This window comes from Oryctolagus cuniculus, chromosome 9 (assembly GCF_051225735.1).
Source record: "Oryctolagus cuniculus isolate XC-2025 breed Fujian yellow rabbit chromosome 9, ASM5122573v1, whole genome shotgun sequence".
Taxonomy (NCBI): Eukaryota; Metazoa; Chordata; class Mammalia; order Lagomorpha; family Leporidae; genus Oryctolagus; species Oryctolagus cuniculus.
The window spans coordinates 15,506,061-15,578,149 of NC_142875.1; positions in this window are offsets into that span (position 1 = coordinate 15,506,061).

Genomic DNA, 72,089 nt, shown 5'->3' on the forward strand with positions numbered 1-72,089 from the left:
AACACTGCAATGTGAGAGCTTGGATTCGGTCTGCCTAATCAAGTGAGGCGATGAGCACCTGCGGGCAGCTAGCAGCTTATGCGCCGCAGGTCACCGAAGACAGGCACGAATTAACATCAGTAAGGCTTCCCCACAATACAACAATATTAAGCTTGGATTCGGTCTGCCTGATTTAAGGCGGTAAGCGCCAGCAAGCAGCTTGACCAGAGTATGAGCTGCAGGTCACCGAAGATAGGCACAAACCAACACTAATAAGTCTCCCCCACAATACGGCAATGAGAAGGCTTGGATTCGGTTTGCCTGATAGGTTTTGTAAGCACCTGCAGGCAGTTCTAGCAGAGTAGAGCATGCGCTGCAGGGCACCGAACACAGGCACGCATCAGCGCCTAAAAACCTCCTCACAATGGCGAAGAGGACCCGGATTCGGTTTGCCTGATGGATAGGACTTGTAAGAGCCTGTGGCAACTCTAGCAAGTAGAGCAGAGTGTGTGCCGCGGGACACCGAAGACAGGCGCGTATCAACGCCAAAAATAAAAAGAAAGGGGGATCTGTGGGGAGCAATCCGGACTAGACTGAGTTACTGGAATTAAGACTTATTCTATGCATCTGCTCTCCCACAATATGGCGCTGGGAGAGAAGTAAACAGCTTCCGCACAGCTGCCTCCGTTTGAACCAATTAACTGTAGGACTTGCTCCTGATTGGAGAGCAGCGTACTCGGCGTGTGGGCAGCCGAGTTGGGATTGGCGGAGGAGGACTATAAAGGAGGAGAGAGACGGCATTCACCAGGAACATCTATGGGGAACATCTAAGGGAACCCGTGCAGCCCCCAGAGAGCCGGCCGGCGGTGTGCCGCTCCCCTGCGGAAGTGGGGAATGCGGCCAGGGGGAACTGCCCTTCCACGGAGGTGGAAGGGATAGTAGCCAACCCGGGAAGAACCAGCAGCAAACCCGGGGAGGGCCGAGCAGACGAAAGAACAGCGCAGGGTCCTGTGTCGCTCCTCCACGAAGAGGGGGAGCGACATAATGGTGCCGTGACTCGGATAGGAAACTTAGGAGGGAAGAAACGGGAAGAAGCAGGAAAATACCGGAGAGAGAGACTAGCGAAGAGCCTAGGGGAAAGCCGGACGAGAAAGGTGCCGGAAGAAGCTATTGAAAGCCTAGGCATAGACTTGGATACGGACTGTGGGAAAGAAGTTAGGATTGAAAGCGAAAGTGAAAGCTTTCATAGACTCGGATGCGGACTATGGCGGGGAAGCTAGGAGATTGAAAGCGAAAGTGAAACCTGGAGGAGGCTTGGACTCGGATACGGACTGTGGGGAGTAGCCAGGAGAAATGAGAGGAATATTGTTGGAAGAAAACTTAAGGAAACATACCGGGTAGAGAAAAACGTTAGGGAGGATGAAGCCGCGAGTGCAGGCCGAGGCGGAGATATAAGCCACCTTGGAATTCTTCAAGTCACCCCGGGGAGCAAGAGGCGAAGATCTGGAACCAGAGGCAGAGACGTGGGCCGCCAGGTTGAAATTCGCCAGGTTAGTCCGGGGAACTTGGACTGAATGCCGGTGGTGGCGGAAACATTCGCGGAAGCCGCCGCGTGCAGAGAGAGCACGGGGCGTGAATAGATGGGGAACGCAGGGGCTGGCGCGAGGCCGTGGTGCGGGCGCGAAGTGCGTGGAGACTGCGGAGCGTGCGCGCAGAGCCGGGAACCCGCCGGCGGGGCGAGGCGCCGGGAAGCCGCGCAGAGCCGTGAAGCCGCCGCGGGGCGGGCGCCGGCGGGGCGAGGCGCCGGGAAGCCGCGCAGAGCCGTGAAGCCGCCGCGGGGCGGGCGCCGGCGGGGCGAGGCGCCGGGAAGCCGCGCAGAGCCATGAAGCTGCCGCGGGGCGAGGTGCCGAGAAGCAGCCTCGGGGCGAGCGCCGCCGGAAAGCCGCAGGGATAAGAGAAACAGAAGTTTTAGAAGTAAAGTGAGAGAAATAGGAATGCTGGAAGATAGAAGTAAAATGGGAGAAATAGGAATGCCCGGAGATAGAGAAATAGAGAAATAGAAAGGCCTCCCTACAACACTGCAATGTGAGAGCTTGGATTCGGTCTGCCTGATTAAGTGAGGCGATGAGCACCTGGGCGGCTAGCAGCTTATGCGCCGCAGGTCACCGAAGACAGGCACGAATTAACATCAGTAAGGCTTCCCCACAATACAACAATGAGAAAGCTTGGATTCGGTCTGCCTAATTAAGGCGGTAAGCGCCAGCAAGCAGCTCGACCAGAGTATGAGCTGCAGGTCACCGAAGATAGGCACGAACCAACACTAATAAGTCTCCCCCACAATATGGCAATGAGAAGGCTTGGATTTGGTTTGCCTGATAGGGCTTGTAAGCCCCTGCAGGCAGAGCAGAGCATGCGCTGCAGGGCACCGAACACAGGCACGCATCAGCGCCTAAAAACCTCCTCACAACATGGCGAAGAGAGGACCCGGATTCGGTTTGCCTGATTGATAGGACTTGTAAGAACCTGTGGCAACTCTAGCAAGCAGAGCAGAGTGTGTGCCGCGGGACACCGAAGACAGGCGCGTATCAACGCCAAAAAATAAAAAGAAAGGGGGATCTGTGGGGAGCAACTCGGACTATACTGTTACTGGAATTAAGACTTATTCTATGCATCTGCTCTCCCTCTGTGGGGAGCAATCCTGACTAGACTAAGTTACTCGAATTAGGACTTATTCTATGCATCTGCTCTCCCACAATATGGCGCTGGGAGAGAAGTAAACAGCTTCCGCACAGCTGCCTCCAGTTCAACCAATTAACTGTAGGACTTGCTCCTGATTGGAGAGCAGCGTACTCAGCCGAGTTGGGATTGGCGGAGGAGGACTATAAAGGAGGGGAGAGACGACATGCACCAGGAACATCTATGGGGAACATCTAAGGGAACCCGTGCAGCCCCCGAGAGAGCCGGCCGGCGGTGTGCCGCTCCCCTGCGGAAGTGGGGAATGCGGCCAGGGGGAACTGCCCTTCCACGGAGGTGGAAGGGATAGTAGCCAACCCGGGAAGAACCAGCAGCAAACCCGGGGAGGGCCGAGCAGACGAAAGAACAGCGCAGGGTCCTGTGTCGTTCCTCCACGAAGAGGGGGAGCGACACCCTTGTTAACTATCTTTCTCTTTTTTTATTTTTATATATTTACTTATTTATTTGAAAGTCAGAGTTACAGAGAGGCAGAAACAGAGGCAGAGAGACACACAGAGAGAGGGCTTTCATCCACTGGTTCACTCTCCAGATGGTTGCAATGGCCAGAGCTGCGCCAATCCGAAGCCAGGAGCCAGGAGCTTCTCCCGGGTCTCCCATATGGGTACAGGGGCCCAAGGACTTGGGCCATCTTCTACTACATCCCCAGGCCATAACAGGGAGCTGGATCGCAAGCGGAGCAGCCAGGACTCGAACCAGCACCCATATGGGATGCCAGCACTGCAGATGGCAGCTGTACCAGCTGTGCCACAGCACCGGCCCCACCATCTTTCTCTTATTCGATTGGCAATCCCTGGTCACAGTTCTCTCCATTAGATCTGGTAGTAGATACTCATCTGTTACAAGTTGTCTAGCTACTGTCCCCAACTCCAATACATAAAGGCAGAGCAGATCAAATATGACTACAATACAAAATCTTCAGAAAGAAAGGGAAGCACAGGGACAAGAGTCATAGGAATTCCTAAACTCTGCCCCTAGACAGTTGAAGACAGCTCCTTGGTAACGCAGGAAGTTCCAGACCAGACTCAGTTCTGTTCTCGAAGAGAAACTTTCCACTGTCAGGAGGCTGTCTCATTCTTACTCCCCTATGGTGGTGGTCTCCAGCTTTATCAAGACCCTGGCATCACGTGGAGGGCAGCATAGACTTCTGGGTTCTGCCCCTAGAGTTTCTGCCTCCCTGAGTCTAGGTTTCCTGGTTTCCTGGTGGTTTTGGGAGCTGCATGCTTGTGGTGCATGGTTTGAGAGAAGCACTGAGTGAGAAGGGCTTTGAGGGGAGAGCTCTCCACAAGGGGGCTCAGTTTTTAGCACCAGCATTTTCCAGGGTCAAGTTTGGAGGCATGACAGCTATTTTATATCATCAGGTTTTTAAAAATCATCTTTATTTATTTGAAAGGCAGAGAGAGAGAGAGAGAGCACTTTTCCCTCCTCTGATTCACTCCCCAAATGCTTTCAATAGTTAAGATTGGATCAGACCCACACCAGGAGCCCAGGACTCAGTCCAGGACAGACACTTGGGTGGCAGGAACCCAAGTACTTGAGCCATTGTCGCTCCCCCTCTTCGTGGAGGAACGACACAGGACCCTGCGCTGTTCTTTTGTCTGCTTGGCCCTCCCCGGGTTTGCTGCTGGTTCTTCCCGGGTTGGCTACCGTCCCTTCCACCTCCGTGGAAGGGCGGTTCCCCCTGGCCACTTTCCTCACTTCCGCGGGGGAGCGGCACACCACCGGCCGGCTCTCTCGGGGGCTGCACAGGTGTTCCTTCAGATAGATGTTCCCCTTAGATGTTCCCGGTGCATGTTGTCTCTCTCCTCCTTTATAGTCCTCTTCCGCCAATCCCAACTCTGCTACCCACACGCCGAGTATGCTGCTCTCCTCCAATCAGGAGCAGGTCCTACAGTTTATTGGTTGAACTGGAGGCAGCTGTGTAGAAGCTGTTTCCCTTCTCAGCGCCATATTGTGGGAGAGCAGATGCATAGAATAAGTCTTAATTCCAGTAACTTAGTCTAGTCCGAGTTGCTCCCCACAAGCCATCACTTCTGCCTCCCAGAGTGTGCACTGGCAGAAAGCTGGAATCAGGAGCCGAACTGGCACTTGAATGCAGGTACTCCAAAGTGCGATGTAGGCCGTCCCAGCTGGTGTCTTCATGTTACACCCAATGCCTTCCCTGTAGTTTTTTTTTTTTTTAAGCCATATTGCAGTTTATTTAACAACAAAACTGCACCAGAAACTTAATGGACTTCTCATCGGTTTGCCTCCAGTAAATGCCATGTTTGAATAACCGTGTTACTTCTTACATAGACAAAATTCTCAATCTAATTCATATGTTTTCTTTCCATTCCCCAAGCTCTACTGTAGCCGCAATCATTGTGATGGCAGGTACCGGGAGGTCAGCTCATAAAATAACCTTGAGTTGGAAAGAAATAACCTCAATTTGAGCTTGGCCACAGGGCCTAAGCCTTCTGTGCAGTGAATAATTCCTAATGGGCCTTTGTTGCCATAACTACTTTTTCATTCTAACTTTTTAATCCTGGCTCAGGGTGTAGCAACAGTCGGCTTTGCCAATCTTTCGACCCCTAGACTTCTGGACTCTGTCCATTTCTCTCCATCTCTGCTCTCCAATCATTTCTTGCTTGAGCACATGTCTTTTTTTTATACTTTGATGTAATCAGGGACTAGAAACCAACCTACACTAACATTTCTGGCTTTTATCAACTACTTCCTGCAGAACTGCATTTATACCAGGCATTTGGTCTGCTTTCAAAATTACAACAGGCAACATTTTATGCTTCTACATTACACAGCTCTCCATATTTCTGTCTTGCTTTATCTTTCTCCTTGCTGCCTGTCACCCATCCACTATGTCAGTGCCATGTAGTTTAGAGTTTTTAAAGGCGGCTTCACATTTCAAGATATCAATTTCCATATTGCATAGCTGACAAAACAAAGTACCCAAAAATTTAGCGACTAACATGATAGACGTTTTTTCTTGCTTAAGTGACTGCACCAGTGCAGGTGTTTCTGATTAACAAACATCTCGTCAGCTCTGGATGCTATAACAAATATCATAGACTGGGTGGCTTATAAACAGCACAGATATATTCCTGGAGGCTGGCAGTCTGAGATCAGGTTGCCAGTACAGTTAAATTCATAGAAGGGCATTTTCTCACTGTGCTTCTCTGGGATCTTTCTTATAAGGGCATTAATCTCATTCATGCGGGCACTTCCCTCACAACCTAATTGCCTATCATTGATCTCTTTGTTTTGTTTTGTTTTATTTTTACAGGCATAGTGGACAGTGAAAGAGAGAGAGACAGAGAGAAAGGTCTTCCTTTGCCATTGGTTCACCCTCCAATGATTGCCGCGACCGGTGCGCTGCGGCTGGCACACCATGCCGATCCGATGGCAGGAGCCAGGTGCTTCTCCTGGTCTCCCATGGGGTGCAGGGCCCAAGGACTTGGGCCATCCTCCACTGCACTCCTGGCCACAGCAGAGAGCTGGCCTGGAAGAGGGGCAACCGGGACAGAATCCGGCGCCCCGACCGGGACTAGAACCTGGTGTGCCGGCGCCGCAAGGCGGAGGATTAGCCTAGTGAGCCGCGCGCCGGCCCCTATCATTGATCTTAACCGCTAGTATCATTGAACTGGAAGGTAGAATTTAACATGAAGGTGTGGAGAACTTAAATTTTTCACTGTAGCAGCAGGCTATTTATCTGAATGTAGTGATTCAAGTATTTGTGTTCCTTCCACCTGTGGCTCCAGTCATCCTAAGATCTCAGAGGCCTTGCAGCATTGTGGGTGGGGAAACAGAGAAGGAGGCACACACAGCTCCCATAAGTGCCCTTATGTCTACTCCTAGTCCATTGGCAAGGATTAGCCACATGGCTGCATTACATGCGAAGAAGTATTATCTCATTAACTGTGCACCTGCTTCCCAACAACAACTCAGGATCCTTGGCAGAGAGTCATCCTCCTTGCCACAAACACGGAACATCATTCAGTAGCACTTTAGGAGACACCAAAAAATACTCTTAAGGAGTGTGTAAAGGAAACAAATTTTAAGTAAGCAACATAAAACATAAGCCATAAATAAATTAACGATAAGTCCAATGATGTTAAAAGCATTAAGAATTTCTATTCATCAACGTATACCATGAAGAGCACAAAAGAGGCAAGCCTCAAGCAGGGAGAAGATGTTTGCAATAGAAACAACTGACCTTACATTCACAGAATATATAAAGTACACAAATGAGTGAATAAAACAGACAACTCAGTAGAAGCTAAGAAAACACATTCAGATTGGGAGATACTCCACAAAGCTCATAGAAAAATAAGATTAAAAGTAAGCTTATTTTGAGGTAAAAACTTTGAAGGCCATTCACACCAGGGCTTTTACAAAGTTCGTGAAAAACATGTATTATGAAAAAAAATGCATGCATTTTGACATTTTTGTATTGAAATAAACAGCTTTTAATTCCATTTTTCCATGAACTGTTTTATGTGAAAAATCTGCTTGAATGCATTAAAATTCAGGGAAATACAAAGCTATACTACAGCAAGCTGCCATTTCACATCCATCAGACTGGTTAATGCCTCAAAGTTGTGTAATACGAAGTTTGGGTAAGGAGGTTTGCCATAGCACACTCATTACAGAGCTGTTGGCAAAGGGAATTTACATGCCAGTTTAGAAAGGTAGTGAGTCCCAGGGTTCCCAGGGTTTTGTTTTCTCATATCCTTTAAAACACACACACACACATACACACACACACACAGTTGTCCCTCAGTATCCACAGGGGATTGGTTCCAAAACCCCATGCAAATACCAAAATCTGTACATGCTCAAGTTCTTTATACAGAACGGTACAGAGTTTTTCATATAATCTAAGGACGTCATCCTGCTGACTATAGATCATGTTTATACTACTTACAACATATGTGCTGTCTGAGGAGTTGTTACTCTATATGGTTTAGGGTATAATAGCAAGAAAAAAAGATGTGAATGTTTAGGACTGATACAAAAATTTTTCCAGATATTTTCAATCCATGGATGGTTGCCTCCATGATAGATGATACATAGACACAGATATAGAAACATAGACGTAGATAGAGATACATAGACATAGCTATAGATATCTATGTATGCACATATACATACACATAATTGATTTCACAATATATTTATGTAAACCATCTTTTGAGACTATGACATGAGAGTTATGGAGAAGCTGGCCCAAGGATCACTTGTACCTCCACTGGATACATTTTATAGTGTACGATAGCTTCTTTGTCCTATTGACCTATTGTGGAGCTGCCCCTGTATTCCATCACCATATAAGCAATGGATAGCACAAATACTGATTCTGAACAAACCCTCATCATTTCAGTCTTTCACAGGTTGCTGAATAAGGGGGTGAGAGTGCAGAGCAGTGAAATCTTTTCTATGCCACCGCCCAGGCCTCTGGAGGAAACACACCTTCTGTTTGTGTCAGGGGGTTAATTAACAAGAGTTGGTGTCACTTTCAATAATTACTAGGAATCAAAATTTACAGAAGGCATAGGGAGGACCTGGCAGCTGTACCACAATAAATCTGCCTCTGACCACGCAACTGCAGCTGTTACGGCTCAGAATGTATTTTTCAAATCACCTTGGCTTTTTGGAAGCCTGACCATGGGTATCACCTGATTTCTGCAGAGTTCCTAGGATTTGAAAACAGCGAGAAGGGCCCCACAAATGCCATATGGATCTACCCTGTGGCTTTAATCACTGGCATGCCTCATTTTTCATTTCTCGGAGGAATGAATTTTCAAGGCTCTTATCCAGGAACCAAAATTGAAGGCAAGAAGTGCTCTCTTCTTTGTTAACTTTCAAGTGGAAGTAACCAGTTCTTAGAATAAACTATAAGATGTAATAACATGCATTTAGATTAGCTATTAAGATACCTACATGCCACATCAGAGTACCTGGGTTTGATACTCAGCTGGGGCTTCTGACTCCAGCTTCTTGCTAATGCAGACTCCGGGAGGCAGCCGGGAAGGCTCAAGTAATCTAGTCCCTGCTACCCTGCCACCCACAGGGGAGAACTGCATTGAGTTAGCTTTCCCTGGCTAGGCTGTAGCTGCTGGAGGCATTTGAGAAGTGAATCGGAGGACTGAAGCTCTCTGTCTGTCTGTCTGCTTGCCTTTCAAATAATTTCTTTTTTGACACAGCCTAGAGGAGGTGGAATCTGTGGTGGGGAACACAAAGAAAGAGGCAGAAAAATGCGGTTGAAGTTTGAACGTGCATTTGGGGAGCGTGAGATGAAATCTTCTAGAATCCCGCTCAAATGTGAACAGCACTCCAGATACCCTTTCGAATGCTACACTAAGAACCCAGCCACCACTCCTTTTTCTCCCTCTGGCAAAATTTTGCTGCCCAACTTGACTCAAATGCCAGAAACAAAATAACCACTAGAGGGCATAGAAAACCTTACTAGAAATGGAAGTGCCGCAGAGAAAATCAGCAGTGGCTGAAAGAAGTTGGATTAGGGAAAACATATGATATTTGTCTTTTGGGGACTGGCTTATTTCGCTAAGTATAATGGTTTCCAGTTGTGACCATCTTGCAATAAAATAAAAATTAAAAAAAAAAGAACGAGAAGTTGGAAATGCTGGCTTAGCCCGGTACAGCTAGAAAAGGCAACGTGAGGATGCATGGCTATCCAATCTCTCTCTTTAAAATGTGATTCTCCTGTTGGAATGTTAATTAAATTGGTAAAATTATCTGAACTCCTATTTTCATTGCAGCACAATTCACAATTGCTAAGATATGGAATCAACCCAGATGTCCATCAACTGTTGACTGGATAAAGAAATTGTGGTTATATATACATTATGGAGCACTATTTAGCTGTCAAAAAAAAAAGAATCCTGTCTTTCAATACAATAGGTGCAACTTGAAAGCTTTATACTTAATGAAACAAGCCAGTCCCCAAAAGACAAGTACCATTTGTTTTCCCTGATCTGTGGTAACTAGCAGAGTACAAAAAAAATGTAATCTGTATGAACAAAATTGGCATTTTGGGATTTGATGATTGTTTACAGACCTTGTCTCTTCTGTTGAGGAACAGTGTTCTTATTGTTTTCTTCTTCAGACTACTTGAACTCTTTTACTTACTGTAGGGTTAACTATACTATCATTAAGTAAACTGAAAATAGATCTTTGTAAAACTTAAGAGTGGGAACACACAAGCAAGGAAGAAGAAGGGTTGGAGTTTGGAAAGGAACATGAAACTTGCATGACAAATTTTAAAAAATTTAAAAATTAGTACGTGTACTAATACAGGGCATTTCTATACCTACTGTATAATTTAAATTACAGATACCAGGTTCTGTTTTTTTAATTCAATCTAGAAAGATCCTCTGTAAGAAGTCATAGAGTGAATATTAAACAGTACATTTCACAAAATCAATATTTTCCTAACTGTTCTTCTTAAAAAGATTCCAAAGGATCTAGGAACCAACTGAGAAGAAGGATCTAGTGTGTGGAGATAGCCTTTGGGAAATAGCAGGGTGTTGGATTTGTTTATTTTTTAAATTTATTATAAAATTTTTTTTATTTATTTGAGAAGTAGAATTACAAACATTGAGAGAGAGACATAGAGAGAGGTCTTCCATATGCTGGTCTACTCCCCAAATGGCAGCAACTGCCAGAGCTGGGCTGATCTGAAGCCAAGAGCCAAGAGCCTCTTCTCAGTCTCCCATGCAGGTGCAGGGGTCCAAGGACTTGGGTCATCTTCTACTGCTCTCCCAGGCCATAGGAGAGAGCTGGATGAGAAGAGGAGCAGCCGGGACTCGAACCTGCGCCCATATAGGATACTGGCACCTCAGGTGGAGGATTAACCTACTGCACCACAGCGCTGGCCCCAGGCCCTGTTTTAGGAATCTATTGTGTCTGGGGCTTGCTGGGATATAAAGTAATGCTCCCATGGCTAACTATTCCTTCAGTTGGTATTTGTTGGTTTCTGGCTCCTGTTTGCATTGATGCAGGCAGCTGTCGTCGGTGGTGATGTCCACTTTGTGTCTATCTCCCCAGAATGGAAGAGGTGCACCTCAGCCTGGAGGCCGTGCTTCATGATGGAAATGAATTGCTAGGTCATGCTATGACTTCCTTTGCCAACGACATTCTCTCTGTGTTTGCTGAAGTACAAAATAGTGCCATATGACCAAAATCACCGTGAGCTACAAGCTAACTCACATCAGCATTGATGCATAAGGAAAAACATAACCTACCCTGGGGCTGCACCTGCTTGGCAAAGGATGCAGCAGAGGAACATTCTTGCTTATTACAAATGTTAGCCCATCATTTTAAGTCTGTAGGAAGAACCGAAGTCAAGAGAAAAATTGTCAAGAACATGTATAAAGTTAGCTTGAGAGTTACTTGGTTAAATGAGGTTGAGACAGATTAGAATGAAAAGAGAGAGTGATAAATGAGCCAGAGGGGATAAATGCGAGGGAGCTTCACAAAGTTCACAGAAAATGAAATTAAAAGATAAATTTATCTTGATGCAAACCAATTTTTAGAGCCATGCACAGTTTTTCATTATATACATTTTCCATGTAATTTTTGAAGACAGTCATCATGGAGTATACAATGAGAAAATTTCAATGTGGAAACTGCTGTTTGTTATCTTTTGACTTTGGCAATAGGAACACTGATGCTTTTGGATGATACTTTCATCTCTATCAAAATGTATACTTTCTAGACTAAAGAAATCAGTGGACTCTCATCTAAAATTATGAGGATGGAATTCCTTGCTAAAAGATCCACTTCATATGCTTCCTTCTGTGTTTGCCTTGAGTGCACTGCAGTGGAGGCATTTCAAATCAGAATTAAATAATACAGGAATGGACATTTAGCCTAACATTTCAGACACCGAGTTCTGTATCAGAGTACTTGGGTTCATTTTTCGGTTTCACTCCTGATGAACTCCCACTGTTGGAGGGTAGCCCCTAGTTAGGTGTGGTCCAGGCTCTTGTCTCCACATGATAAACAATTCAAGTGACAAACACAGATAAAAGAGAACAACAGAGAAATATGCATCTAAGGCAAAGCAAATGTACACACTCAAGGAACAAGTGTGGGCAAACTCAAGAGGGAGTCAGTTGCCCTCCACAAGATCTGGAGTTGTCCTTTTAACTGTTAAAAAAACATAGGGATTGTGCCTGGCATGGGGCTTATCTGAATATTCAGAGGGGGCAGAATTTTGGGTAATGCTTGAGTGCCAACCATTCCCATGCTCCTTTTTAGAGACAGACATTTAGATACATGACGTTTCTTCGAAATGTCATGGCATCAGGCGTATGATGGGAATGGGAGTGTTGGCCATGGTTATTTTACTATAATGACTTTAAAATGACTGAAATATCATTACAGGGACACAGCTTGTAGCCATATTGGATATTTAAAGCTGGTGCTAAGCTTGTAACATCCTGGAACTTGAACTTTCCTGGATTCTGCTATGTAGAAAGGGAAGGGGCATTTGGATGGTGCACAGAAAAGGAGGTTTGTATGATGCATGGAAGAGGGGTTTGGACAGTGCATGAAGAGGGGGTTTGGATGGTGCAGACTGGGTCATGTGTCCTGGACAGGCAATGACATTCCAAGGGACATGCTGCCACAGTGTGAGCCATGCATGGCTGCAGGAAGCTGGGGCTATCAAATCTGCACTCTTCCCTGCTACCTCTATCCCCACCTACATTACAACAGGCAGCAGGTACTTGGGTCCCCGCCACCAACATGGGGCTGAGTTCCTAACTTGTGGCCTCAGTTTGGCCTTAGCTCCCGTCACTGGGGCACTTGAAGAATGAGCCAGCAGTTGGAAGATGTTTTTCTCTCTCTGTCTCTGTCTCTGTCTCTCTCTCTCTCTCTCTCTCTGCTTCTCAAATAAATAAAATGAAATAATTTAAAAAAGAGTAAGAGGAGCCAATAATCCATATAATGTTGATGATAATGATTATGATGATGGTGACAATGATAGAAGGGCTCTTTATAGCACTTGATTGTAAACACTTTAAATGTGCTAACTCACCTGATCTTTACAACAATCCTATGAATTAGAAATAATTATCATGATTCCCATTTTACAGATGGAACCAAAGTACAGAGGGTTAGGGGACTTTCCTGAGTTTGCACACAAAGACCATGGTGCAAGTAGAAACAAAAAAACAGGGGTTTGTTTTAGGGTCTACAATTTACACTACAGATGCAACTGCTTCTCAAATAAATATACTTCTCTAACCAATATATATGCTTTGTTGACAAGTATATCATAAATTATGCATAGTGCCATAAATAATTAATTTTAAGGAAATGACATCCCTACAATAACGTTATTCCTGCTAAAAATACATTCTCCATAATATTGCAGATTTGAGGCCCATGAAAGGAGCTGATTGGAGCAAGAAAAATAAGGCAAGTTCAGCCGCTCGAGTCAGCAACTCAGCATCTCCTTCCTGCCTTTTTATCCCTCCTTCATTCCCACTTCATCCTTTACCTTTTCTCGACGTTTCCTCCCATTAATTATATAAAATTAGTTTTCAACAAGAGCATCAGAAACTTTAATAAGACTGATGTCTTAGTATGTTTTCTGTTACTATAACAGAAAACCAGAAACTGAGATAATTTATAAGAAACAGAAGAAATCTCTTAGGCTCACGCTTCTGAAAGCCAGGTAATTTGAGAGTGAGTGGCCACATATGATGAGGTCCTTCTTGTCAATGGGGACAATCTGCAAAGTCCCAGAACTGTTCAGGGTATCACATGACAAAAGGGGCCACACCAAAGAGAGAGACAAGCTGACTTTTATAACAGACCCACTCTGGCAATAAACCATTCATCCTTTAATCCATGAATGGATTAACCTATGCATGAAGGCAGAGCATTCATGACCTAATCAAGCAGTACCACTTACCACTAATTCACAAAAATCATTGACTCCAAAGTGTGCATCTTATGGCTCTTTGCAATAAAATGGGGAATATATATTTCATTTCTATTTGTGCATTTTATTATTTATTTATACATATATATATTTTATAGATACTTATGCACTTCTGCATGCTAAAATCCATGGTTGTTCTGCATAAAAGCACTTGTACAGTTGTTTGGGTTGCAAGCTTTTCTAGCTGTCTTTCCTCCCAAAATGCCCTTTCCACTTGAAAGAATGACTGACAAACTATAGTTATTCAGACTCCAGCATTTGGAAGACATTCATTGAAAATCATCAAAATTCACCTGTCATTTCCAGGAATAGCACTCACAGTACTTGTTTCCAATGTTTAACTTCAATCTTTCACATGAATTAGAATTGTGGAAATCATATGTGTATTCCAGAAGTTTGATACATTTCCCAATTCTTAAATATTTTTCTGATAAGAATTGTGATAGTATTTATCAATGTTGTTATTTTTGGTATTGAATAATGAAAGGCATCAACATTGGGAAATTGTATAACTTACTGAACTAGTATTTTACAAATGACCTAGGTGTGATGTCACAAAATTAAGAATGCTAAAGATCTATTACAAGTACACGTAGACCAATGAGTTTTAAAATAGAATGAATGAAAAGTTTGTTGATATGGTTTCAGATTTTACACTGTAATTAGCCCTTAAGGGATTATCACTTATTGAGTTTTGGTATAGTCTCAAGTGGAATGTCCAAAATTATCAATAATGTTCCAAAAATGCTCCTGTTTTCCTGTTACTCTCATGTGTGAGGTCAGATGTTCTTTGCATATGTCAACCAAAACAACATGCAAAATAAGCTGAATTAGATTCCACCTTTCTTCTGTTAAGCTAGATATTAAAAGGTTTGCAAACATTCTACAACAATGCCATTCTTATTCATAGTTCCTGCTTTGGTAAACATCATTATTTTTCTTAAATATGCAGTATTTGTCTTAGTGCACAATGGGCATACAATTGGAATTTTAAAATAAATTAATAAATTTTTCTGTTTTAATTTTTAATATACTCTATATCATCCACATGAACCAAATCTCTTATAAGTCCTCAAACATTTTTATGAGGGAAGAGTAGGCCCAAGTCAAGAATGTTTAAGAATTTCTGATTTAGACAGCCAGTCCTAGAGGCCACACCCTCCATGCATAGTCTTGTGAGAGTGCCATGCAGTGGTGAAAGATTTTAGGACTGGCGTCTACACACATGAGTCTGAGAAAGACGCACATTTACTAGCTGTGCTATCTCAGCTAAACAACTCAGCAGCCCTGAACCCTCCATCCCCTTGCCCGCAAGGTGGAGGCAGTAATTCTTCTCGAGAGTTTTGGAAGCTTGTATATGTTATTGTAGGTAATGTGCCTACCTCGGAAATATAATCGGCAACAAATACAAGGTAGCTCCTTTGTCTCTCCTGCATACACCCTACCATTGCAACACATTTTTTTTCTAAATCCCTTATTTTTTCCCAATATTTTAACAAAACTTTATTTCTTTCTTAATGAATTCCCTTCTAAAGCTCTCCTGATGAGAGAATCTTCTAGCTTATTTAATAGCCTACATTAACAGAGTGATTACTAGCTGGCAGGCATGGCTCTAGGGACTTCATCTGCATTCATTCATGTAATCCCCACAACTATCCTAAGAGGTAGAGGTGACAAGTATATGAATAAACTGAAGCATGGGCAACAACTAAGACCACAACAATAATAAGTGTTGAAGTCAGGCTTTGAACCCAGGCTTTGGATCTAGGCCGGAATCCTGTACAGGACTCCACTGGTTCCGACATGCATCCAGTTTATATATGCTCAGCAGAAAATCAACTAAACCACAGCACTATCTGTTCATTTTAGAAATTACAGTAGTTTCCAACATGGGAAGTGAGATACACAGCAGACCCATAGAATGGCAAATGTCCTAACTGCACTCTGGCCTCAGAATCAGCCCTTAAGGCATGCGGATCCGACTGAAAAGCCCATGAGAGTATTTCAGGCATGGAAAGCCAAGACACTCTGGGGGGAAAAAAAAAAAGCAAACCTAAATGAAAGATCTCCACGAGTGAGATCCCAGTGGAAAGAACGGGTCATCAAAGAAGGAGGTACCTTTCTCTGAAGGGAGGAGAGAACTTCCACTTTGACCATGGCCTTGTCTAAATATGATCAGAGTCAGTGAACTCAGGGGGCTTCCATAGCCATGGCAGCTCATGACAAGAGCCTAGGGTGATTACTGATGCCATAAACAAGAGTGTCAATTTGTTAAGTCAACAACAGGAGTCACTGTGCACTTACTCCTCATGTAGGATCTTTGTCCTTAGTGTGCCGTACATTGAGATTTAATGCTATAACTAGTACTCAAACAGTATTTTTCACTTTATGTTTCTGTGTGGGAGCAAACTGTTGAAATATTTACTTAATGTATGCTAAACTGATCTTCTGTATATTAAGAGAAACGAAAATGAATCTTGATGTGAGTGGAAGGGGAGAGGGAGTGGGAAGGGGGAGGGTTGTGGGTGGGAGGGACGTTATGGGGGGGAAGCCATTGTAGTCCATAAGCTGTACTTTGGAAATTTATATTCATTAAATAAAAGTTTAAAAAAAAAACAAATTACAGTAGTTTCCTACTTCCCTTTGCATCAATCTCTCCATTGCAAAACACACACAGACACACCACCATTTCAACATTTAAAGGGGTGGATCAAACCAACCCACATATTCCTATTCTTCTTTATTAGCTGGTTCACTGCCCAAATGACCACAACAGCAAGAGCTGGGTCAAAGCTAAAGCTGGGAGCTGGGAGCTTAAGGCAGATCTCGTACAACTGTAACCACTTGCTCGAACCATCACTGCTGCCTTTCATTGTGTTCATTAACCAGAGGCTGAAATCAGCAACCAGAAGCAAGAATTAAACCCTGAAAGAGGACACAGGCATCCTATCCAGAGTTTTAACCGCTGAGCCACTGGCTATCTTTGCATTAACCACTGGTTATCTTTACATTGCCAGGTTTGAAGCGAATGAGAAGTTGATATTTTTGCTTATATCAACATGCTTGTAATCCACAGATTCCATAACTGATTTTTTAAAAAATAACATAATTACCTAAATGTCTGACACACATTGTATGTATACACTGAAGTAGTAATTTCAACACACATTGTAATTTTTAGAACAGATGCAACAAAACTACCAGAAGAGTCTGAATAAGTCATTGTTTGGTGCCATGAGAATACTTCTCTTAATTTACTTTTTCTTTTCTGTTTTTCTTACCTGGGTGTTAAATGACTGTCATTATTTGTGTCCTCTCTTGTGCCTAATCAAGTTAATTCATATCACCAGATATTTTTCTACAATAGGAAATAACTTTTATTATTTTCCCCAAGCTCAGTGGAAAAGCTGAGATTTATAGAGTATTATAGTAGAAGGGGCCTTAGGGAGCATCTAGTTATCCCTCTAATTTTACAGGTGGGGAAATTACTGGTAAATTGTTCACAGTGGGGAGCAGAGGCAAGGATCTGGAATACAGGAAGCATGGTATTTCGTTTTCTATTTCTTTTTCTAAATTTCCTTGTCAACTCTGGTGACCCAGTTTCTTCAGGTTTCATTTTCTCCACTGTGCATTTTCTTTCATCTTTCTCCCTTTCTGTCACTCCTGGTGTCAACAGAAACACAGGGCACCGATCCTTCTCCTTCAAATCCCAAAGTTCCAGCCATGTGATGCCACCACTGTAGCACCCTGAAGTGCTGAGTGGGAGGGTTGTGTCTCCTTACCACATGGATGATGGATTTAAATTGAATATTAGACTTCTCTTTTAATAAAAGGCTCTCAGCCAATTCTGGAAGCTTCCAATTTTGGAGAGTTTCCACCATGTTCTCTGTATGTCTTCAGCACATCCCCCAACATCCCTCTTCTGTCTTCTCCCTGCTCCCTACTACATAGTTCTTCTTCTTCTTCTTTTTTTTTTTTTAAGATTTATTCATTTGAACTGACAGGGTAACAGAGAGGCAGAGGCAGAGAGACAGAGAGAAAGAAGGGTCTTCCATCCGCTGATTCAATATCCAGATGATCTCAAAGGCCGGAGCTATGCCAGGCCGAAGCCAGGAACCAGGAGCTTCTTCCAGGTCTCCCACATGGGTGCAGGGGCCCAAGGACTTGGGCCATCCTCCACTGCTTTCCCAGGCCAAAGCAGAGAGCTGGATTAGAAGAGGGGCAGCTGGTATTTGAACTGGGATACTGGCACTGCAGGCGGGGGCTTTACTCTCTATGCCACAGTGCCAGCCTCCACATAGTTCTTTTAGTTGCCTCTGTGTTGCTCCTGCTAATCCACTCACTTGAGGTCTTAATTTCTGTTCCCTTCAGTTTTCATTTTCCTAAATAAAATTGTTCCTCTTCTAATAGGAACACTGATGCCAACAACAAAATAACATTTTTTTAAATTCGTTTTAACATAACTGAAATATATGTATACAATGGGCCTCTTGAACCGTGGTGAAAGTGCGCAATTCTACTAGAGCAGGTCAGTACCTCTGTCATCACGGCCTCCATAACAAAAACAGACTGGACTGGCATTTTATCCATCACGTAAACACACTCAGTGACTTACATTTAGTTCTCATTGTTCCGGATGCTGTGAAGTTCAAGATCAGGGTTTGTCTGTGTCTGCTGAAGGCCTCCTCCTGGTTTGCAGATAGCCATGCTCTCCCTACATCCTCACACGGCCTAGAGACAGACAATGTTCCTGCTCTCTACTCCTGTAAAGACACTAATCTCACTCAGGGGGGCTCTGTTCTCATGGCCTAAGTACCCAAAGGACCCAACTCCAAATAGCACCCACAGGAGATCAGACTTCAGAGTAAGTAAGTAGGAGGTGGGCACAAACATTCAGCCCACAGGAAGTTCACTAAATCAAATTGTTCTTTTTCTGGAAATTAAGAATTTGAAATTCTTTTTTTTTTTTTTTTTTTTGACAGGCAGAGTGGATAGTGAGAGAGAGAGACAGAGAGAAAGGTCTTCCTTTTGCCATTGGTTCACCCTCCAATGGCCGCCATGGCTGGTGTGCTGCGTCCAGCGCACCACGCTGATCTGAAGGCAGGAGCCAGGTGCTTCTCCTGGTCTCCCATGGGGTGCAGGGCCCAAGCACTTGGGCCATCCTCCACTGCCTTCCTGGGCCACAGCAGAGAGCTGGCCTGGAAGAGGGGCAACCGGGAAAGAATCTGGTGCCCCGACCGGGACTAGAACCCGGTGTGCCGGCGCCACTAGGTGGAGGATTAGCCTATTAAGCCACGGTGCCGGCCAGAATTTGAAATTCTTAATTTGAAGATTACATGCAAGGACTAGAAAGCAAAGTGTGTAAGGCGAGTAGAGCCCCATGGAGGTGAATGCAGAACAAGTGTAATATGTAGGGCTAAGGGGCAGTTCACAGTTCTGTGGCTGGCGGGAGAAGATGATAGGCTGATGCATACGGGGCAAAGCTCGAGCTGCATTTTTCTATCATGGTAAAGGATTTAGTTGGGGAGCACAGAGCACCAGAGTCTGTTCTTTTGGTTCTTCATCTGCTCCTCTCATCAGACATATCCTCCGTCCACTCTGCGAGGACCTTGGAAGAGGCCACCTCATCTTTTTCTCGGGCTGTTATTTCAAGGCACAGAGACAAGTATGAACATGATGCAGCAGGAAAAAGACTACTTGGTAGTTACAGCGAAAATGTGTGAAGTGCTAAGAGCTGAGCTGAAGGGACAAGCAGTGAACAAGAGTGTTTCTGGCTGCTTCGCCACCCACTTAACTCTTTTTTTAGGTCCCAGATAATTAATGATCTTCCCAAATTTATTTAATTAAACTCTAGCAGAGTGCTTCTCACCATAAAAAACTTTTCTTTCCACTTCCCTCTGAAAGAAATATGAAAAATTTACAATTCCAGATAATTTCTAGTGCAGCATAAAGTTTATTATAAAATAAATGTGAAAATAACTATATTTTATAGATAGAGATGAAAGAAACTAGTACAGAAGATCCGCATTTATGAGAACTGTTTGTAATAATGTTTAGTTATTCGAGACCATCTGTGGGAACATGGAAATAGCCTCATTATGTGTAAACACATAATAATAGTAGTTATTAAAATTTGATTCTCTTTGTACTGTATTCAAACAAATGGGGAAGCAAAGAAGCAAAGACGTGCTTTCTGTGAACGTTGAATCAGGGAAACAATTAGGTGAAAAAGAAACTGTTGAGTTTGAAAATACTTCCTGGAATACATAAAAATTTTTATTAGAATATCCAAGGTGTTCATAGATAAACCAAGCTATTGGCCTACTGTGAGTCACTGAGAGGTAGCAGTCCTGTGTACGAGGAAGTCCACAGTCATGGAAATGACCAGGCTGCCCTTGGAGGCCTTCTCTGTCACATCTTGTCACATCTGATTGAATGAGATTGTGCCTCTCAAACTCCCTGACAACTACTGTGGCCTTACAAAGGATTTTTACTATCACCATTGGATTTTTTTACCTCTCTTGTTCAAGTTCTGTTTTGATTTTTCTCCTGTTCTCATTCTTGTTGTATAAAGCATAGCGATAGCTTTTTTGAGTCCTTATTGTCTTCCAGGCACCATGCACAATATTTTGTATACACATACACAGAGATGCATGTTTTCTTTCATATATGTAACTGTCCTACAAGGTGTGTGTTACCATTTCCATTTTTCAGATGAGGCAAAGCCTCAGCTATTGAGTGACAGCTCAACACTGCTGAATACATAAGTCAATATTTAGTTCAGGTTCTTAGTTCTCCAGAGCTAACAATTTCTCCCTGCATTTTCTTGTTCTCAGAGCAACAGCTTTTCCCTGTGAGACTAGTGAGCTAATGAGCCTTAAAGTCCTTCCCTCAACATACACAGTGTCCTTAAAAAGTTCATGGAAGACGTGGGGAAGAGATGGTGGTTGAATAAGGTGCCCCAGCTATCATCTCTGCAGGAGACACCAGTATGAACAAAACAGCCATTCATGAGCCAAATTTCTTTCACAAGTCTATGGAAGCCAGATGAGAGTACACAGTGCCTGGTTTTAGTATAATAATGAGCAAATATGTATTCAAGAAATCAGGAAGAAGAAAATTTATCCACACCACTCCTCCCCTAGTGATAACTAAGTAGCACAGTGTGGAGAAAGATCCCTAGCTTCCCACCTGGGAGAGGGAGAGTGAATCAAGTCCAGAGTTACACTTGAAATTCACTGACAGATATACCATGGTAAAAATCAGAGCCGAGAGGGACCCATAGACCTTTCCCCCAGCCCATACCTTCCTTAGCCAGACATCTAATGGAGCCCTTCATTGTTTGTCCCCCAAACTCCAACATACAACATCAGCTACTGCTAGGGGGTAGAACAGGGAGCTTGGGCTTTTGCCTGGATCCACCATGGTGAGACTCAGCACCTGATGCGATCCAGAGGCTTCTATACCCAGGTAAGTGCTCCCAGACAGGGTCTCTAGATTTGTCTCATCATCAAGAAGAGACTGCCACCCCAGAGGATTGGTCTTGTTTTGGAGGGTATCACTGTCAAATCCAGGTGGACCTGGCAGGTGCTCCCAAGACTGCACAAGGCCTGGTGTCTGAGATTCAGGATTATCTAAGCTTAGTGCCAGCCTAAGCAACCAAGAGGCTGCCTTTATCTGCCCCCTACCAACCTTGGGCAGTCAGTAAAGAACAGCAGTACTGTCTCCAAATTCAGTGCTGGGCTGGTAAAACCCAGCACTAGGCAGACCCTAACACAACCTGTCCCCAGTCCAGTACCTGTGCCCTAGCCTCTGAACTTCCCCTGGAACCATGTGGAATCTTGTGGCCCTAAGTGACCAGACCTACACAACCACATACAAAGCCAGATTATGAAGACTGGAAAAAAACTCAATTCTTCAATGCAAAGAGGATGTTACATACCAAAAGAAAATCAAGAATTCATGAGTTCACCTACCAACTAAAGGAAGGTAATAGAAAAAAATCACCTAAGAACAGAAATTTTAAAATATCTGAGTGCAGATTTCAAAATAATTGTTTTAAGGAAACTCAGTGAATGTCAAGAGAATACAGAGGAAATGAGTTAATACTCAGAGACTTGACAGAGAGATATAAGTAAGTTTTAAAATCAGAGTCCTTCAACTGAAAACTGTGTTATGCAAATATTTTAAATGTGAAAAAAGTATCAGTATCAGAACAGATTGTACATAAGAAAGATGTGTTTGAAGATATGCTAATGGAAAATACAGGCAGAGGAGGAAAAATTTTAGAAAAGGAACAAACAGCAATGAAGAAGGTTTACAAGAACTGTGGAACTGTGGGACAGCATGAAATGAGCGATTGTTTGAGTAATTTGGGTTCAATGGAGTTGAGGATATCAAAAGGGTAGAAAGCAAATCTAAGAATACAATAATGGCCAGCACCGCAGCTCAATAGGCTAATCCTCTGCCTTGCGGCGCCCGCACACCGGGTTCTAGTCCCGGTCAGGGCGCCAGATTCTGTACCGGTTGCCCCTCTTCCAGGCCAGCTCTCTGCTATGGCTCGGGAGTGCAGTGGAGGATGGCCCAAGTACTTGGGCCCTGCACCCACATGGGAGACCAGGAGAAGTACCTGGCTCCTGCCATCAGATCAGCGTGGTACGCTGGCCGCGGCGGCCATTGGAGGGTGAACCAACGGCAAAGGAAGACCTTTCTCTCTGTCTCTCTCTCTCTCTCACTGTCCACTCTGCCTGTCAAAAAAAAAAAAAAAAGAATACAATAACATAAAAATTCTCAAACCTAGAAAAAGATACAATTACCCAGGTGTAACATGGCCCAGAGATCACTTGTCAGGTTCAAATCAGTCGAGTTTACCCCAGGATGTATTATAATCCAGCTCTCCAAGGATAGAAATAAAGAGCAATATCTCAAAATTTCAAGAGAAAATAAATAAATAATATATAAAAGGGTCCAGATTCACCTGACTGCAGACATCTCAGCGGAAACCTTACAGACAAGGAAGGAGTGGGAAGATACTTTCATAAGACTGAAGGGGAAAATTGCCAACCAGTACTAAATCTAGCCAAGCTGTCCTTTACATATAACGAATAAATACAGTTCCAGACCAGCAAAAGCTGAGAGTATTAACTATTCCCTAGACTTGTCCTATAAGAAATGATAAAGAGGGCCGGGCACCGTGGCGCAGTAGGTTAATCCTCCGCCTGTGGCGCTGACATCCCATGTGGGTGCTGGTTCTAATCCCAGCTGCTCCTCTTCCAATCCAGCCCTCTGCTATGGCCTGGGAAAGCAATAGAAGATGGCCCAAGTGCTTGGGCCCCTGCACCCGCACAGGATACCGGGAAGAAGCACCTGGCTCCTAGCTTCAGATCAGCGCAGCTCTGGCCGCTACAGCCATCTAGGGAGTGAACCAACGGAAGAAAGACCTTTCTCTCTGTCTCTACCTCTCTCTTTTTGTAACTCTACTTCTCAAATAAATAAATAAAATCTTTAAAAAAAAAAGAAATGATAAAGTGAGTTCTTCAAACTGAGACTTTGCAAAATGCTTTCCCAAAGAAATAAAACTTTCATTCTCAACGTTTCTAATATTTTAAATTATAGTATACTGGATATATATTAGTTTTATTATTTTCATCATCTCCCTATATATTTACAACAGATAGAGTATTTAAATTTTGACAAGGATTAATAAATGTCATGGAAATCTCATAATATGAACTTTCTCATTGATTATTAAAATTAGTTTGCATTGTTTTGTCACATTAATGAAACAGACAAAAGTGAAATTATGAAAAAGAAAAGCTATAAAGGGGCCGGTGCCATGGCTCACTTGGTTAATCCTCTGCCTGCAGTGCCAGCATCCCATATGGGCGCCAGGTTCTAGTCCCGGCTGCTCCTTTTCCAGTCCAGCTCTCTGCTGTGGCCTGGGAGGGCAGTGGAGGATGGCCCAAGTGCTTGGGCCCGTGCACCCGCATGGGAAACCAGGAGGAAGCACCTGGCTCCTGGCTTTGGATCGGCGTAGCTCTGGCTGCAGTGGCCATTTGGGGGGTGAACCAATGGAAGGAAGACCTTTCTCTCTGTCTCTCTCTCTTACTGTCTAACTCTGTCAACTAAATAAAAAACATTTTAAAAAAGCTATTAAATGAATAAACATTAATTTCAGGTGAATCATGTTAGGTACTTATTTTTTTAAAGATTTTATTTATTTATTTTATTTATTCAAGAGGCATAGTTACAGAGAGAAGGAGAGACGAAGAGAAAGGTCTTCCATCTACTGGTTCACTCCCCAGATGTCTGTAACAGCTGGAGCTAGGCCAATCTAATCCAAATCCAGGAGCCAGGAGCCTGGTCTCCCACGTGGGTGCAGGGACCCAAGCCCTTGGGCTATCCTCCACTGTTCTCCAAGGCCATAAGCAGAGAGCTGGAGCAGAAGAGGAGCAGCTGGGACATGAACTGGCACCCATGTGGGATGCTGGCACCACAGACAGTGCTTAGCCTACTACGCCACAGCACCAGCCCTGATGTTAGGTACTTTTAAAAGTGATATTGTAATACTGTTAAGTGCAGAAAGCAAAAGGCAGAATTCCTGGAAGGCCTGGAAACAGGTGCCATGTAAAAGAGCCAACTTTAATATTTCCCAACATAAATCTTTAAATCTACTCTTTAGAGTGTTATTTCCATGTTCACGTATTTGCTTAGTTCTTGAAGTCGGAGAAAAAACTGCCTTCACTAATATTTACTTACTGTCGTTAGAAGATCTAAGTGTCGAATGGCAGTCTGACTCCACTGGGAGTCTTTATCTTCTTTTAGAGATGAGTTTGTTTGACTATGTTATCCCAGACTTTCTTCATGATAAGCCAAAGTATTTGCTCATATAAATATTTCAGGAAGCAACACAAGGGGCTTTGGAGTGAAAGAATGAAGAGGAGGTAGATTTATGTCCAGATTCTCTTCCTACAACATTTGAATTTGTTCTTCCTGTTCTTTAAACACACACACACACACACACACAGAGAGAGAGAGAGAGAGAGAGAGAGGGAAGGAGAGAGAGAGGGAGGGAGGCAGAGAGAGAGAGGGAGGGAGGGAGGGAGAGAGGGAGCGAGGGAGAAGGAGAGAGGGAGGGGGAGAGGGAGGGAGAGAGAGAGAGGGAGGGAGAGAGGGAGGGAGGGAGAAGGAGGGAGAGGGAGGGAGAGAGGGAGGGAGGGAGAAGGAGGGAGGAAGAGAGAGAGAATTTAAAAATCCTTCTGGGCAGGCTTCTCAGATCTGAAGTATCTTTCTGAGAAGGCCTAATGAGGGCCCAATTGGAGGCTGACAGCGCTGCCCTGAATTTGGAATGAGGCATGGAAGTGACTTCTGCCTGTCCCTGCCGTGCAGGGTTTAGTAGTGCTAGGACGTGGGAGGCAGCATTCAACAAAGAACACCTTGGTATTTTGAAGAACCTTAATTATGACGAACGTGGTCTTTATACAATTCTTTTAACAACATGGAGGGAAGGGGGCTTGGTGCTCTAATGCCATTTCCTTGTCTGCTGTACGGGTTCTCTGCATGTGCAAAAGGTCTTCTCCCAGTGTGAGCGGGAGCACTTGGGTACTTGGGCGGGAAGGGGTGGCTTCGAGGTCCACAGGGCAGATTTGCTGCAAGGGTGTGGGTTAATCAAAGGAACAGTAGGGTTCACACCAAACAGCAGTGATCATAAACTTTATGCTTCCAAACTCTCCCAAGCTTTGGAATAGATGAAAAACAGACCCCACTGTCTGCAGAACAAATGGTAATGGATCCAGCTGTGTCCTCTCCTATTCCACCCACTTATTCCTTTAAACAACTGAGAATAGCATAGTCAAATTTTGCATAAAAAGCACAGGAATTTTTTAGGAAATCAGATGGGCCTCTCAGTGAGGCAGAGTGGGCTGTGTGCTTCTGAAATTGATTTATGCTATAAGCCTCAACTTCTTAACAGAGACTATGGCAGTGCAAACATCTTCAAAACAATTAATTGATAAAGACTGCTCCAAAACACTAAAATTGAATTTTTAAAGGAAAAAGAGGATCAACAATACAGCTGCTAGGAGGTGAATGTCAAAACCATGGAACAGATAAATTGATTCAGCATTTTAAGTTTTTTTAAAATTTTACATTTTTGGCACATTCACTTCAAATGTAGACATTACATACATACCCATGTATGCTGTTTTCCTGAAAACAGAAATATTAACATCACAGTGTGAAGGATCCATGACAATGATCATAATGTGGGGAAGAAGAATGTATTGTCACTTCCATGGTACGACTCAGTGATGCGATATTGACAAGGGTATACCAAATGATATCAGATCCACACAATTTTTAATGAGAAGAACTAAAATGTGTTTGTTCAAGGTGGGGCCGCTGTGTATGATTGTGCAGTGTACAGACTGCACAAAAACTCCTGGCCACTCATGGAGAAACCATGTGCACTGGTGGATGCCCTAGAGCCAGACACGTTTTTCAACGTGAGCATGAAATGGTGAACCAAAGAGACGAAGTTCCTCTCCCAGGAGTGGAAGATGCAGACGTGCTAGCAGGCGCTTCTAGAGCAGTGTGCTAGAAAGGATTCATGTGGAGTGCCACGGGTGCAGGTGGAGTCTTCCTGGGAAGCATATGGCTGACACCAGAGAGGTGAGTAGGATCGCATCAGACCCCCAGATAGAATGTGGGCAACGGGGGCCTTTTAGACAAAGGGCGTGGGACTGGCCAGAGCTCACAGGTGCTGCGGAGACTGGCACGTGCCCAGCTCTGCAGGGCTCAGCTGTAGTGGGGCATTTGAGGATGGCGCCCAGTGCGAGAGAAGTGGGCAACACGGGCTTGTGCAGAGCTCACTTGGGCTGCTGAGGAGCTGGGGCCTTGAAACAAGTGTTTCGGCAGGAAGGGAGGCAGGGGAATAGGATCTACCTTTTGGAAAGACCCTTCAGAAAGCCAGGCCCTGTCTGGCTGATTTGCCAGAAGCAAGAGCAGAGGCAGAGAGTAAGCCAGGCTGCCCTGAGCATACCACGCACGGCAGAGTTGAGTTCTCTTTGGAAGCATGCATAGGTTTGATTAAACAACATTTACATTGGTGAAAAAGTAATTACTTAGGACTGAAAATAAAATTAGACCAATGACCTTAACTATATATTCATTCATTCGATAGCAAAAATACACACAGAAAAGAGCTGCTCCAAATGACTTTTTAAAAGAATAAATAGATTTTCGCATAGTGGAATGTGAAAACCACTGCCAAAAAGAAAGCATTAAACTATTTTCAGTAATAATGCTATTAGAGGAAAGATGATATCATTATTATGAGATTTTTGGTCTAGTAAGTAGAAAGCCAAGAAAGAAAATTCAAAATTTAAAATTAATTTAGAAGTTTCCTTCTGTTCCTGTTTTATGGATTGCAGAGACTCTAGTTTACCGCATATTTTTAGGAAGCCATGCTAGGTGAGGCCCAAGGGACATTATGAAACAGCAAGATAGAGACAAAGGAGCAAAATTCCTCTGCAATTAGACAGTAAGAACTTTCTGCTTTCCTAGCTCAGGAAGGAAAGAGATTTGGAAGAGATCAAACTCCCAGCCGAGAGAAGGCAACGTGGAGATAAAGCTCTTTGGGAGGGGGTGAGTGACAGGGCCAGCTGGAGGGAGGGGCCGATAGAGGGAGATCAGGGTGACATTCCCAGCCGTGGGGAGTGGCTCAAGGCTGCAGGCCAGGAGGTCCGAGGACCAATTATAAATTGTCTGGCATCTACACAACATCGTTCTGAGTTCACTCGTTTTTATTGAGCTGCCCTGTGCCAAGACATTGTAAGCACTCACATTATCCTAAAGTTCTCATAGAAAGCTTGGCACCTTCACGGTCTGACTGTGGGTAGGTTACTGTTTGGGGGACAGAGGGTGGAGTGAGTTCACATTTGAGTCTCCATTGGTGAGCTGTTAGCTAGATGACCAGGAGGTGTGAGAGAGAGACAGATACAGAGAGAGACAGAGACAGAGAGACAGAGGGAGGGAGGGAGAGAGAGAGAGAGAGAGAGAGAGAGAGAGAGAGAGAGACCCTAGAAATCTTGATTTAAAACCAAGCCAAGAAGTATGGCTTGGCCAAATGTGGCAACGGACATTGTCACTCTTAGCTGGAGAGCAGAGCCAGTCCTTTTGAAAACAATATTTATTTATTTATTTACTTAGTAAATTATTTGTTTATATGGGTCTGCCACATAGGTGACAATATCTATTTCCTTATTTATTTACGTATTTATTTATACGAGTCTGTCACATGGATGACAAGAACCCAATTCCTCGGGCGATCACCAGCTGCCTCCCAGGGGCTGCATTAGCCAGAGCTGGAGTCAGGAATCAGATGAAATCCACACACTCTGCTGTGAGGTGAGGATGTATGAACTAGCTTCTCAACTGCTAAGCCAAGTGCCCGCCCCATAGGTTCAGTCTTCCTACCATTCAGTATTAGATACACATAACAGCTCTGGATTCAAACCTATGGATGTATTGCCAACCAAATCCTTTCTAGCTGTGAGATTGTGGACCAGCTACTTAATATCCCAGAGCCTCCTCAGGTCCCTGCTTGGTACATTGCTACTTTGCCCCTATTGGCTCCACGGCGCTGGTTAGCCCCACCCACTGGCAGCCCACACACAGCCCGCAAAGCCACCATACACAACTGCAAGTGCACACAGGTCTGGGCTTCACGTTCCATCCCTGGTTTCCAAAGGAACTTGGAAATAAAGGCTGGAGGTGGGAGCTAGGGGAAGGTGATGGATCCCAAGAATTCCTTTTCCTCTGCTTCCCAGACAGACCCTCTTTTATGGACTTGTCTGCCGCCAGGATACTCTTCTGTCATGCAAGAGGTTACGTTGGGAAGCTGGTGCTTCTGCAGAGCTGTCCTCTCTCCCTTGCAATTCATCCGAGAGAGCATCCTTGGCTTGCTACAGCTTGGTGTGACCTGGTGGTGTTCACTGCACCTCCTATGTCTCTCCATTGTCTCGTGATGGACTCATCTCAGGGATGTGGGCTGAACTACAAAAGAGCAATACACCAAGAGCCTGGAAGGGCACAGAAAGGTTAAGAACTGACCAAATGGCCAGGATTCCTTGAAGACTTTATGAATATGTAAACGGAGTTAGATCACAGACCTAAACAGTGCATCACACATCTATGGGGTTCTGTTTTGCATGACTTAAAAATCCCTTGGACACCACAGGACCGAGAAAAAACCCATTATTACTTAAAGTAATAGGTCTCATTCACCAAGATGATGCTACCTTTCCCATTATAAATGGAACTGCAGTTCTCTTTGGGCTGCTACCAAAAATTTCCTAAGGAGCATCCATCACATAAATGAGATTTCCTAATCGTTTAAGCACAAGGATTTTCCAGCATTCTAAAGAAATTGATTCCTCTCACTTTAAACAAGAAAATATGTCCTTCTTTTAAGATATAAACAGTGACAGCTATAAAATAACTAAGTCAAGCACAAAAAAGAAGTCTCTTTCACTAAGTAATTTCCAGAGATTGTCATTTTCTTAATGAACACACAAACAGAAAAGGACCAGTACAGATTTTAGCTGAGTTGGAAAATTCCAATTTTGGTAATTTATCTTATCACTGTTTTTACTGGTTTGCTGTAAAAATGGCAGCAAAAATAGATGAACTTGGGAAGCTCTGCAAGGTAAAATAGTTACCCATGGAAAATCATATACAGAGTTGCTAGTCCCAAGTGTTTAGTTGGTGAATTGATTATTTTATTATTTTTTTTTAAATGCAAGAAGAGGAACATCTACTGAAGAACACTGTGAGATACCGACACAACTGAGAAACAAGTTTTATTTCTTTGATTTTTTAGGATTGATCTTACTTTTGCAAAATCGTGTATTTAATAATCCTGCAGTTATAGCAAAGAACAAAAATGTGAAGTGTGTGATTTGCTTGGGAAACCTAAGATGTCACCTGGTTTGTATCCAGACACCTTCTAGTAGCTTTTGCTCTCTGGTTTGTGAGAGAGAGCTGCTACATCAACTTGCACTCTCTGTGCTTTTAATTAGCATTTCCCACAAATCAATAAGGAAAAGCAAATAAATGGGAAAAATGTGCAAGGGGTGTGAGTATACTGAAGGGGAAAGTGGATGGTCGATAAGCACATGATACTCAACCTCACTTAAACAGAGAGAAAGGAAGATTAATCCTGAGGCATGACACCATTTCACACCTGCCCAACTTGTCAGCCAAAAATTGCAAGTCTAGCCAACTGAGACTGAGTGAGCATGTGGATTAAAGGGGGAAACCACTCACAGCTTGTGATATTGCAAATTACTCTGTGCATTTGAAGGCGAATTTGGCATCGTCAGGTGACTTTTTATGAAACATCCCTTGTATAACACAAAGGAGAGAAAGTATAATAAGCATGTGTGTAAAATGCACACTGAAAATACCATGTATGCACCCTCAACTCACTCCTGCAAGCCAATTTCTTGAATTTGTCATTAGAATGCTTACTCACTATTTATGTGTGCAACTATACACCTAGATTTTGACTTTCATGTAAATGGTAGTACATTGTATACTTCATTCTGGTATTTTTGCTATTGCTTTTTTGGGCTCATTATTATCTTTTTGAGTTTTGTCCATACATCCATTCCTCTATATATTCATGATACATGGAGCTGTGTCTTGCTAATTTTAACTTCTTATAGCGTTCCTTTGGAAAACAAACTCTAAATTATTTTTCCATCCCCTATAGATGATTGTTAGTTTTAATTTCCCTGGGTTTTGTTGTTGCTAAATGATACTGTAATAACTATTCTTGAGTATTTATTTACTATGACAATGCGACTTATTCTGGGTGTATACTGCAACCTAGTGTGGAGTAGTCTAGACCAGCACTTCTCAATCCCTATCTCCATTTGATCTTCTTAAAATGCAGATGCTGATTGAGTAGGTCAAGGGTGGGAATAGAGATTCTGCATTTTCAACAAGCTTCCATTGTGGGGCCAACATTACTGGTTCATAGTCCACTAGGAATGCCATGAAATCTTATTGCTGTTTGATTTCCAGACAGCTTCTTGGAGCATCCTTCTATCCATCGATTAGCCTGTGTGTAGTCTCCTTATAGGTACCACAAAGGGAATCAGCTTGTTTTGCTCTTTAAGACTGAATGGACCACATATCACAATATACTCTTTCCAGTCAACTAAATATACCATAAAAGTTCTTCAGTTGCCATAAAACACGCCTTGAGTTTCTTGTATGGTGAATTGATGTGTAAATCTTGTCCAACTCCTGGCGTTGAGCTGTCTCTGGGCTGGAGAGAGAAGATTGTCATGTTAAACTGCAAATCAGACAGCCCTTTTCCTGGGTTTCCATGGACACCCCAAATAAAAATCTCATTATTCTTCCCGATTATTTTCTTGAAAGTTTCCCCAACATATGCTTTAATAATGGGACTGATAATAGTTCCTTAAATGCCTGCTTTTTAGCATGAGGTCACCCAAGCACAAAGGATACCCAGGGCAGACAACTGCATATCATGCAGCTATGGCAGGCACCCAAGAAGGGAAATCTAACTGGGAGGACCAACGAAGCCAGAGAAACCCAGAACTTGAGAACACTAGAGCCTTTTCAGAAGCAAGAGGTTCCTAACTCATGGAAATTTGGAATTCAAAGGCTACCTTCCCTTGCTGGCTGGTTTCAAGCGTGTCCAATCAACATCTGGCCATTTCTGTATACCCTCGGTCTCCTACTGAATTCATTTGCTATATGCACCCTCCACCTGGCAAGACAAACTTGCATCGTGCTGTCCTGCTCACCAGCAATGATAATGCCTTTCTTTCCGCAAGGGGCCCGCTTCATGGAACACGACTGTGAGCGGTGAGCAGGGACCCTATAGCATGAGTCCTTTGTCTTGCATTTTATTTTCTTAATGATTAGTGAATTTTTTGTTTGATGGTTTTCTGTAAAGCTTTTGATGAGTGTGCTTTGTTTTGATAAAAAAGTAATAAATGTTCTTTGCAAAAAATATGATAGATAAAAATGTGTAAAAGAATGAAAGTCTCTGTCCACTCTGTGCTCTGGCCCTCTCTTCAGAAGCAGCTTCTGTGATTAGTTTCCAGGGAACTGTGCCAGACCGTTAGGGTGACCCCTGTGACCCTCATCTTCTTTAGACAGTGAGAGAGAGAGAGACAGAGAGAAAGGTCTTCCTTCCATTGGTTCACCCCCCAAATGGCTGCTACGGCTGGTGCTGCGCCAATCTGAAGCCAGGAGCCAGGTGCTTCCTCCTGGTCTCCCACGTGGGTGCAGGGCCCAAGCACTTGGGCGATCCTTCACTGCCTTCCTGGGCCACAGCAGAGAGCTGGATTGGAAGAAGAACAACCGGGACAGGAACGGCGCCCCAACCAGGACTAGAACCTGGAGTACCAGCACCTCAGGCAGAGGATTAGCCTAATGAGCTGCAGTGCCAGCCAACCCACATCTTCTGATTCCCCACCCTCACCATGAGTTATCCCCTGCTTTGAGGCGGCAGGACCCATGACTTCCTTGTGACCAACAGAATGTGGCAAACAGGACACACACATGATCACATGTATGTTATTCTGTGATAAGTCATATAAGACAGTCACCATCATTTTGCTTGAATTTACTACTCCCTGGTTGACTGAAGAAGCAAATGACCAAGCTGGGAAGCCATGAGACAAGGGAAGAGTGGCCTCCCACCCACAAGCACCTGGTGAAAAAGTAAAGCTCTTGGCCTATTACACAGTACCCCAAAACTGGTTGCAGGGATTGCTACAGAACCCCCAAAACTGAGCCCATGCGCCTGGCACAAAGCATGGCCATCGCTGACACTGGGCTGGTGGGAGAAAGAAGGAGTTTATTTGTAATGTGCAGAGCAAGGAACCAGGCAGCTAATGCTAATTCCTGGGCTCCCAAGGGGTTAAAGGCAGTAAATGTTAGTGTACACACTTGGGTATGAGCAGTGTGTGATCAGTTCATAGGCGGGGCCTCTGCTTGATCCACAGAGCCCATTGACTTCCTTTGATTGGTTAGTGGTAGGGATTAATGTGTCTCTTTTGGAATAGCAATAGTGAGCTCCAGTCTCTCTGAATTTAGGGGTAAATTGGGTATTACTTTGATCAGGGCTAGCATTGAGATGCCAGCTATAGGGTCAATTCGAGTCTTTGTGATTCAGGGTCATGGTTCTGGCTTTACCCTTCTGTCGTGCCCTTAACTAAGGAGTTATTATTAACAGATAATCTGCAAGCTAAGGAAGAAACACTGGAGCCTGATAAAGTGTACATCAGAGGCATCGGGGTAGGGGCCAGGCATGAAGCCCTGTAACAAAGAAAATTCCACCAACAACCACCTGTGTTTGAAAGCAGCTAGTTCTCCAGTCAAAATTCCAGGTATGAACCCTGTCCAGGAATGACTTGGGTCGTAGCCTTGCAGACTCTCACTAACCAATGGTGGGACTCCTGACCCACAGAAACTGTCAGGCAACCTGTGTGCTGTACTAAATGTTAAGGCTACAGTAACATTTTTACCAAATGCTAGGAAATAATCCAGTGCCCTTCTATAAATAGCATGCATATGCCAAAGATTTATACATACTTGTCTGTTGCTCTAATCCTAGAAATTATTTAAATTGGTAATGTATACATCTACCCCTTTATTTTTAGGGCTGTATAATATTCCAGTGATTGAGGGTACACATTTTATGTAGCTGGTCCAACTTTCAATAAAATTTTAGGTTGTTTCCTTGTCATTCAAAGTATTCCACCCTATCATCAGAAAAATAAGAACAATCTACTGGTTAAGGACAGTAAATTGCTTTCCAACATGCTTCTGCTTCAGGTTTTGCCTGCGTATCTAATTTCTTTTTTATTATTTCTTCCAGCTGTGGACGCTAGTAGGGTTCCTGGTCATTTCAGTTTGCCCAGAACAGAGACCTTTTTGGGTATGGAGATTTTTAGCATGGAACCAGGGACAGTCCCAGGAAAAATGGGGATAATTGATTGCTCTACAACACCTTTAAAGGTTCAATACAAAGGGGAAAATTATAATCCAATAATTTCAGGTACCTTCCCCCTACCTGAGAGAAGAAGGAACCATACCTGTGCCTGGCCTGGCTTGCAGACAGGTCTGGTTCTCAGCCAGGGGTTCCCTTTGAGGCCTATGTTAAAATTCAGTATGCAGGGACCGGCGCTGTGGCATAGTGAGCAAAGCTACTGCCTGCAGTGCCGGCATCCCATATACGCACTGGTTCTAGTCCTGGCTGCTCCACTTCCAATCCAGCTCTCTGCTGTGGCCTGGGAAAGCAGTGGAAGATGGCTCAAGTCCTTGGGCCCCTGCACCAGCGTGAGAGACCCGGAGGAAGCTCCTGGCTCCTGGCTTTGGATCAGCACAGCTCCAGCTGATGCAGCCATCTGGGGAGTGAACCAGTGGATGGAGGACATCTCTCTCTGTCTCTGTCTCTGTCTCTCCCTCTCCTTTTCTCTCTGTGTAATTCTTTCAAATAAATAAAGAAATCTTTTAAAAAAAAGTCAATATGCAAATGTCTATCCAATGTTAAAGCAAATGGAAAACTTGTGTTTCAGATAAACCATTCAACCTAAAAGAATATTAAGCCTCATATGACTGGGATTATCACCCCATAAAGCAAAAATGGCTCTGTTATTGTCACCTAAATAAATCTACCATCAACCTGGAACAAATCAGCCAGAGAGTCTCTGAGAAAAGAGAGGCTGCAGAAATGTGACCCAAGGACCTTGCTGGAGTGGGAGGCACGCTGGCCAGGGGCCCTGAGGAAGTCGCCTCCTTGTCTCTGCATTTTAGTTTTCCCATAGACAGGGCATAGTGTGTGATAGGTGTTTCATACACAGAGGCTCCATGCCTCTTCCTCTCCCAGGAGTGGACAAGAACGTCACACTGCATGGGCAGGGGTGGACATACATTCCAAGGGAGCAAGATGAGCACATTCTAACCAATGTTGTCCAAAATATTAAATGCACTTGGGAAGGGGAAGAGAGAGGAGCCAGAAGACAGTGTGTAGCACAGCTCTCTTCTCTGCACTCTGAAAGGTAAAGAAAGGAGTTTGCTGTCCCTTCCCTACCACATTTCAGGGCCAGAGACAGGCAAAGCTCTTCAGTAGCACCTTTGAGGGCCCCACAAGGAACAATGGCTCGGAGATGCTTTCTCGTGCACACGGAGAAATCTCCTGCATCAAGTTTACCACTTCCCACTTCATGGCAGGTTTTAAAAACTATCATTTTCCTTAGAAGGGAAGGAAAAACACACTTTTCCATACTTGAAGGGCTATAAATTAAAGCACCTTTTAGCCTTCTCTTTTGTGAGCTTGAAAAACTCAATTCGCATACTATTTCCTCAGAAACAGCACATGAGTTTGTGTGGCAGCTTTGGGCGTGCGGCCACAGCTGTCATTACCCGGTCACAGTGTTCAGAGACTGCGAGGAAGCTGTCACCTGCACTTGCCAGTTCAGCAGGCAGGCGAAGTGGAGTCCAAAAGGGCCCCAGGCGATGCCATGCTCCCTTCCCTTGTGATCCCTCTAAATAGAGTCGCAGATGCTTGTGTTGGCTGCGTTTGTTTGCGAGTGTCCTGTCTGCAGCAGGGCACTCAAACACACGGCTCTCCCTTAGCAAAGGGAAGCAACATAATCAAGTGAGAGCAATGAAACGCAACGATGACCACAGAAGGCCCCTGGAGACGTTTAGAATCTGCAGGAATCATCTTTGCTTCCTGTGGTCACTCAGGCACAGCCGTTCGTCCCCGGCCTCCTTTGGTGGCTCTTGTTCTTCTGTTGGAATGTCCACAGGAATCTGTCCTGGGACTCCTCAGCTTCCTGATCTGTGATCTTCCTGCATAGCTCTACACGTCCCACTTCAGTGTCATTTATAGGACAATAAATCTCACATTTCTGAATATCAAGTTCTTTTAAAGGTCACCGATCGTCAGATACCTGGAGTTGGCCCCGTGTCCCCTGGTCCCGTGGGAATAAGATGGAGTTCTTTTTGCTTCCTTCTTTTCCTTTACCCTGCATACGTAACCGAGTGTTCTGAGAACACCTCTGTAGTCTGAATCATTGTGGCTTTTTCAATTTCTCACGCCTGAACCTGATCATCACTACTTATGTGGGTGTGATTTTTTTCACTAAAATGGTTTGAGGCACCTGCTTCATGCCTCCAGATTATGAAGAGGATTGCCTAAAGTCACATGGTAAATAAACGACGGTACTAAATGGCACAAGAGACCTATTCTTAGTCTCACACATCATGCTGCTTTCAAGAATGTTCCAGAACATTCTTTCCAGTGCAGAGACAAATACACAGAAAGTAATTTCAGTGCGATGTATGTAATATCTGGAATGCTTCTCAAAAGCAAAAACAAACTAGAACAGCTTTGGGGCTTTGGAATAATTTCCTCAAGGGAGCCAAATCCATCTGTGGAAATTCCTTTTATAGAGCCTGGCCTCTGTTCATTTATCTACATGGCTTTGCTAACGTGGGTCACGTGCCTGGATAATGATGGCCCAACTCTGCAACCACCACGCCAATGGGGATTCTTCCTTAGACTCTTCATGTCAATGAGGTCTCTTCTACTATGGGCTGTTTAGTTGTCTGGATTTATTTTTACAGTGTCCCTTATATTGTATTTTTATATAAGATGAGTTTGTCAAGTGTTTAAAATTATTAGGTGCAGGCTGGCGCCACGGCTCAATAGGCTAATCCTCTGCCTGCGGCGCCAGCACCCCAGGTTCTACTCCCAGTCGGGGTGCCAGATTCTGTCCCGGTCGCTCCTCTTCCAGTCCAGCTCTCTGCTGTGGCCCGGGAGTACAGTGGAGGATGGCCCAAGTCCCTGGGGCCCTGCACCCGCATGGGAGACCAGGAGAAGCACCTGGCTCCTGGCTTCAGATCAGTGCGGTGTGCTGGCCGCAGCACGCAGGTCACAGCGGCCATTGTGGGGGTGAACCGACGGAAAAAGGAAGACCTTTCTCTTTCTCTCTCTCTCTTGCTGTCTACTCTGCCTGTCAAAAAAAAAATTATTAGGTGCAATAGGTACTTAGAGAATCTATAGGGAAGAGTCTAAATATCTTACTCCTCTTGGCAAAACTTGACACACATGATCATGTTCTTCCTGGATGGCCTAAATTTCTTGAAAACGGAAGTCATAAATGTTGTTGCAAATGTCACTGAATGAAAATCAAAGTAATAGGGTTGCTACTCATGAAAGGAAAATATATACAATGATTTCCCTTGTTTTTTTCCCAGCGAATCACTTAAGACTCACTTGCCCTTCTTAGCAGAATACTTAGTGTTTCTTTTAGGTCTCCATAGTTCCTAGCCCAATTCTTAAGAATCTTGGGGTTGTACTCAGTCCAAAGGAGATAATTCTGTTTCCAAACATTAGGAGGAGAGAGATATCGGGGAAGTCCAATAAACCCAACCCCACAAAGATTTGAGTGAGTCTCCTTAGTCTAGATCCCAATGAATGATGGTGGCAGTGCCCTGCCTAGATCGAGGTGAGCATGCTCAGAGGAAATGTGTTGTCCATACTCACTTGGGCAATGCCTGCCCTCTTCCCAAGCCCTGACAGATTTGTGCTGAGCTAGGCCTGAGCCTGATCTACTTCCTTCCCACTGACTTCTTGTGGAGAAGGAAAATGCTAGAATCTTATTGCTGGCACATGTTGATTAGTGGTAGTAGGTCCACTCTCACAAGTTCTTATGACTTTGGAACTCTATGAGTAGGGATTATGGTCTCAGATTTCCCCTTAAAAGCTCAACATCTTCTGGCACATTGGTCTACTCCAGTGCGATCATGGTTCCCAAGAGTTCTCAGAGAGGCAGCATATACTGACCTGCACGATATCCTGTTAGAAGCTTATCACACACTGATGGATGCTTATGTACATTGCATTTCTCTAAAACGTGTTATATAGGTGATCCTTTCCATAAAAACTAAAAACCTATCTCACCTGTAGGCATAGAAATAGCTGGCACAGTTTAGAGGATACTTTTATCCTCTAAAAGACGGGTTCACTTTGCAACCCAAGTGATAACAGGGGCCTAACACACACACAATTAAACTAAAATACAGGGCTCCGGTTATCGGTGGGCATCCAGGGCTGCAGGTAAGCAAACATCCACCCTCAGGACTAATGCTGCCCTGCCTCCTGGAAAAACACTTCCCTGTATCTGCCCTAGGGGTCCCTTGGAAGGCACATGAAATGAAGAGTTGCCAAGTCAAAGTTGTACAGTGCTTTGCAGCAGGGGCGGTGTCAGGGTGAGAAGCACTTGAGACGGAAAGACAAATGAGTGAGCATGCCAATCTTTCCTCTCAAACAGCAGGAGTGCAATGAGTTCTTGCATAACGAAGTGGCTTCTTCTGTCACTAGTGCCAAGTGTTCACCTTCTTGTATCCCTGGATGTTTCGATTTGTGGTTCTGCAGATACTCATGGATTCACAGATATTTCCACAGTTGCTCATGGGTGGCCAAAGGGCGTTTCGCAGGACTAATAATTCATATTACTATTAAATTTGTATAAATGTAGGCCTAGGTGTAATATACAAGAAGGATGATGCTAATTCTTTATATGGATAACTAGGACTTTGAGCGCAAGTTTAAAATTTATTTTTCAAAGACATTTGCAGTGGTATTAATAGTTTCTAAACAATTTTGAGAATTTTGGTCTAAAATTTTTGATACAAAGTTTTTTTTAGCAAGTACAGGATTTTATTGTTTTTTTAAATACTTATTTATTTGAAAGAGTTACAAAGAGAAGTATCCAGAGAGAGAGAGAGAGGTCTTCCCTTCGCTGGTTCACTCCCCAAATGACCACAATGGCCAGAGCTGAGCTGATCCAAAGCCACGAGCCAGGAGCTTCTTCCAGGTCTCCCATGTGGGTGCAGGGGCTTCCACTGCTTTCCCAGGCCATAGCAGAGAGCTGGATTGGAAGTAGAGCAGCCAGGACTCGAACCGGCGCCCATATGGGATGCTGGCGCAACAGGTCGCATCTTTAACCTGCTGCGCCATAGCGCAGGCCCCAGTTTGTTTTTGTTTTTTGCTTTTTAAAGGTTTTATTTGTTTACTTGAAAGTCAGAGTTAGAGAGACGTAGAGGAAGAGGCAGAGAGAGAGAGAGAGGTCTTCCATCCGCTGGTTCACTCCCCAGATGGCCGCAATGTCTGGAGCTGTGCCAATCCAAAGCCAGGAGCCAGGAGCTTCCTCTGGGTCTCCCACACGGGTGCAGGGACCCAAGGACTTGGGCCATCTTCCACTACTTTCCCAGGCCATAGCAGAAAGCTGGATCAGAACAGGAGCAGCTGGGACTCGAACCGACACCTATATGGGATATCAGCATTACAGGTGGTGGACACTGTAGGCAGCAGCTTTACCTGCTATGCCACAGTGCCAGCCCCACAAAATAATTCTATTTCATTCAGTTTTTGTTTAAATTGTGGGGATTTTTTTGTTTATTTGAAAGGCAGAGAGACAGAGATAGATACAGAGATAGACAGACAGAGATGTCCCTTTCACTGGTTTGCTTCCCCAATGCCTATAACAGCTAGAGTTAGGCCAGGCTGAAGCCAGATGCAGGAAACTCAATCCAGGAGTCCCACATGGGTAGCAAGGACCCAAGCACTCGTGTTGTCACTGCTGCCTTGCAGAGTGCACTCCTCAGGAGTAGGAATGTGGTGAGGAGCCCAGACTCAAACCTAAGCATCCTGAGTAGGATGTGGGAGTCCCAATCGTGTCCTAGCTGCTGTGCCAAATGCCTGCTCCAAATGCTTTTCAGTTTTAGTAGATACACTCTGAATATTTAAAAAAAGAAAGATAACTTTGAAAAGATACACAAATAATCAGTTTTCATTTGTAACTTATGTTTCCAATGAAAATTCATCAACATTTTGAAATATTTTAATAAAATTCATTTAAGTTTTGAAAAATATTTATGCTTTATTTAGTCAGATATTTCAAAGGCAGAATGAAACATAGATTTCTATCCAAAGCTTTATTCTCTAAATGCCTGTGACAGCTGGATCTGAGCCAGGCTGAAGGCAGAAGCCTAGAACCTCATTTGATCTCCCATGTCTATGGCAGGGACTCAGGTACTTGAGCCATTATCTGCTGCCTCCCGAGATGTGTATTAGCTGTAAGTGGGACAGAAATGGAGTGGTAGGGACCAGAACCAAGCAACTTCAATATGGGATGCAAGGGCCCCAACTGGCAGCTTATTCACTGGTACCACAACATCCATCTCTACATTTAAATTTTATATAGAAAATTACTGTCAGAATAGAATAGTAATTATATCACTAGTAAAATTTCTGAAATAAAAGCAAGAAAAAGAAATTCCATGAAATGCACATAGTAGGGGTATTTTATTAACAGTTCATAGAAAATGCATTATCTGGGAAAACTGTGCATGAACATCAAAATCTTTTGTACCAAAATAAACTTACACTTAATTCATTTTCCACAACTTTTTTTTTGAAGTATCCTTGTATAATAAACTACACATTCCTTATTTTTTCTCCCTGATTGAAGTATTGTTGGTTCATCAACAGAACAATCAGTTTTGGTAATAATAATTTAATTCAGTGTCTTTAGCATTTTTCTAATTTTCAGTCATAAATCTACCATGGTTTCATGTTTTTTATTTATAGAAAAGTGTGTCCAAGTAGAGAGAAAAAAACACGTATTTTAGTTACCAGACATTCAGCATATAATACCTTCAAAATATTGAACATTTTACGTGATAGATGGGTCTCAGTCTGGACTCCTGCCCAGAACAGTTACCCCTGAAGGGTCTCAGGAGAGCCACATGGGCAACCTGAGCGTTTCAGCAGAATCATTTGCACCAAAGCGGGAGGCTGACCTGGAGGCATAGGGAATAGGGGAGATTATTGTAATGGTTCAACAGTGGGAACTTGCTGTCCTTTAACTGTGAACCCCCAAAGCTCATGTGTTGTAAACTAATCCAAAATTCATCCTGATGCAATTTGAAGATGGGACCTTTGGGAGGTAATTAGGCCAGAAGGGTGAGACAGCCATGCTGGCACTGGGGGCTTTGTAGGAAGAGGAGGGTAGACCTCAGCTAGCACACTTGCTGTGTCTCCCCAAGTGATGCCCTCAGCCCTGTTACCATGCAGCAAGAAAGCTCTCACTAGATGCCGGCACCACACACTCGGACTTCCAAGTCCTCAGAACCACGAACCAAACACTTCCTTTCTTTTTAATTAGTTAGTCTCAACTATTTTGTTACAGCAACAGAAACCACAAAACTGACCAAGGCAGAAGCCCAATTAAGGTAAGCAACTCTGCAGAGACAATGGGCATGGAAAAGATTGGATATAATCAGTGTTTCCATGCAGCTTAGAAGTACTTGCATAACCAGTATAGTTCTCACTGTGCCAGGACTTCAGCAGGGGGATAGTGATATTCCACCCACTTTTGAAAATCTAACTTGGTTTGGGGTTCTTCCGTCACTGCATAGATTTTGTGTATTTCATGGCGGTGGATGATGAGAGAGTGATTGAGAAGACATTCTGTAGGGATAAGCATACATCGGAAATAAGCCATTCTCCCTTCCAGGAAGTGGATACCATATAATGGTGTTTCAGAAAACTGCCCATCCCAGCCTTCAAAGGAAATGGGGGTGAGGTGTGTTGCCTTTATGTGTGTCTATTTTATTCTAGGTGTCTTGAGTTTTAATTTTAATGGCTGTTGAGTCTCTTCACTCAAGACTCTTCACAACGGATGCACCTGTGTTCAAAATTCCTTTGATGACTGTTCTATGCAGGGGACTGTGGGCTGTCACAATAAAGGTATTGGGAGGGCTTTGTTACAGGACTTGAGCTTGTGCCAGGTGGCTGACAGGAGAGTTTCAGGAAGCATGGCTGTGCTCTGGAGAAGGGGCTTTCAGAGAGCAGTTGTGATCCATGGGGGGGCGACTTAACACATTTTATCTAGCAGCAGAACACAGGGAGTGAAAGCTCTCAACTGGTCAACAAGAGGCCATCACTCCCATTCCCTAGGAGAACGGGATGCCGGGCCATGCTTGTCCTTTGGACGTGACCTGCTTTTGTGTCCCACGTGATCATGGAAGGAGCTCTTATTTGTCGTGCTTCATCACCCTCTCAAGGTGACAGCTCCCAGGTTGGCTGCTCTGCACAAGACAAGGGTGAGGGACACCTGTGAGTGCCACATCACTGTGGGCCATCAGTTAATGGGCTTTCTCTTTCTCCTGGCCCTGTCAGGAGGTATCCAAAGGGAGACAGAGTTTGGATACTGGATGAAAAAGGAGAGGGTGGGATATAAAGTGAAGAGGAGAAAATGGGAAATCTGCACTCCAGGTGAAAAAGTGCTCCATGTGGGGCCCCCTTGTAGGGCCTTGCTCACCTTCCCACAAGGAGTCACCAGCCATACCCATGAGGCACTGCTCAGCCAATGCCCAGGCAATCTGGCCTTCTAGGGCAGGGCCATGGGTTCCCAGTGCAACCAGCCTCTGCTTCACCATAGCGTCTGCCAGAATGCCTGGGCTTGGATCCCGTCCCCACCACTCACTTCCTGGCTTCATCCTTCTGTGCTGTTTCCTCCACTTACCAGGGTGTGCACCTTAGAGGATTATTTTCAGGATTAAAGGGGTCCTAGAACAATGCCAGGATGATTGCTGTCTGCATTAGCTGCTGTGGTAATTATCTTCTCTGCCGAGTACCCCCTCATTCCTACCCTCACCCTCACATTCCCAGAATCCCTGCCACCCCTCCCACGCTTGGACCTGGTGGATGGATAAACCCGATTAGATCTCTGTGGTGGGTCACTGTGAGTGGACAGTTCTGTTACATGCGTGGGACAGAGTCTGCCCCTGGGGTGGGGTGACCAATAGAGTCCTTCTGGTCGTTCCGACACTACATGGGGCCTCCCATCGCAGGCCCCAGTCCACTTGCAGATACACAGTCTGTGGAGCACAATGACCTGGAAAAGCCACTTTTCCAGGCCTCTTTCTTTCAAATGACTGCTTTCACACACAATAGATCCCAAATAAAGCCTATCAGACGGCCACAATTTTCCCATTTTAAGAAGGGTCAGCTGCCAATTGCAGGGAGGGGCTGCACTCAGCAAGCCTCAGTGCTGTAAATCACAAGGATGGGCTCCACAGGCGGCGACTCCCTTGCTTATGAGCTTTTAATGTCTTCTTCCGTCGCTGTGGAATATGTTATTTACTCTCCGCCAGAGCTTTGGCTTCTGCCCTTCTACTGGCCATAAAAATAATAGCCAATGTTTGCACAAAATGACAAATCAGACAAGGCAAATATTATACCTGGGGAGTGCAAATCCACCTGAACTCCTTCTGATCTCTTATCACAAGGTTATTTGGATGTGTCAGAGTAAGAGGATTTAGTTCTGTTTCCTTATCAGTGCAAATCTTACAAGGAAGCAGAAGAAACAGGTAAATATAAAGTTTGATTTTAGGGGCATGGGAAAGAGAGTCTGACCAACTCCTTATTATCCCCAAAATCTCTCTTCCCCACTGGTTTATTGGGCAATTTCAATTTCCCTTTGTGGATATTTGTATTTCAAGGTGTGGCAAGAGTCGAAATTGAAGAAATAAATCTCTAATTGTATAATTCAACATCTGTGGCAGAGTTACAGTCCCTTGGTTTTCATGGGGGATTGGTTCCAGGACCCCTGCAGTTATCAAATTCATGGATGCTCAATTTCCTTATATGAAATGATGTAGTATTTACATATAACCTAAGCACATCCTGCTGCACACTTTAAGTCATCTGTAGATTACTTATAATATTGAATACAATGTAATTGCTATGAGAATAGTTTAAAACTGTATTGCTAAAGGAATCATAACAAGAAAAAGTCTGCACATGTTCAGTACAGAACCAAAAATAATTTTTGAATATTTTTGTTCTGCAGTTGGTTATATCTGTAGACTTGGAGGCTGATAATATTTGCTTTGTCATGGCAGGTCAAGGCCAAGGCCACCAGGTTACAGTTTGCTATTGCATGAAATCAGAAAAGGGCCTACTTGGACCCTAATGTTGTAGATAATTCTTTTTAGATCATGCATCCTGCTTTGGCACTACATTCTTTGACTCTACTGCTTGAGTTTGCTTCTACATCACGAGCAAATATCTACCAACATGGATCACTGCAGAAAGAATTTACTCACCAGTTCAATGAGTGGTCAGCAATTCTAATATCTTATCTCCTAGGAGCTTAAGTTATTTCCCAAGTATACATGATCAGTAGGACAGAATATCCAGGAGCTTGGAAATGGATTTTTAGTACTATTTTCTAAGGAAAGCTATGTTCTGATCTTGGAAAAAGAAACCAGAAAAAGGTCAGCTGGTAATCACTGCTCAACCATCATGGAACAAGAGAATAGGACAAGACATGACCTAGAAGGATGAAGCTGAAGAAACTTGACACAGGTCAGAAGACTACGTGGTAGTGAAGTCTGAAAAATACCTTAATTACTTCATTGTAGGCAGTGAGAGGTTATGAAGGTGCTGGTAAAGTACAGCTTTAGCTCTACATGTAGCTGATTGCCTTATCTAAGAGTGCACAGCCAAGGAGAGGTCAGATGGCTCACAATGGACAAGGGCGAATTTCATAGACAGTGACTATGTATACACTTGGCAGTCAAATACCCATCAATCCACACTGTGTTTATTTGTTTCCTGAAAGTCAGTACACAATGAGATTTTGTTAGTGAAAACTATCGATATATTGACTAGTATGAGGACAGTTAGAAACGGATCTCATTAGTAAAATCAAGAGTGCCAAGACATGGAGATAACTGAAATATTCTAGAAACACCTTCCCTAACCCTACCCCCATATCTTGCATGAGAAGAGTGTTAGACTCACCAAGGCTTGCTGTGTGCACACATATGGCACCTGAAAACCCTGGTCCCTAGCTAGGAGGACTTCTGGTTGCCTGAAGCTCACTATAAGCTCAGAATACTGTCTTTGGAATGTTGTATCAGTCAAGTCAAGTCAACCTTTCACACAAAGCAAGACTAGAACACTTAGAAGGACCAAGAAAGGGATCTTCCCTGAAGTTACAGAACACAGAGTATTGAGTTATTATTCTCCTGCTGGTTTACTGTTTATCCAGTAAATGTCTTTAATGTGATATGTTCTCTTTAAAGTCTGGCTTATGTAGTATTGAGACTATGGTTGCACAAAAAGGTGCCCTATCTACTGCAATCATTTTTGAAGCTCTTATTTTCTACCTAATAAATAAAAAGGCAAACAGGCAAAATGCAGAGTTGTACAAGACTATCTTCTTACCTATTCAAAATAAAATTTTAAATAATTTTCTGGAAGGATATTACATTATGCAATATGTAAATATCCTTCCAAATATAAGGATGTATGGGGATTTTTTTTGTAAGTAAATAGGCAAGGGGTCATACAATGGAACCTCTGCAGAACCTCTGGAGTAGAGATAGCATTGCTAGCAAAAGGATTGTTGATGGGAACCAGACAGATTTTTTTCCTTGGTTTTGCCACAAAAGTGATATCTGTGGCTGGTTTTCCTCTTGGGCTTCATTATTCTTAGCTATAAAATAAATCAGATAAATAGCAAAGCCTCATAAGTTCCCTATGGCTTGCAAGCTCAATGGCTCTCATATTCAGGGGCCCTAAAGCTCAGAAACAAATAGACTTCCCCACTTTTTTGGCAAGTCACCAGAAAAACCATTCCATCCCAACAAGCTTGCCCACTGTCTGAAGCTCAGCCAGCTGGCTCCACACTTAGTTCAAAGATAGTATTACTGGGAGGCATGGACCGTGTCCCTCTGTGTTTTTCTAAGTACCTAGATTCATTGTATTGTATTTACCTTTAATTGAAACATAAAATTTATATATTTATGGTGCACAATGTGATGTTTTGATATGTGACACATTGGGAGTGAGCAAATTAAGCTAAATAAATTATTTAATACCTCACATGCTAACAATTTTGGGGGTGACAATATTTAAAATCTGCTCATTTAGAAACCTGTATAATTTTTTATTTATGTAAGATGAACAAATTTCATGATTTTCATACATACAGATTTAGGAGCATAGGAATACTTCCCACCCCAACCTCCCTCCCACCCATGCCCCTACCTTGCCTCCTCTTCCTTTCTTTTCTTTTAATTTTTATAATGACATACTTTCAGTTAACTTTATAATTATAAGCTTAACCCTCTACTAAGTAAAGAATTCAACAAATAGTAAGAAGAAAATAATACTGTTATTCAACAGTAGAGAAAGGGGCTGCAAACAATAATCAAATTTCAAAATGTCAATTTAGTCCATATACATTACATTTTTTGTACTCTCTTAGTTGCCACATCAGGGAAAACATGATATTTGTCTTTTTGGAACTGGCTTATTTCACTAAGTATGGTGATTTCCAGTTGCATCCATTTTGTTGCAAAAGATAGAATTTCATTCTTTTTTATGCCTGAGTAGTATTGAAATGTAGAGTGCATTACCATTAATGAGGGTCACCAGGCTGTGCAATGACTCTGAAACTTACTCATCCTACGTACCCTTTGAGCAGCATCTTCCCATTTCCCACCCTCTCCCCTGCTCACCCGGCAACCACTCTTCACTAGTTACTCTCATGGGGCCACCTTGGTGGATTCCACCAAAGACTGAGCTCTAGAGCTATTTGTCCTTTTTGCACCTGACTGATTTCATCTAGTATAATGCCCTGCAGGTCATTTGCAAGTGGAAAATTTACAATATTCTCAACCTGGTGGGGATGAATTCAGTTCAATTGCATTCTTTCTGATAACAGGTATCAGTTTACGAAGAAGCATGTTGATGTTTTCTTCCTGGGTGGACAGGGAGGTGAGAAGGAGAAGAAATGAGAGGTCACTTTGACCCACAGTACAGACTGAGGATAGGAATGCTTCCCATGCAGAGGTGGGCATAGAGTGAGTGTAATTAGGGGTTACAGCCTGGACATCCCCAATTTGCATGGTGTCAATGGAGTAAGAAGGAGAAATCTCAAAAGGAGATTATATGCCCAGGTGCTTGCTGAGCAGATTTACCTGGGAGTTGTCCCTCTTTGCCCAGGGCCAATGCCTTTCCAAAAGCCACTGGTGATGACTGGACTTTGTCTCCTTGGTTTTGAGAGAAGAGAGTACTACCTAGAAGAGAAGGAGGGTCCTCCATCCTCCAACTCTACCCCTTTAGCATCTGCCATTTTTCCTCCAAAAGCTGCTGCTCTTGGCTGCTCTAGCAGCTAAAGCATTGTGAGCTAAATCACAGGGATGCCAGCTTGAGCCATGTCTGATTAATGGGATTGGGTGTGGGGAAGCCATGTTTGGTTGAGATCAGCTTCCCAAGGTGCAGTCCAGAGGATGCCTCCTTGTCCAGCTGGCAACACCCAGTAGAACATGAACTAATGTCACACTTCTGGTGCTTATGGCAACATGGCAGCATAGCAAACACACGTCCCAAAATCCTGCTCATGGGAGGAGCAAGGCAACTCTCTCTCCTGGATATAAGCTTGGGGATGGGGCTCACTCGAATGTCCAAGTCATTGGAGAATTCTTGAGTCAAATGAAGGTGACAGCCTTCTTATTTTTCTTAGAGATCATCCAGTCTGGTTACCAACCTTCTTTCTTTCTTATAAAGCTGTTTTAGCAGCTTTCTAAGAAATGGAGAATGAGCGAGACATCAGAATCTTTGCAAGTCTGAGCTTACTCTCATGCTACCTATTTTTGATGGGTACAGCATTCTAAACGGAAAATAGTTTTGCATCAGGAGTTTGGAGGTGATGCTCCACAGTCTGTGGAATGCTGGAGCTGGAAAGTCAGAAGCCACACAGAGTCCTGACTCTTTGTGTTTTGTACCTGGGGGACTTCCAATGGTGCTTTGAAATTTGGCAAACAGGTTCCTCAGTGTGGCTGTCTTTGCTTTAATTATTCTGGACATGTGGGTTCTTCATTTCTCAGAAATTTATGTTTTCATGATAGCTTTTTCTATGTTTTTCTTCCTTTCTATAACACTTTTAATAAATAATGTCGTATGCCATAACTCAATGATGTAATTTGCTTATCTTTTTTCTCCCATTTTCCCAACTCTATTTTATTGCCATTGTTGTTCTATTTGTTGCTATTTAAAGAGTTTGTACTTGATACTTTCACATTATATTTTCAATCTCCTCAAAATAATCTCTTTACAGTTTTTTCCTTACTTTCCTACTTCATTTTTTTTCTTTTCAATAGCATCATTTTGGCCAAAAGATTACCCAGAGGGATAAACAACAATCAAGCCAAGAAGATAAAACCCATAAGACTACAAGTGGGTCTTAAAACTCTTGTAATAAATGTGATCAATACTCTTCTGCTTCAATAACTCTTTATGGCCTCATGGGTTCATCCTATGATCCCTTGCCTACCTTCACATCCCTAGAAAAATGTTCCCACATGTCTTTATATTTGGAAAGACATTTACATATCACAAAATGCAATTACCTTTGCAGAATATGATTTGAAATTTTACCCTAAATAGGTGAAAAAAGAGTCTTATATAACTCGTTCATTTTGTCCATTTGCCTATTTTTTTGGTACAAAATGTTAGCTATCAAGTTCCAGGTTTTATTCTAGCTCTAAAATTAGAACCAAATCCTTAAGTGGCAAGTGTCCAAAATCACTCATAGCCAAATCAGTGGGCAAAGTTCCTTCAGACTTGGATTCAGAGCACAGAGAATCGTCATTCCAGCGTGAGGGAGTAGTCATGCCTGATTCGTCAGCTCAGCTCCAGACTCACAGGCCAGCAGCCCTCACTTACATCTGCTCCGGATCAGCAGAAAGGCCACCTGGAATTGTCAGTGTGCAAAATGTACCTGGACTCTGGAGATACCACTTTTCACAAGGAAATACATTTGTCTCCTTATTTTGCTTCTCCTTCTCGATATTAATATCTGAAATTCAACAGCTTCAGAGTTGAGAATGCTAACTTTCAGCCACAGGTTGTTTGCTATTTAAAACATATATTCCAATATATGTTTTAATACATATGGCATAATAAAGCTGGCTTTGATCTCCGGTTCCAGAGTTGGAGTGTGTGGCTCTGTGCAAAGTCTTTCGGTGACTCCCAGAGCCCAGGAGACCAAACAAGGACAGCACTTGGCAGATTCAAGAATTAGGAGATTCAAATATACATCTTTCTGTCTGAGTAGACTTGATGGTTAAAAAAAAATTGTGGGATATACCCTGCTCTGAGTACAGAGACTCTCTTTTTTGCATTTGAGCTCTGTCCACTGGGAAATCCGATTTTACAGGTAAACCATGAAAGAAGTGCCTGGGCAACTCTTGAGATTCTCATCCATTTCTTAACTTCACTCCAGAGATATAAACTTATTAATTCCATCAGGACCACATATTTCCATCAAGGTAATAATATTCAGATCCCATTAACTGGGTGATCACATTTCTGGGGATGTATTCCAAGGAAATAATGCTAAAAAGGATATATAATTTTACTTCTTCTTTGAATAAAATTGCTTGAAATTGCAGGACCACTGGGATTGATTTTAATGCTACACAAAATACACAACCCATGTTACTCTCTTGATGGAATATTAAAAATAATAGTTATTAAATCATGGAACGGTATAAAAGACATCTATAATTAAATTTTAGCAAGAAAACAAGAACCCAAACTACCATGTATATTGATTATGAATTTAAGATGTACTTGTGGGGCCGGCGCCATGTCTCACTTAGTTAATCCTCCGCCTACAGCGCTGGCATCACATATGGGTGCCGGGTTCTAGTCCCAGTTGCTCTTCTTCCAGTCCAGCTCTCTGCTGTGGCCCGGGAAGGCAGTGGAGGAAGGCCTAAGTGCTTGGGCCCTGCACCCGCATGGTAGACCAGGAGGAAGCACCTGGCTCCTGGCTTTACATCGGCATAGCTCCGGCCGTAGCGGCCATTTAGGGAGTGAACCAATGGAAGGAAGATCTTTCTCTCTGTCTCTCTCTCACTGTCTAACTCTGTCAAATAAATTAAAAAAATAAAATGAAATAAAATAAATCTTAAAAAGATATGTACAGATTAGGACAAGATAAGAATAAAGAAAGAACAAATCTGAGCAATTGTTGGGTAGCCTTTCCTTTGTTTTCGTTTCTCCTACCTTGATTGCTGTGTAGTCTAAATCTGGAAGAGCTGTGTGTAGAGATGTGACTGGGACTCCCTAGTCTCTGACAATACTTCCTAAGTATACTTCCTGGTACAGTAGCTGGGTCTAAGATGCTAGAGGGAACTCAGTGACAATGAAACTAAGCAAAACACTAAGTGATTTAAAAAAAAAATTATGTGTATTTACCTTTTTTTTTTTACATTTAAAACATATTTGAGAGATAGAGAGACAGAGACTCCCTAAATACCCATAACAGCTGGGATTGGGACAGGGCTAAGCCAGAAGGCAGGAACTCAACCCAGGGCTCTCATATGGGTGGCAGGGACCCAATATTTGAGCCATCAGCACTTCCTCCCTGGTCTATTGAGTCCGGAGCTGGAGGTGAGTACTGAATCTAGGTACTCTGATATGGCCATGAGTGTCTTAACCACTGGGATAAATGCCAGCCTAAAAAAAATTTTGTCCAAATGACTGCATTCGATTTCAAAATCAGTACTGAAAGGTTCCATGGAGTCTTCAACATGCTAACATAGGCCATGAATCTCCCATACAGGTAACAAATATGCAGTCTTTCAGAACATATCTGGCCACAAAATCCTGTCTCTACATTCTGCACCCCCACAAGCATCCTGTATGAAGGGTGGTGCCCTGTTGGACAAGCTGTAAAAACCTGCCTCAGGTAGTCACCTTTTTTGCCAGAACAAAATGAAGCAAAACAAAACATTTTTCCAGTGTTCAGAGTATAACATAGTGGCTTAGCAATTTCTTTTATTTTCTTTTTTTTAAAGTTTTATTTATTTATTTGAAAAGTAGAGTTACAGATAGAGGGAGAGACAGAAAGAGAGATTTTCCATCTGCTGATTCACTCCCCAAATGGCTGCAATGCCAGAGCTGGGCCAATCCAAAGCCAGGAGCCAGGAGCTTCTTCTGGGTCTCCCATGTGCATACAGGGGCTCAAATACTCAGGCCATCTAACACTGCTTTCCCAGGCACATTATTGGATTATTGGATTGGAAGTGGAGCAGCTGAGTCTCAAACCAGAGCCTACATGGGATGCTGGCTTTTCAGGCAGTGCCTTTACCTGCTATGCCGTAGCACTGGCCCCAGCAATTTTTTCATCTTTCAAGGCCTCATTCCAGTGCCACCTCCTCTGTGAAGCTCTTCCCAACCCCAGGCAGAACTCATCCGTACTTTCACTTTGTGCTCATTTCTCTTTGCCCTTTGTTAGGGTATGGTGCACTCCTGAGCAAATATTCATGCCTTCCCATCACTAGAAGAACAATGTCCATCCTCACTGCACTTCAAAACCAACCAACATCCCAGCTCAGAGATTCTGCTGTTGGGTCTGGGGAGAGAGTCTGGTATGGTCTGACTGGGGACCAGGAGCTAGAGTGTTACCCTCTTAGGCCTGAAAGTTGAGTTTTATTTATCTTTATGTTACTAGTACTTGCCACTAGTGGGCAGACCCAGACCTTTGCTAAATTAATATGCCATAGACAAAAAAGAAACGCTGGCTTAAAAACTGGTTGTCTAATTACTCTTAGTGAAATAACACATTATGGAGAGCTAAATTTCTTCATTTGCTATTTTGGTTTTAGAAAGATGATTCACAAAGTATTCATGTGATGAGGGAGAAAGAATACAAGGAGAACAGGAAGAGTGGGACAGCTTCTAGTGCAAAGCAGATGTCCAGTGGTCAATGTTAAGTTTCTGCTTGGCATCAATAAAAAGTTTTTCTGTTGCTCTCAAAGCATAAAGACTAGGTGCTCTCCCAGAATGCCCTGCAGTTCCGCTAGCTAGAGAGCCTGAGTTGTGCTGGCCTTTAAGTCATCATTACCCAAGAGCAAGAAAGGCCACAGACACGACCTAGGATCATCTTGGATGCCAAAACCACTAAATAATCAAGATAAATAATATCTAATTCAATAATAAAAAGAAATCAAAGTCAAAGCCAAGAAATGTTGCTGTCAACAAAGTATCAACATTTAAATTGAAGGCAGAACAGTGGCAGTTATGTGCCTAATCCAGCTGGATGGAGCCTGAAGCAATAAATCAGTAAAACTCATTGTGTTCTTATTTAAAACTTTGTTATTAGGTTGATCGTGGATTTTTGGTTGACGTCTGTTTGTTTAATATATTGCGCTAATGATATCTAATTCATGAAATCCCTTGATTACTACAGTGTTTGGTGTTCCCTTCAGTTTTGCTCTGGAAGCACCATTGGTCTCACCCTACTTCTGACCCTGACATGGACACTTGGAAAATTCTCTGAAACTGAGAATGGCAGAGAATGTGAACACTCACAGCCCAATTAAACTGCAAGGCAGGAGTTGACCAGAAAACCCCTCCAATGTTCCAACGCAAGGCAACATCTGTTGGCACAGGATTTCTTACAAAAGAAAAAAAGATTGTTTTCTGGAAATAGAAAGTTTCAGACTGATTTGGAGTAGAATACCCAGTGGACCAGCCTACTTGATACAGACTGCACACAACACAGTCCAGGAACTATCTTGAGAATGGCAGGAATTGGAGAGGAGGATTTAGAAATATGGTGAGAAGTATGCCAAGCACCTCATACAACACTGGCAAGCTCTCAGAAAGAAAGCAAGTAGTGCATTTTTCCCCTAAAGTCAACGTCTAGGGCACAGGACTTCAAACGCGTTAGTGAGATGAGACTGCAAATGTTTGTTAGGTTGAAATATAATCAGGACTTGAGATGCATTCCCCCAAAACAAGGAGGCAACTCCATTGGTGCATACACATATTAAAGAGATTATTACAAATAGAAGCATAGAAGGGTTGTCAAGTGTAGAGGCAGAACAAAGAATTTCTGAGATTAGTTTATTGTGAAGAAAATGAACTGAGGTTGTATGAGAGATTTATAGGAATTTTTGAAGCATTCCTGCCAGGGATGTTAAATTAGAATGAGGGAGTTTGGGAGGCAGAATTGGCTGCTCTTAGGAAATGTCCAGAAAAGCAGAGTCAGCGCTGAGTCAGAAGCAGACGGAGGCAATGAGAATTGCCATGGGTAAAATGCAGTCATAGGAGATTGCGTCCCTGACACTGTGGGTCTGTGCCACCAAACGTCACCTCCAGTCAAGGAGCTGTCCACTCTCTCCTACCACCTTGAGGCAAATGGCCACGAACATAACAGACATCCTCCTTTTGTCCTCAGAATCCTGAGTCTGCAAGGAATAGAGAAAGGTGTCAGAGTGGGACGCTGGCTACCCAGGGCCTGGGGACTCAGCATTGGCCCAGAGCTGGCTAGTCGGGGCGCTGGGGACGAGAAGAGCACGCTGAGCTGCCAAGCATGGATGTTGGCTGGCGGGCTGGAGACTGAGCGTGGAGGGCGCATTTTCCTGCTCTGAATGGTGACGCTGGCAGGAGAGTGTCATGTATAGTGGGAGCCTGCCAGGTTCTGTGGGAAGAGTGCTCTCAGCTCCTTGCCCTGCTGCACACACGTCCTTCCCTCACAGAAAACCTGCTAGTAACTCCAACTCAGTATGAAAGGGGTCTCCCTAAGGAGAGACATGAGCTGTAATGGTAGAGATCTTGGATGGAGAGTGTGGCATACTTCATGGTGAGCTTATTGTGTACAAAATACAGATAATGCCTATACAGTGTTGGATTGTGTAAACCATTTTCTCTTGGGAATCGATCTGAACAACGATTGAGTTTCCCCACAGAAATTATGTATGTCTTTCCTCCACCCTCATACACTAGTTATGGTGGAAATTGGAGGCTCGATGCCCTTTCAGAAGATCAAACACACACACACACACACACACACAAACTCCAATTGTTATTGATGTAGCAGCTGGAGACAGAATTCCTTCCTTCTGAGCAAGGAATGATTTTGTGTGTACAGCAAGAGAGGGACACCGAGGTGGGTCATGCTGGGTCCAGTGAGCGCCCTGGTTAGGCAGGGACGATCAGAGGGACCCACACTGTAAAGTGTTGATGTTTGAGAAGTGGTGGTGATGGAGGAGATGCTGGCTGGAGAACAGAGATGAAAGGGAACACTGCAGGGAAGGCTGAATCAGGGTGATGGCTTTGGACCTTGGGGACAGAAATCTTCCAGGAGGAAACTCACTGTAGAGCAGGAAGTCAATGCTCTGTTTAGTGTTACCTGCTGCCTTTTGCTGTGCTGTCCTCTCTAATGTCAGTCCCACTTACTGGATCACCAAGTTCATCAGTAAAAACCTCTCTAGATGTAAGTGGGTCTCAATGAGCCGTGTTTCAAAGGAAAAGCAAAAACACCTCAAGAAAGGGACCATTTTTTGTGTTTGGGTTGATGGTGGGGTGAAGTGAGATCAATAGCCACAACTGGGAGGTTTGGGGGACACTGAGAGTCAAACTGAAATAAAACCCAGGAGCAGAAACAGGTGAGGAGCAATAAAAGCCTTGGCCCAGTGGCAGGTTAGAGATGGAGAATTGGGAGTGGGATTTCCTTGTCCTATGAGGGCTGGGTTCATTTCACTGTTAAAGTAAGAGGCGACCCCATAAGGCTGACGGAGATGAGGACCTCCATGTGACTGACGTAGAAACGAAGGCTTGAATGTCTTCATTGGCCACATTATGGCATGATACAGTTACTTTCCCCCAGAGTGGTAATAATGCACTTGAGAGAAATCTTTTACATAAGTAAAGAGAACTTTCTTTTCTGAATATTTCATGCAAAATTGCCATAGAATAAAAGGATCATTAAATATGTAAATGCTATTTACATGTGCTTATTATGCCTATAACTCATCTCTTACTCCGTGGCCCAATTTGTCACTTGGTCATGGGCTCCACAAATCAAAATCTAGGCCAGTTTCGAACAAATGGACAAGTTGATGAAACGCACCCACACGCTCACACACAAATCTGCTTTCACTCTTAACAGTAGGTTTCTGCATTTGGCTTGGCTGCTCTTGACCAAGGGAGGAAGATAGAAATGAGTCCCTGCAAAGAACTGATGAAGTGCCAGGTGGTAAATGACCATTTGAATCAAAAGTTTAGTCCAAACATCCAGTGTCAAATAGAGATGAGTGATCTCCATTGTTTACTCCAGTGTGACACTGAACAAAAGATTACCTGGGAGAACTGCCCTTTTGTTCATCACAACTGAACTAATTTTCTACTTTCTCATAAGGAGAGCTGAGTGATACTTATTATTCTAAAAAAGAAAATAAAATGAAGTTGGCAAGGGCTGCCCACCTGGCTCTGAAGCTCATTTTTTTTTTTTTTTTGACAGGCAGAGTGGACAGTGAGAGAGAGAGACACAGAGAGAAAGGTCTTCCTTTGCCATTGGTTCACCCTCTAATGGCCGCCGCGGCCGGTGCGCTGCGGCTGGCACACTGCGCTGATCCGATGGCAGGAGCCAGGTACTTATCCTGGTCTCCCATGGGGTGCAGGGCCCAAGGACTTAGGCCATCCTCCACTGCACTCCCTGGCCACAGCAGAGAGCTGGCCTGGAAGAGGGGCAACCGGGACAGAATCCGGTGCCCCGACGGTGACTAGAACCCGGTGTGCCGGCGCCGCAAGGCGGAGGATTAGCCTAGTAAGCCACGGCGCCGGCCCTGAAGCTCATTTTTAAAAAATGAAGATTCATTTTATTTATTTGAGAGGGAGAATGACAGAGAGAGTGGGAGAGACAGAGAAAGAGACCTTCCATGCACTGGTTCACTCCCCCAAAGGCTGAAACTGGCAGGCCTGGGCCGGGCTGAAGCCACACACTGAGCTCTCCCCTTCCGCATGCTCACCTCCTCCTGCACTGCCAGCCCTTCGTGGAAGGAGCACTTAGCCCACCTCCAGACACAGAGGCAATGGGCTGGCCCAGACTCTTCGCCACCATCCCTCACCTTCCCACTGGATTCTGAGGCTTCCCTCAAAGCTCCTGCTGCTCTACACCAACAGACAGCACACGTCACAGCTTCAGGCAGGCTCATTAGTGACTTACCTTTGATTTTCCAACTCTACTTCCCAACTCATCCCATGGATCTGAGAGGTCCAGTTCCCATAATAAACTTGTACCATATTATTTTTCACAATAGTTTTGCTTTCTTGTCAGAATCCTTACTGATGAGACATTGAAGTTTGGAAACACTGGTCTAGGCTGTATGCATGATTAACAAGAAACATTGCAAATTAAGGATTTTCAGCAAGTCCATCACCCCATCCATTTCGAGGATTTGTATACTTTTCAATCAGTGTTGCAAGGGACTTTGGAACTCTCCAGCTAACTTTTGATGAGTGCTCCCTATTTCTATCATTCAAACTAGTTAAGTGGATGTAGTACAGCCTGGGAGGCCTATTGAAGGTCCCTTAGCTTGTTCAGTGTTTCAGCTCAGATCTCACAATGGACACCCTCTTACCCCTACACTTAAAAGTTTTCTGGATCTGTTTTTGAGTGATCATTCCAAACTCTTTGAGTTCTGTGTTGATTAGTTCTCTTTCATATGAAAGTCATAGACACCAATTCAAAATCAGCTTAAAGTGGGTAAAAGTATTGCTTTGTGCTTTTTCTCACTTAACTGGTAGGTTTGGAGTGGAGAGAGATTGTTTAGTTTGTGTGGCTGCAGGGAGGCATCAGCTGAATTGATCTAGGGATTTAGTTGTGGGGACTGATTCTCCTCGCATCCCTCTGCTTCATATATTTCCCTGTGGGCCTTATACTTGGAAGGATTTATTTCAACGGCTGTTGGAGACAGCATGAAGTTTGGAGTTCAGCTGAACAAAAAAGAGAACACGTTCCTTCTGGTCAATCAAGCACGAATTCTAAGACGAGTCCTATGGGACCTCACGGGCTAAGTTTCCTATTCATGGCCAACATTTGGCCAAAGGCAGCTGCATGCTGCTGATCCAGACCGAGTTACAGGCCCATGTCCAGTCCAGCAGCTGCAATTGGGAGCAACCCACAGTGCTACGGACCAGCTCTAGGCAGGCACAAGCCTCCACCACCATAAGGAAACAGGTGGTCACGTCAGTCATTGCCTGTCAGGCACTGTGAATTTCTCTTTACCAGGCTTCTGGAAAGAAAATATAAGAGGACATCACAGTTTCTACATTCTAAATAAGTTATTGTCACTGTTTACATTTTACAAAGTGTGGGTAAGCATGGAAAAGTAATCACAGTAATCTCACTATCAAGAATAAAATCACTGTAGCTTTGTAGGTGTGAAAAGTTTATTCAAGTAATTTACAAAAAAGGATTGTCCATTTCATTAAATATACTTCTACACTGTGCTTTTGTACAGTTAACATCATTTTCCACTGTATTACACTCTACTACCCAAGTAGTCGTATAATGAGACACCTTTTTATTATTCTAAATTGAAAACATTGTATTTAGAATACACAGAAATCTTTGTAGTCATCTATAATAGCTTGCGCAGGATAACTGCCATGTGGTGAACCTGCTAGGTTAAAAGGCATGAACATTTTTCAAATTTCCAATTATTGTCATCCATAAAGATATCTCTTTATCCATCTATCAGACATGCATTCTTCTGGTTACATGACAACAATTATTAAAACTTTGTTTTATACTCGTCAATTTAATAAGCAAAAAAATATTGTATTCTTGTGTAATCCTCTAGGAAGTTAAAGTATTTGTTCATGAAAATATTTGTGTCTTTCCTATTTTTTTTGTGTGTGTGAAATACTTCATTGATCACTTGCCCATTTTAAAAGTTGAAGTCTTTCTCTTATTGATTATCTTACTAGATTTTTTGCAGAGTAGGGTTTTTTCTTTTTTTATTTAGTAAATATAAATTTCCAAAGTACAGTTTATGGATTACATTGGCTCCCCCCCCACAATTTCCATCCCACTCACACCCCTCCCATCTCCCCTGCCCTCTCCCATTCCATTCACATCAAGATTCATTTTCAATTTTCTTTACATACAGAAGATCGATTCAGTATATATTAAGTAAAGATTTCATCAGTTTGCACCCACACAGAAACACAAAGTGTAAAATACTGTTTCAGTACTAGTTATAGCATTACTTCACATTGGACAACACATTAAGGACAGATCCCACATGAGAAGTAAGTACACAGTGACTCCTGTTGTTGACTTAACAATTTGACACTCTTGTTTAAGGCATCAGTAATCTCCCTAGGCTCTAGTCATGAGTTTCCAAGGCTATGGAAGCCTTTTGGATTTGCCGACTTCGATCTTAATCAGACAGGGTCATAGTCAAAGTGGAAGTTCTCTCCTCCCTTCAGAGAAAGGTACCTCCTTCTTTGATGACCCCGTTCTTTCCACTGGGATCTCACTTGCAGAGACCTTTCATTTAGGGTTTTCTTTTTTTTTTTTCCATAGTGTCTTGGCTTTCCATGCCTAAAATACTCTCATGGGCTCTTCAAACAGATCTGAATGCCTTAAGGGCTGATTCTGAGGCCAGAGTGCTGTTTAGGACATCTGCCATTCTATGAGTCTGCTGTGTATCTCGCTACCCATGTTGGATCATTCTCTCCCTTTTTGATTCTGTCAGCTATTAGCAGACACTAGTCTTGTTTGTGTGATCCCTTTGACTCTTAGACCTATCAGTGTGATCAATTGTGAACTGAAGTTGATCACTTGGACTAGTGAGATGGCATTGGTACATGCCTCCTTGATGGGATTGTATTGGAATCCCCTGGCACGTTTCTAACTCCACCATTTGGGTCAAGTCTGATTGAGCATGCCCCAAATTGTACATCTCCTCCCTCTCTTATTCCCACTCTTATATTTAACAGGGATTACCTTTCAGTTAAAATTTAAACACCTAAGAATGATTGTGTGTTAATTACAGAGTTCAACCAATAGTACTAGAACAAAAAAAAATACTAAAAGTATTACATTTTACATCAAAAGTCAAGACAAGAGCTGATCAAGTCACTGTTTCTCATAGTGTCCATTTCACATCAACAGGTTTCCCCTTTGGTGCTCAGTTAGTTGTCGCCAATCAGGGAGAACATGTGATATTTGTCCCTTTGGAACTGACTTAATTCACTCAGCATGATGTTTTACAGATTCCCCCATCTTGTTGCAAATAACCGGGTTTCATTGTTTTTGACTGCTGTATAGTATTCTATAGAGTACATGTCCCATAATTTCTTTAACCATTCTACTGTTGATGGGCATTTGGGTTGGTTCCAGGTCTTAGCTATTGTGAATTGAGCTGCAATAAACATTAAGGTGCAGACAGCTTGTTTGTTAGCCAATTTCATTTCATTTGGGTAAATTCCAAGGAGTGGTATGGCTGGGTTGAATGGTAGGGTTATATTCAGGTTTCTGAGGAATCTCCAGACTGACTTCCATAGTGGCTTCACCAGTTTGCATTCCCACCAACAGTGGGTTAGTGTCCCTTTTTCCCCACATCCTCTCCAGCATCTATTGTTGGTAGATTTCTGAATGTGAGCCATTCTGACTGGGGTGATGTCAAACCTCATTATGGTTTTGATTTGTATTTCCCTGATTGCTAGTGATCTTGAACATTTTTTCATGTGTCTGTTGGCCCTTTGGATTTCCTCTTTTGAAAAATGTCTATTGAGGTCCTTGGCCCATCTCTTAAGTGGGTTGTTTCTTTTGATGTTGTGGAGTTTCTTGATTTCTTTGTAGATTCTGGTTATTAACCCTTTATCTGTTGCGTAGTTTGCAAATATTTTTTCCCATGCTGTCAGTTGCCTCTTCACTTTCCTGACGGTTTCTTTTGAAGTACAGAAACTTCTCAATTTGATGCAATCCCAAATGTTAATTTTGGCTTTGACTGCCTGTGTTTCCGGGGTCTTTTCCAAGAAGTCTCTGCTAGTACCTATATCTTGCAGGGTTTCTCCAATGCTCTCTAATAATTTGGTGGTGTCGGATCATAGATTTAAGTCTTTAATCCACGTTGAGTGTATTTTTGTGTAAGGTGAAAGGTAGGGGTCTTGCTTCATGATTCTGCATGTGGAAATCCAATTTTCCCAGCACCATTTATTGAATAGACTGTCCTTACTCCAGGAATTGGTTTTGGATCCTTGATCAAATATAAGTTGGCTGTAGATGTTTGGGTTGATTTCTGGTGTTTCAATTCTGTTCCATTGGTCTATCCATCTGTTTCTGTACCAGTACCATGCTGTTTTGATAACAACTGCCCTGGAGTATGTCCTGAAATCTGGTATTGTGATGCCTCCGGCTTTGTTTTTGCTGTACAAGATTGCTTTAGCTATTTGAGGTCTCCTGTGTCTCTATATGAATTTTAGCATCATTTTTTCCAGATCTGAGAAGAAGTTCTTCAGTATCTTGATTGGTATTACATTGAATGTATAAATTGCTTTTGGGAGAATGGACATTTTGATGATATTGATTCTTCCAATCCATGAGCATGGAAGATTTTTCCATTTCTTGATATCCTCTTCTATTTCTTTCTTCAAGGTTTTGTAATTTTCATCATAGAGATCTTCAACTTCCTTGGTTAAATTTATTCCAAGGTATTTGATTGTTTTTGTAGCTATTGTGAATGGGATTGATCTTAGAAGTTCTTCCTCAGCCATGGCATTGCCTGTGTATACAAAGGCTGTTGATTTTTGTGCATTGATTTTGTATCCTGCTACTTTGCCAAACTCTTCTATGAGTTCCAATAGTCTCTTAGTAGAGTTCTTTGGGTCACCTAAATAAAGAATCATATCATCTGCAAAGAGGGGTAGTTTGAGTTCTTCCTTCCCAATTTGTATTCCTTTAATTTCTTTTTCTTGCCTAATAGCTCTGGCTAAAACTTCCAGAACTATATTGAATAGCAGTGGAGAGTGGGCATCCCTGTCTGGTCCCAGATCTCAGTGGAAATGCTTCCAACTTTTCCCCATTCAATAGGATGTTGGCTGTGGGTTTTTCATAGATTGCTTTGATTGTATTGAGGAATGTTCCTTCCAAACCCAGTTTGCTTAGAGTTTTCATCATGAAAGAGTGTTGTATTTTATCAAATGCTTTCTCGGCATCTATTGAGATAATCATATGGTTTTTCTTCTGCAGTCTGTTAATGTGGTGTATCACATTGATTGTTTTGCGCACATTGAACCATCCCTGCATACCAGGGATAAATCCCACTTGGTCTGGGTGGATGATCTTTTTGATGTGTTGTTGCATTCTATTGGCCAGAATTTTATTGAGGATTTTTGCGTCTATATTCATCAGGGATATTGGTCTGTAATTCTCTTTCAATGCTGCATCTTTTTCCGGCTTAGGAATTAAGGTGATGCTGGCTTCATAGAAAGAATTTGGGAGGACTCCCTCTTTTTCGATTGTTCTGAATAGTTTGAGAAGAATTAGAGTTAATTCTTTTTTAAATGTCTGGTAGAATTCAGCAGTGAATCTGTCTGGTCCTGGGCTTTTCTTTGTTGGGAGGGCCTTTATTACTGTTTCAATTTCTGTCTCAGTTATGGGTCTGTTTAGGTTTTCTATGTCTTCCTGGTTCAATTTAGGTAGGTTGCATGTGTCTAGGAATCTATCCATTTCTGATAGGTTTCCCTGTTTGCTGGCATACAAGTCCTTGTAGTAATTTCTGATGATTCTTTTTATTTCTGTGGTGTCTGTTGTTACATTTCCTTTTTCATCTCTGATTTTATTGATTTGGGTCTTTTCTCTTCTTTTTTTAGTCAGTTGGGCCAATGGGGTGTCAATTTTGTTTATTTTTTCAAAAAACCAGCTCCTTGTTTGGCTGATTTTTTGTAATGTGTTTTTTTGGATTCAATCCTGTTGATTTCTTCTCTGATTTTAATTATTGCTCTTCTCCTACTAGATTTGGGTCTGGTTTGCTGTAGATTTTCTAGATCCTTGAGATGAATTGAAAGCTCATCTATTTGGTGCCTTTCCAATTTCTTGATGTAGGCACCTATTGATATAAACTTTCCTCTTAACACTGCTTTTGCTGTATCCCACAAGTTTTGGTATGTTGTGCTGTTATCCTCATTTACTTCCAGAAAATTTTTGATTTCTCTTTTAATTTCTTCTATGACCCATTGTTCATTCAGGAGCATGTTGTTCGGTCTCTATATGCTCTAGGGATTCCTGAGTTGCTAATTTCCACCTTCATTCCTTTATGGTCTGAGAATCTGCATCATATGATTCTAATTCTTTTGAATTTTCTGAGACTTGCTTTATGGCCTAGTATGTGGTCAATCCCCAAGAAAGTTCCATGTACTGCTGAGAAGAATGTAAATGCTTTCTGTGTAGGATAAAAAGTTCTGTAGATATCTGTTAGATCCATTTGGGCTATAGTGTCATTTAAATCTACTGTCTCCTTCTTGATCTTCTGTCCTGTTGATCTATTTCTTAGAATGGAGTATTGAAGTCCCCCAGTACTATTGTATTGGGGTCTAAGTCTCCCTTTAAGTCCCTTAATAAATCTTTTAAATAAACCGGTGCCCTGAAATTAGGTGCATATACATTGATAATCATTATATCTTCCTGTTGAATTGATCCTTTAATCGTTATATAGTGCCCCTTTTTGTCTCTCTTAACAGTTTTTGCAGTAAAGTTTATGTTGTCCGATATTAAGATGGCTACGCCCGCTCTTTTTTCATTTCTGTGGGCATGGTATATCTTTTTCCAGGCTTTCACTTTCAGTCTGTATGCATCTTTGTTGGAAAGGTGTGTTTCTTGTAAGCAGCAAATAAATGGGTTTTGTTCCTTAACCCAATCAGCCAATCGGTGTCTTTTAACTGGACAGTTCAGGCCATTAATGTTCAATATGACTATTGATAAGTAGTAACTTTGCCCTGCCATTTGCCAAAGATATTTTCTAATATATGTTTTGAACTTCCTGTAATCTTTTGCTGTGAGGTTTCCTTCCTTTAACTTCTTTCATATTGATGACCATGTTTCTGTGTTTCTGTGTGTAATGCTTCTTTAAGCATCTTTTGCAGGGCTGGACGAGTGGCAACAAATTCTTTCAATTTCTGTTTGCTGTGAAAGGTCTTTATTTCACCTTCATTCACAAATGAGAGCTTTGCAGGATATAATATTCTGGGCTGGCAGTTTTTCTCTCTTAGTATCTGGGCTATATCTCGCCATTCCCTCCTAGCTTGTAGGGTTTCTGATGAGAAATCAGCTGTGAGTCTGATTGGAGATCCTCTGAGAGTAATTTGACATTTCTCTCTTGCACATTTTAGGATCTTTTCTTTATGTTTCACTGTGGTGAGTTTGATTACAATGTGTCGTGGTGAGGATCTCTTTTGGTCATGTTTATTAGGGGTTCTATGAGCTTCCTGTACTAGGATGTCTCTGTCCTTCTCCAAACCTGGGAAATTTTCTGCTATTATCTCACTAAAAAGGCATTCTAATCCTTTCTCCCTCTCCACACCTTCAGGAACTCCTAGAACCAGAATGTTGGGTTTTTTAATAGTATCCTCTAGATTCCCAACAATATTTTTTAGATTTCTAATTTCCTCTTCTTTTCTTTGGTTTGACTGTATCCTTTCCTGTTCTCTGTCTTCTAAGTCCAATATTTTCTCTTCTGCTTCACCCATTCTGTTTTTAAGGCTCTCTAATGTGTTTTTCATTTGATCTATTGAATTCTTCATTTCATTATGATTTCTCATCACTATCACAGTTTCCTGTTCTACTAGTTGTTTCATTTCATTTTGATTCCTCCTTAATATTTCATTTTTGCAAGAGAGATTTTCTATCTTGTCCATTAAGGATTTCTGTAGTTCAAGAATTTGTTTTTGAGAACTTCTTAATGTTCTTATAAATTTTTTGAGATCTGCTTTTTGCATTTCTTCTATCTCATCATCTTCATAATCTTGAATTGGGGTGTCTTTTTCATTTGGGGGCATCATAGTTACTTCCTTGTTCTTATTACCTCAGTTTCTGCGTTTGTTTGACATTGTGGAGATATTCTTTGGTTTCTTCGCTGTGGTGTTTTTTCTCATTATACTGTGACTCTAGATTAAGTGGACTGTGCTTTTGATGGATCCTTAGAGGCTGTGATGGGTGTGGCCAGAGAGCTCTGTTTGGTTCTTCAGGGTTAAGGGTGTGCCAAAGGTTACTCACCCAGATTGTTCTCTCGCTCGCTTGCTCTATCTCTCTCTCTCTTTTTTTTTTTTTTTTTGACTCAGTTGGGAAGTAATTCCACACAGCTGAGTGGAACTGAGGGTAGTTGATATATGAAATCTGGCCCCTGTGGGTGTTCGTCTTCTTTACCCCTGGGACCACACAATGTTTATGCAGCCCTCAGTGTGGTCTCCAATTTCTCCGCAGTCTCTCACCAGGTTGCCAAGGTTACCAAGTTTGTATACTCGGTGATTTCTCTTGCCCCCCTCTCAGATTTTCACAGTCTCAGTTTGTTAGCTCCACACTTTCACTAGGTCCTAACCTCCTGTTATTTCTCCCCACCAGAGTCAGGTTTTTCTGCTTGGCTAATGGTGGGCGCCCTTTACATACGTAAAATGGCACCTGCTCTTTGTCTTGCTTGGCTTTGTAAGGTGAGTGGAGAGAGAGGCTAGTGTCCATGCCGGTTCCCCTTATTTATTCATTTTTTTTCTCTCCTCCAGTCAGCCTGGTGAACTTTCCCCAGTGGGGCTTCAGGCCTCGTTCCCTCTAGGCTCTTTCTGCCTTTCCCCACCAATGTCTCAGGTTACCGAGGTTTTTGTCTCACCTCCCCTTCCAGCGCTGGCATGCAGACTCTGCGGCTGGGCTTCCACGTGGTGGGCAACCTTGCTCTCCCCGTAGGTCCTCCGTGTCACATCCACTAGATCTGGAAGAGTTTCCTCTGCAATTTTTTCCTGAACCTTTTCCTGAGGCTACAGTAACTCCATTTTTATTAAGCTATCTTTTCCTGGACTATCAGTGTGCACCCTCCATAGTAGGGTTTTTTTTAAAAGATTTGTTTTATTTATCTGAAAGACAGAGTTACATATAGAAGTAGAGACAGAGAGAGAGGACTTCCATCCACTGGTTCACCCCCCAGATGGCCACAATGGCCGGAGCTGCACCAATCCGAAGTCAGGATCCAGGAGCTTCTTCCAGGTCTCCCATGCAAGTGCATGGGCCCAGGGACTTGGGCCATCTTCTACTGCTTTTCCAGGCCATAGTAGAGAGCTGGATTGGAAGAGGAGCAGCCAGGACTAGAACCGGTGCCCATATGGGATGCCGGCACTTCAGGCCAGGGTTTTAACCTGCTATGCCACAGCGCCGGCCCATATAGTAAGGTTTTTAATCTTTATAACATATGTCATAAATATTTTCTCGAGTTTCATACATACTTTGACATTATTTTTAAGTTAAATTCAAAATGCACATTTCCAATTTTTTTTGTAGACCAAAAATTCTTTCCATTTATGTAATTTGCCTTTAGTATCATTCTAAAAAATGCCTCCTACTCCCTACTGAAGGGGAAAAAAATGGAAGAAAAAAACAGAAATATTGATGTCTCCTCTGGCACTCTGCGTTGTGAAACAATTAGTAACAGATAGTAGTTACCCACCAATACGAATTACCCACGTCAAGCTGGTACCCCTCCAACCCTCATAGCCAAGAAGCCAAGAGTTGGTACTCATTGCTGGTTTTGGAACAATACCACATCCCTTGTACTTCCCATGTGAAATTGGGTCTCTTTTCATTTCAATCATTCTTTCTGCTAATGTGTGTGTATATTCTGATCCCAGAAATACCATGTTTAATAACGGTGGCATATTAGTCTAGTTTGATTTTGCAAGTACAAGACATGTCTTATTATTCTGATTATTCAAATTTTGACTATTATTTTACCATAATTATTTGGATATACTGTAGAATAATTTTCTTCAGCTTTTGGGATTTTTGCTGCAATTTCTTCACATTTACACAGTAATTTATAAGGTAAAGGATTTCTTCCCATTCCATTTTACAGCCCTTTCTTCTTCTTAAAAAAAAAATCCACTCAACTGAATGTGCTTCGAGTATAAAATCAGGATGCATCTTCCTCCACATTGAGAAATCTTGGGCTTGGTGTTAGCAGCAATTGAAGGGCTCATCCTTCTTTGTTGACCCACTCATGTCTTCTGGCCTTGAAAAGGGTTTCCAGTGGTCTGGGCAGGTCTGGGTAAAAGTTTTCTGAGCTGAGTGAGATCTGACCTTGGAACTCCAGAACTCCTGCCAGAGAGAGAGAGAGAGAGAGAGAGAGAGAGAGAGACCCTCCCATGTTCTTCTCTTTTAAAGAAAAAAGACAATTTGTACTCAGCCTAAAGTATGCTCCTTGGGGAAAACTGGCCAGAACTCACAGTGGCAGAACCGGTCATTTTCTTCTGCCTTGGAGCATATTCTCTTAGAACAGCAGGAAATGAAGTGGTGTTCACACTATCAATTACACCAGCTGTTTACCTAATGAACTCAGCTGCAGAGACAGTCATGTACAAGGCCAAAAGAATATAATAAGCCCACAGTAACCCTGCAGTAACAAGCACCTTGGCAAACTCAAGGCCTGAATTCGTGCGATTACAATCTAGCTGCCAGGAAGGTGCCATCCCATTATTGACTTTTAATGCCATGTTATTTATCGGGATAATTATACTTTTCTGCCCCTCAGGGGCCAGTATCAGAGAACGTAAGCGATGTGTTCTTATTCATTCAGCACGTGAGCAAATTTCATGTCAGAATAGATCTCTCCCAGATCTGTCACACTGTGCAGAGCTCCCTGCAGGCTCTGGTCCCTCCCCCCAAAGAGTACAGGGGCTCAGAGGGCATTGTGTGAATCAGTGGGAAGTTGGTTCTTCTAAGTTCACTGAAACACATGTTTGTTTTCTCAGAGTAATTTTGCCTGGAAGCCTCCCCTCACAACCCCCAAAGGACGGTAGCTTGCTTCTGTTCTCAGGGTTTCTTTATAGGATTGCATGAATTGAAAGGAAATGGTTTTGTATCATTGCATGTATTCTCAGGGATCCTACAAAGAAATTGTGACTGCAGGTGAGGAAAGTGAGACTCAGAGTTGCCAGGTGACTTCTTTAGTGGACGTGAGTTAATAATTTGCTTTTGACCAAACATAACACACTTGTTTACTGGGTTCTCAAATCCTTGAAAGCTGACGTCTTCTAGTTAGCTCTTCAATGACCAGGATCTGGTGTAAGAGCTGATATATAGTGAGAGTTTAATGATTGCCTGTTGATAGTAGGAAAATACTGGGCTAGAAGTCAGTGAGTGTGGGATCTGGTTTCAGTTCCTATAAGTATAAACCCGTGAATTTAGGTCTCAAACTCTTCTCCTACCTTCATTGTCTTTGTTTCTCAAATGAAGCTAATAATGCCAAGTAATACCAAACTTCTCTTTCTTACAGGTGTTTTTATCTTTTTCTTTTATCATCATCATTATTATTATTGCTAAGGATTAAACTCAATGTAGTGGAAGGTTTTGAAAAAATTATGAAGTTTTGAAATAAATTATGATGTTCTGAAATAAATTGTGAAGTATGGATGAAATGAAATCCATCTTAAATGCAGAAATTGACTAGAACAGAAAAGACCATTTTGTAAGAAAAATGGAGATTGGAGCTATTTCCTAACGAAAGAGTTGACTATGTGTATTCCAGTGAGTATTTCCCATCAATCTCAAGGCTCTGCACTCTTTTCCATTGGGCAATAGGAAGATCTTTGGATGTGGAATCAAAGTATCAAGGTTTAATGTTAGCTTTGCTAGGAATAAGCCATGCAGTCAAGTTATGTAAATCCCCAGCTTCAGTTTTGAATTTCTTTTCTGAAAAGTAACACTGGGGATAGTGGTGATGAGAGGGTATATGGAGGAGGGGGTGGGATGAGAGGAAGGACCGGGTTGTCTCTTGGATGCTTTGCACTTTCATTCTTCTGTGGTTCCATGTGTGCCTTTGAGATCTTATCATTACCACCAAACTGGAGTTTGGAGAGTGATATGAACAAGGGGAGAGGGGAATGATCTGAGTTCACTGGGTATACATCCAAACACAGGGTGATTGATGAAGAATGAGCAAAAGAAAGCCAGGTGCACTCTCTCCTCTTTTTTTTTTAAGATTTATTTATTTACTTGAAAGGAAGAGTTACAGAGAGGCAGAGGCAGGAAGATAGAGGTCTTCCATCTGATGGTTCACAATAGCCGGAGTTGTGCCAATCTGAGGCCAGGGCCCAGGAGCTTCCTCAGGGTCTCCCATGCTGGTGCAGGGACCCAAGGACTCGGGACATCTTCTACTGCTTTCTCAGGCCATAGCAGAGAGCTGGATCGGAAGTGGAGCAGCCGGGACTTGAACAGGCACCCACATGGGATGCCAGCACTGCAGGTGGCTGCTTTACCCTGCTAAGCCACAACACCTGCCCTCACCCCTCTCCTCTTAAAGAAAGCACTTTACATGTGGCAGTTGTGAATAAATCCTGTCCCAGGCTTAGACCTGCTGCCACTGGATAGAGTTAGTTGGACTCCACATCTATTAATAAGCACCTTCTAATTGAATGGCTTCCTCCTTAATGAGCCATTGGAGACTTGGGGGCCTGCATTGTTGCCTTCTTCTGTAGGGGGAGAAGACTGCTCTTAGGGACACTGTCACAGATCTCCCATGTGACAACTGGGGTCCAACACAAATCATAACCACTGCTGCTGCAATACTCCTGCCCGGTTTCCTCCTGAAGATGTCCTGGGCCCCAGTCTTTGCTGGCCTCCCTTTCTCTCATGCATACTGTCCAGCACTTGCAGGTCTCGTGATAGCTCTGAGAATTTCATCCTCTTTGGGGCAAGGCTTTGAACTTTGCTGCTTACTCAGAGGACAGGCTATAAAATAAAACTGGCTTCCTTAGCAGTGTGACCAACATGAATTTCACGAACATCAGCATTCCATTCTCTCTGTTGTATTTCACATAACTTTGCTATATTCTACCTTGAGAAATTGATGCTTCATGTGACAAAGAACGTACTCTTGCAAGATTTCAGTGGAAAGGTTCCCCCATCAGCAATGCCACCGTGCTTTTTTAGGACCTGTTAGTTACGGACCCTGCTGAGACTTGATTCATATTCATGGTGGGAAAAAATAAGACTCTTAAGACATCCTTGGGATTAAAGGTGAAGAAAAATGCCTTGAGGAGACATTTCAGCTCCCGAGTACAGCTTAAAGCTACCAAATCTATGAGAAAGCTGATGATGAAAGACAAAAACATTATTTAGTCATGGATTTTATAAGCTAAACCCCAGGGATTAGCTGGTGGGGGTGGAAGAAGGAGAGAGGCGCATTGGCAAAGAGCCTGCTGAATAATTTTAATGACCTTTCCTATGAATAAAATCGTTTTGGAATTTTGTATCTTGGCTAAGAACTAGGGTCTAGGAAAAAGCAGGCAGGGCAGGAAGACTTCATTGGCTTTGACTTCAGTAGTGGAAAATATATTTCCAAAATAATCACACTGGGCTGTGGGGTGCCACTGGAAGGACTCTTTAAAAGGAAAAACAAAGTGATCACACACACACACACACACACACACACCCCATACTCCATAAAGGACTCAGATCCAAACTCAACTGGGGCCACATCCCTGCCCAAGAATCTCTCACTGTCTTCCAGGCTGCTGTCTGACACTGTTTAGAATGATGATTTCAAGCTTTCTCCACTTATCTCCAAGCACCCCAGGCCACCTTCTCCAGCCACTCCACAAAGATGACACTGGACGCTGAGTAGCAATGATCGGGCCAGAACTCCTCTGACTTCTTGTCCATCAATGTGTAAACTCACTCTCATTGGTACAGTCTTATTTTTGCTAGGGCTAATGCAGTAAAATACAATGCCCCCTGCCCCCACTCTTAACCAAAGTTTCAATTTTTGCAGTTTCAGTTGTTCTTGGTCAACTGTAGTTTGAAAATATCAAAATTTCAGAAATCAGGAATTCAGGAGTTTTAAATTGTATGCCATTAAGAGAAAAGTGGTGAAATATTGCACTGGTCCACTCTGTCCTGCCCAGAACATGAATCATCCCCTTGTCTAGTGTATCCAAGCCATGCATATTACCTGCCCATAACTCACTTAGTAACCTCCTCTGTTATCAGACAGAGTCCCAGTGCTTGTATAAAGGGTTCAGCATTCTTTGCAGTTTCAGACCTTCACTGGGGTCTTAAGATGCTTCCTTCCAAATAAGTGGTAGACTACTGTACTGTATACAACAGAACCTTATTATCTCAAATTGATCCAGGTCAAAAGTATGAGCTCTAGAGTTGGTACCAGAGCAGGCATTTGGCACAGCTATTAAGAAGCTGCTTAGCGCACCTGCTTCTTATATTAGAGTACATGAGTTTGAGTCCTGGCTGTACCTGAGTCTATGCTACTGCTACTGTGCATGCTGGAAGGAAAAAGGTGATGTCTCAAGTATGGGTCCCTGACACCCACAGGGACATCCAGGCTCACGATTTTGTCCTGGCCTAACCCCAGCTGCAGCAGTCATTTGGGGAATGAAGCAGCAAATGGAAGATCTCTTCATCTGTCTGTCACAGTCTCTTTTTCTATGTGTGTGTGTCTCTGTCTCTGCCCTGCAAATACATAAAGCAATGAAATAGTTGACTCCTTTGGGAGGTGCTTGTGAAAGTTTTGCTCTCTCTCTCTCTTCCAGAGTCGGAGCGTTTGCTGGCAATCTTTGGTATTCCCCGTCTTCAGCCACATCATCCTCATCTCTGTGGACATCCTGTGGTGTCTTCCTGTGTGTGCATGATCACGTTTAAAGTTCCCCTTTGCATAAAGACACAGAACATATTGGTCTAGGAGCCCACCCTACTCCAGTATGGCCTCATCTTAACTTACCACATCTGCAGGGACCTTATTTGTAAATAAGGACACATTCTCAGATACTAGGGAGTGAGGTTCCAGCACATAAATACTTGGGATGAAATTCAGTCCATAACAGATTCCGTCCTTACCCTGTGTCTGATCTTCTCAGAATGACTTTCCATCTTAGGTGTGTCTACTCCTTCCTTAGGTATTTTAGAGTTCAACATTCCTGCCTCTTTGGAAACATTGCCCTAAGAGACATCACTTCTCTATAATGGAGGCTTTGCTTTCTCCACACTCACTCTTTCTAATCAGCGTGAATAAGGTCACCTCCGTCTCATCCAGAAATAACTGCAAACAACCAAAGCTTCCTCAAGATGAAGCCTCAGGTCCCACTTTGTCTCACTCTGCTTTTCCTCAAAGCCTGCATCAGCCATCCCCACTGGCCGCTCTCCTCTGTACCTCACTCACCACGACTTGCCTCCTCCCTCCTTCCTCACTACTCTGGAACCATGCTTGTAAGAACAATGGGTGTCTTCCTTTTAGCCAAAGCAATGCTTTGTCTAAGGCTCTGTCTCACCTGAGTCTTCCACACAGTTTAACACTGCTGCCTTCTTCCGACTTCTGGAAGCCCCTACCTGCTTCAGATTCTGCACATCCACCTTCTCCCTGCCATGGCATCATCTCGGTTTTCCTTCTACCTCCCTGGCTGCTACATTGTGTATTCTTTCACTGCCCCCTTTTCCTTTCTCAGTCCCTAAAAAGTCAGCATTTCACACAGGCCCAGCCTCATCCCTCCAGACCTGTTCTTTCTCTGATCCCTGCTCTTGCCAAAGCTCCAGCAATCATCTGTGAGCTAGGATGAGTGTCCCGAGCCCCTGGAAAATCAGTGGACATAATCAGCTAAGTATTCACAGACAGCTTAAGCTCAACTGGTTCTGAACAGAATTCATCACAGTCCATCCAGGTTGATTTCTCTACTCCCAACATCTCAGTCAATAGCTCTGCTATTCACCCCCAACTCAGCCAGAGACTTGGGTCCTTCCATGTCTTTCCCTTTCCCATAGCCAAGTCCAGTCACATCTGCCCTTTTGATTCTGGTTTGTGATCTGATGACCCTTTATAATTCCACAGTTCTACTTCTGGAAGGAGATCTCCGGCTATCTATCTGACTCCCACGGCCTGGTACAGCAGGCCACTAACAGGGCTCCTTATCATTCACATGGCCACCACCACATCACCACCCAGCAGTTAGAGTGCTCTTTCTTAGAGGAAAGGCACTCGTCTGCTAAAATAAGTTTTTTCAATGATTCCTGCCACTATGCCATTGCATTGCAAGCTCCTTGGTGTGTTCTTTCACAACCGTCCGTGTGCTTGGCCCCTATGTATCATTGTTTGATATTCTTGTGAAGAGCTCTAAACATTTGAAGTACTTGCAGGTCCCCGACGCAGCTTGATCTCTCCCATTCTGTGACTTTTATCCACA